The sequence below is a fragment of the Equus caballus genome, chromosome 6 (genome assembly GCF_041296265.1).
Source record: "Equus caballus isolate H_3958 breed thoroughbred chromosome 6, TB-T2T, whole genome shotgun sequence".
Taxonomy (NCBI): domain Eukaryota; kingdom Metazoa; phylum Chordata; class Mammalia; order Perissodactyla; family Equidae; genus Equus; species Equus caballus.
This window is the reverse complement of record NC_091689.1, coordinates 45,563,119-45,635,207: the sequence shown is the minus strand read 5'-3', so window position 1 is coordinate 45,635,207 and position 72,089 is coordinate 45,563,119. Positions and strand designations below refer to the sequence as shown.

Here is a 72,089-nt window from a genome sequence, read left to right as displayed (position 1 = left end):
GCCCAATAAATGCCAACCATTCACACAGAGCCTGCAGGAAGAGCCAAACCTGTGTCTACCCACTGGTCCTGATGACAGCACCAGGCACCATGTGCCCTTGGTGGCCTCTGCTCCCGAAGGAGAGGCAGGAGATGAGGAGCAGCGGCGGAGAGCAAAGGCTTTGAGTCGTGCTACTTAGATCCAAATTCTGCTCTGCTACTTCAGGCTGTGTGACAGCAGGAAAGTCACTTAAACGCCCCCCGACGCCTGTTTCATCTACTTTCTCATCTGTGAAATGGGCACCTCATGTGATGAGGGTTAGAAGACAAAAGCTATGGGAAGTACATGAGTCAAAAGGCAACAGAGCAGAGAGGTTAAGAGCACAGAGACACAGTTGGAATCGGGGCATTGCCACATTCTAGCCATACACCCTTGGGCAAGGCATTAACCTAAGCCTCATTTTTCTCATCTGTAAAATGGGACCAACAGCAATGCCCATGATGCTAACCTGCCTCTCTGAGACATGAGGATGAGAAGCCTCCTCCTGTCTTTGTACTACAAGGGAGGAATGGCTGCACTGATGAGGGAGCCTGGCGGAAGGACCTGGGCAGGTGTGCCTCTGCGCCTTCCGGGATTTCTCTCTCAGACTCGCCCGGCTACAGGACGGATTACTCAGTGCACACCTACTGAGCTCCTACTCTATGTCAGGCCCTGTGCTAGGCTCCAGGAAACTACAGTAAATAAAACATAGTTCTACACAAATAAACTTTCAAAGTGCATAATGCAATGTCAAGTAGTAATGAGCAGCTTTAAAAAATTGAGTTAAAGGAAAAGAGAGTAATGGAGGAGGCAGCTATTTCAGAAAGAGTAGTGAGAGGAGGCCTCTCTGAGAAGGCAACTGCTGAGCAGTGACCTGAATAAAATGATGAGCAAAGATCAGGGGGAAGAATACACCAGAGAGGGAGAAGCATGTGCAAAGGTCCTTAGGCAAGAGTGAGTTTGGAGGGCTCGAGAAACCCTTAGAAGGGCAAAGAGCCTGAAGCAGTGTGAGCAGGAGACAATGGGAGGACATAAGGTCGGGGAAGGAGGCAGGGACCCTCAGGAAGAGACTTAGAGGCAAAAGTAAAAGAAGAGCTTAGATTTTGCTTCTAATGGGAAACTATGAGTTTGGAGCAGAGGCATAACACGGTCTGATTTATAGTTTCAAACCGTCAGTCTGGCCACTGCGTGGGGAAGCTACGGCTGCAAGACGAGAAGCGAAGGAGAGCAGTGGGAAGATGTCTAGGGTGATCAAGCAAGACCTGAGGGGGTGAGATCAGGTGCAGGTGGCAGTGGAGCTGAGGTGTGGCTGGAAGTGAGACATGTTTTGTCGACTTATATTCAACCTAATTTCTTGTCGAATTGGACGTAGGTGACACGGGCGAAGTGGAGTCTGGGAGACTCGAGGCTTTCGGCCCAGGTAAGTGTGTGCTCAGCTGTGCCCCTGACTGAGGGGAGAGCCCGAGAAGGAACAGGTTTGGTTCTGGACGTGTTGACATGAGATGAGGGCACGGACGCCGGTCCTCTCCTCCCCCTCCTCCTCCTCCATGGGTGGGAGACCTGACCCGAAGGAGAGGCTGGTGCCTCCAGCCCCGCCTGGGACCCCAGGGCCATGCTGATACCAGGGGGGCCATCGAGGAGCCCCATTGGGACCACCATCACGTCTCGTTCCCCACTTCTGCTCTATCACCAAAAAAGGCTAATCGTTTGACCCCCATCTTTCCAACGCTGAGGTTCTGTCTCTCAATTGGTTCAAATGAGGAGGGAAAGATCATTTATCAGTCCCTAAAGTCTCAAGCCTAAAATAAAAAAAAAAAAGTCCTGAAAGTCCACCGTTGGATAAATAAGCTATTCATTTTCAACGCATATGACCCCAGGAGAGGTGATATATTAAAATGTGAGGTTTCCAATCCGTAGCCTGAGTTAATAAATACGGAACCTGTGAAAATATTTGCACACCAAGTATTTCTGCAAACTCAGTCAACCACATGTCCCTCCGGCTCTGTAATTATCACTGCTCCTTCCAGATGGGCAGGGAATTTGAGGTGAGGAGGAAGTCTTTTCTGAGAAGGCCAGGAGGATGAGGCCCTGGGGGCCAAGGCCACTGTGGAAGCTTCTGGCCTCCTCCGTCCAGGCTCGGCCCACCTAACCCAACCAGCCACTGACAGCCCAGCGCCTGAGAAGAACAAGCAACACGGATAGAGCCAATCACCAGCAGGGACCTACCTAACCAAAAGGCCAGAAAAATGTGACGCTGATAGCAGTTGACCCTAACTGACCCGGGCTCTGTGCCGAGGACTGTATCAGCAACCTCTCATTGCACCACACACTCCTTGAAGAAGGGACTCTCATCTCACAGCTCACAGATGAGAAAGTTAAAGCCACGTGCCCAAGGCCGCACGGGCAGGAAGGGCCAGCGTCCAGAGCCAAACCCCATTCCGGAGTCCGAGTCTTCAGCCATTCTCCCTGCCATCACTCTTCTAGAAGCTGCGGCTACTGATACTCCAACAGTCACTCTTAGCAAAATGTCTCTGCCTCCTCCGCGCTGATAAACATCCACCCCACCCAACTGTCAGTCTCCATTTTGCAAGGAGACAGGTGGGTCTTGACAAATGAAACACGATTGTGCAATTAGACAGTGTCAGTAACCATCGCCTGCCACGGGGAAAGCAGAGCGTGCGGTGGAGCGCCTGCTCTGTGTGTGACAGGGCCTTGGTATGACTCACAGGCCAGGGCAGGGGCTGAAGGCAGCAGCTCGGGGAGGCTGCCTGTCAGCGTCCCAGCCAGGATCTGCCAGAAAACGCTTCTGGCTCCACAGAGACGGCTGAACTGGAGCCCGGCCCGGCAATCGGGCACATTAGCTCTGGCCCTCAAGCCCCAGACTTAAAAGGTTCAGACCCCTGCACAAGTAGGAATTCCAGTGCAACCTGAAAACATGCACTGTCAGACCACCGGCTGTCTTAGATGATGCAGCCAGATCCCCGGATGGATGCTGGGAAAGGAGCGAAGCAGAGATTTGAATAGCAGATAATCCCAAACGTTTCTTTTCGGCTTTCGGAAGTAGTATACGGTTTTTTACGATTTTTTTTTTAGTGGAGAGTAGCTTTGCTTTTCAGATTATGCCTCAAAAATACAAGTCTGAGTAAGTCTTTCCTCTGTTTAAAATCCTTCAGGGTCTCCCCATCACCCACAGGGAGGCTGGCATTACTCGAACCCTGCTGTCTCTTTATCTCCTAGCACTCAGACCAACGACCAATGCCTTTTCTTCCCCGACACACGCTCGGACCTCCACCATCCCCACACAGGCCCCGCCCTCCACCATCCCCCCACGCCCCACCCTCCACCATCCCCACGCCCCGCCCTCCACTATCCCCAGTGAAATACAGGGACTGCGGGAGCTATATTTTCAGTCTCCCCAGAATGCTTTGCCTTCTCCTCTTATTCAGGTAATAAAAGTTCTCTTTCCTGTGGAAACCTTCTCTATGTGGTCCAGGTGTGTTGACTGTGCCTGCAACCTGCGCAAGGATAGGCGTAGGCCCGGACCTTGCCAAAGTTTATCCTTCCCATCCCAGCTGGGAGGGCCTATGACCCGGGAAGGACTAACTTCTCATATGTGCTATATGGAGGCTGGGAAAGAAGCATCTGTCTTTCTCCAGATTCACAAGTTAAAAGAAACACATGAGTCTACAGGAACCATCACCCCACTCCCCTCTCTCCCCACCTTCCGCAGTGGAGAAATCCTGCCCAGGAACTGGGCTCACCCAGAAGACAGCAGAGCCGAGCCCAGCCGGAGAGGACAGAGACCTGACGAGCACATCTGACCGCCTAGCATGAGGCTAGTCATGCTCGCAGCCCCTGGACTTTTTAGTTGCTGGAACTGACACTTTTTTTTTCTCGTTAACTACTTTGAGTTTGGTTTCCACTATTTACAATCAAAAAAGAACTTGCAGTTCTTAAATGTGCCTTGTCATTTCCATCCACAGTGGTGCCTCTGCATGTGCTGCTCCTTCTGCCTACAGTTTCCATACCAACCTCGTCCACTGATCCAGTCAAGACTCGAGCCAGGTGTCTCTGCTTCCGGGGAGCCTTCCCCGCCATCTACACAGCCAGCTGGGAGACCTCACCACTGAGCTCCCAGGTCACTGCAGGCCCCTTTCACTCTGCAGCGATCGCCGGCGAGGGCAGGGGCCTCAGCCACTACACTCTGTGCTTCCTAGGGAGACAGGGTTTGGTTTCTCACATCCTGAAAAGATGAGGGGAAAGAAGAGTTCCCAGAACCCAGAGGGACGGCTGTGTGGAGAGGACCCCTAACAGGAGCTGTGGCCTCAGGGGAGGAATATGGCCAAGAAAAATGACCCGGCAGGGGACAAGCACACAGTCCCACTCTCCTGAAGCCCTCCCATGAGGCATGTGGCCCAGGCCATGTATTCCTGACCACCGTGAGGTTACAGAGCAAGTGGAGAAGCATGGAGAGTGAATGTAGAAAGGAAAATGAAAATACCCAGCCACCTCGAGCTTCCCCCCTGGAAGGGATAAGAGAGTCGACAAGGGGGAGAGGGAGGGGCTCTGATACCATTGGGTGCCCTTAACCTGATCGCTTCCATAGAAAATGTTTCTTTTATTATAGTCTCTTCAATTACCTCATTTGAGTGTGCTGTTTGTTTCCTGCCTGACACTCACTGATTCATCTAGACATCCTCTGGGTTCCCTCCCCCAACCTAACCCAGCTCCAGCACCTCACTTTGAAGAGAGGTGACTGACAGTGCCCAAGGCAGGAAGTAGAACACCGAGAGCTGGCCGGGCCAAGAAGAGCAAGAAGCCTCAGTGGCCTGCCCAGCATCACACAGCAACGGAGCTAAGAATAGACCTCTGGCCTCCTGCTACCCACCCACCCAGAGCCTCTCCTGCATCCTTCCATGAGTGCATACAACATGCGGCACTCACTGAGAGAGCCCCCCCTTCTAGCCCAAGGAAGTCACTACACTTCATTAAACCATCTAATGTTGCTCCTAGACACAGGGGTTGTTTGGGGGTGTTTCCGGAAGGAGGAGGAAAATATGAACAGACCGTGCAAACCTATTCCTTGAAAGGAAAGCAGTGGTCCCAAACCAGCCCTGGGCAACAGCGAGCCGGTGGGGGGGTGGCACTCTGGCTCAAGTCCAGCATCACAGACACAGTCGGCCTGCAGTGCGTGCTCAGCAAGGCCTGCTCCTGCAGCCACGGCCCTCCCGGCCCCTCTGCTGCACCAACGCCGCAGAAGGTTCGCTGGGCCGAGAGCCCGAGGCCTGGGCTCCTGTCCCAGCTCTACCACTGCTAGCTGTGGGACCTGAAGCAAACTACTTTCCCTGTCTAGGCCAAGGTTTTCTCCTCTGGAAAAGGAGGGTGGGAAGCCTGGCCTCTGAGGGGCTTCAGCTCTAGCTCTCTGTGCTCTCCTGACTTCTGGCTGTGTTCCTGAGCATTTTGGGTGTGACAGTTTTTCCCAGTGCAGACTGGATGCAGCGTAGCAGAATGTTTAGCATCCCTGGCTCCCGGCACCAAATGTCACAATGACAACCCCAACCTTTTTACTCATATCCAAATGCCCCCTAGGAGGGCTATTCTGCCCTAGATAAGATTTTGTCTAGAAAGGGCAAAGAGGTTCAGGAGGAAGTGTCACTTTTCTCTACAACCTCATGGCGCCTCCTTCAAGAAAAGTAAGGATGCCTTTACGTAGCTCCAGGAAAACGTCCAAATAATTCAGTCCTATGTAGGCAGCTTACCTCAGGAAGTTAGAGTGAGTGGGGTAATGAGGTCTATATTTTGGATTCAATTCTTGTGGAAAGAAGAATTTGATTCCACAGCAGCCAACAGCATTGCTAAGAATAGTCAACAAAATATGGGCTGTGGCTCCCAAGGAAGGTGGATGTAGAACATTACTCACCAACCCAACTGTAAAAGCACTCACTCAGACACCTAGGAGACTGACTCCGAGGAGATGCTTCCCTCCCGTAGCATCCCGTACTTTTCAAAATGACTTCATTCCTACACATTTTCAAAATGGAGCCTTGCTGTGAAGTGGTCGTAACAGCCTCCTTGGCATTAAGGCACTTGAACAAGGTCCCACCAGAGCCTTAGTCCTCTCAGTCCTAGTTTACGCCCATCGTTCAGAAGGAGAGCAGCAACAGGCATGGCAGAGGGAAGCTGGGGAGTATGCCCTATAACTGAAATTGAGATAAAATGGAACTCTCCTGAATCTCTGACCTATATGGGATGTACTAGGTGGGATGGGGAGAAAACCGGACTGCAGAGGGCCTAACCTTAGGTAGTACCCTAGTAAAGGAGGGCCAGTGCCTTAGCAAAGTCCGACTTGAGAAGACGTGAGTAAGTACGTGCTGGTGAAGGAGACAGCAAAGTCAGCTGAGCTGTGTGAGGAGGCTCCCCGAGAGGTGGAGGATCCTGAGCAAGATCAGATCTGCACGAGGGGGGCTGGGAAGGAAGAAGGACAGTGCCGGAACTGTGTTCAGTCACTCTTGATGAGTCAAGGTAGGAAGAGAAACGCCACCAAGAAGCCCGCGCTAGAGGGACTCCACTCTGAGGCCATTCGGAGAGCATGAATTCTGAGGAGGAGCTGGTAGATGGACCCTCCCCTCTCAGTGCTCTGGAGGTCACTCCCTCCCCATCCCCACCACAGGCCTTGGTAGTTACGGCCACTCTGATCTGAAAGTCTGGGGTTCCAGCCCGGGGCCTTCCGCACACACAGACTAGCCCCGAGGTTACTTACTGACTGCTCTATCCTCAGTCCTCCTAATGACATAATCTCTACCTGGGCAATAAGTCAAAGAAGGAGAACACATCCACAGAGATTCAGTGGGCTCGGGATTAAGCCACAACTAGAACACATCGCTCCAGTCAGCAAAATTTGTTAAATGACCCTCTGCAAAAGGCACTACACTCATTTCCCCTAAAAAGGGAATGTCAATATAGCTGCCTAGTCCCTGCCAAATTGTTATTAATGTCCTTATTAGGTGAGAAATACCTACTTCCCTGTGTTTAAGAAGAGTAAGGAAATATAGGAATCCTAGCCTCCGTCTTTCTCCATAAGGCAAATTTCAAATAATACCAGATCCACAGCAGATGGACTGGTTTTTAGCACTCCTGAGGGGGAGAGGATGGAGCCAGCCCGTCTCCGTCTCTCTCTAAATTGAGAGAGAGAGAGAGTGAACGTGAGCCAGCATGAGAGGGAGCGTGCGCGTGCGCACGTGTGTGTGTGTGTGTGTGTGTGTGTGTGTGTGTGTGTGTGAATGAGAGGGGAGGAGCGAGGGAGAGGAGGAAAGAGGAAGGAGAGCCATGAAGGTGAGAAAAAGAAGCAGCAACAAGTCAGAAGAGAATGTAAGGAATGCGAGGACAGGAGGCCAACATGGGAGAAGTCAGACATGGGGTGGGTGGAGAGAGGAAAGGAGAAAAAGAAAACCAGGAAACAGAGTGAGACACAAACAACAAGAGGCTTGTTGATACAGGAACTCACTGATGCTGCTTCAGTAACTAAGCACTTGATGGGTTATCAGAATCGAGCCCTTCAGAGAAGCAGGCCTTCAGGAAAAGTAGCTCCTGAGAAGGTGCTGGGCGGGACTCAGGAGAACTGGGTCCCCTTCTGCCCCTGCCACCAACCTGCCGGGGGCCCTGTCAAGCACCTCTCATCCTACGACTGTTTCTATGTCTGTAAAGTAAGGGAGTTGGGCCAGCAGAAGTGGAAGTTTCTTTCCAGTTCTCACTGTCTGGGAGACTATGAACCAACGAGAAGACCAGACACCCAAGCATTAAAGAAACCATGGATCATTTCACAAAATCCTGATCCCAGCAAAGGAAGCAGTGGCATCTTCTCCAAGCTCTCCCGGGCTCACGTGAACAGAAACCTCACATGTTCTGAGTTGGGTAAGTGCAGCAAACCGGACAGGGAGTGAAGCAGATGACCTCGGGAGGGCTCTACTGGTCCCAGGCTCTGGACCACATCTCCCCCGACTCTCCCGGGCCAGGGCTGAACTGGTCCTGCACAGTCAGGCTCCAGCTGTCAGGGCAAAGTCCTGGAGATGGGGCTTTGGGGAGAGCGCACAGCAGTCAGTGCTGCGGCATGGCTCCTTGCTGTGTGTCCCCTGCCGTGCTGACACACACTCTCCTTGGAGAGTTCTCTTCCTGCGATGACCTCTGCCTCTCGGTCCAGACCCTCCTGCCTACGTGTCCTCACCAGGATGCTCAGTGTCCCTGCCTCCAGCAAGACTGCACTGTGTCATGTGTTAGTTTTGCTTTGGGATTTCTTGGTTTTGGTTTTCTCTTTGTGGCTTTTTCCTATGACTCTGTTAGCCCAAATGCACTGAAAATTTTCAAATGCTGCCCGTGAACAGCCCTGATCAGCACGCACATCCATTTCCATGTCATCTAACAGGTTTACCTCACTTAACTAGACCGTTCTCAGAGAAGGCTTAGAAGGAAGGCTAAGAGTCCAGCCAGCCTACCTGGATTTCAGTCTTAGGTCTCCCCTTCACTAGTTGTGTAACTTTGGGTGAGTTACATAAGCTCCACGTCTTGGTTTCTTCATCTGTAAAATGGGGGTGCTAATAATAAGACCGACCTCCTAGGGCTGCTGTGAGGATTAGAGTGACAAGTAAGGCTCTAGAAACTGTGCCTGTCACATTCTAAGTGCTAAATAAATGTCAGCCCTCAGAAATAAATTCTGACACCCTTTGTATCCTAAGACAACACCATCAAAGATGTTATTTCCTAACCTCAACTTTGTATTATAAGAAAGCTTCCACTTGAACCACCGCTAATGGTAGCAAATGATCCACCGATGTCCATTCTCTTCCGTGGTTAGACTCTGCATATTGTCTTTAACATTTCGCCAAGGTCCACACACAAAGGGAAATGAATTAAATGCAGATTATTGAAATGCCCCTGTCCCTTTCTTGTCAGCAGGCAGCCACCACGCTCCCCTCTGCTTGCTTCCCTACTGAAGAGTGAGTCAGACACATCCTCTCTGACAAGGTTTCACAATTTTGTTAAAACCCATTGTTACTCTGCATATTTCTCCTTCCTCCGCTCTCTGCCTGAGATTTTCTGGCTGCTTTCTTTCACAAGATCTTTTCACATACCCCATAGCTGAAGCTCTGTTTCCTTTTTCGTTCTGTTAACCCTTCCAAGGATCCATCCTAGAGAAAGAATATAGGAACAGTCAGCTCCCAGCCTTGGGTATGGAGTGAGCTTGGCTCGGCTTGGCCAGGCCATCATTAACTGTCCTGTTTGACAAAGCAAAGTGTGTTTGTGTCCCTGTGGGAATTGGGGGCCCTTAGTTCTTCTTGCTGAACAACTCTGACCGCCTTAGGGTGAAGGCTCCCAATGGATCTGGCTTTTCTCCCAGCTTCCAATCCCTCCTTTACACCGTGGCCAGAGGGAGTCTTGTAAAATCATAAAGAACCCCCACCATCTACATCTTAAAACCCTGCAGCCCAGAGGTCCTTCCAGATTTGCCTGGTGCCTGCCTTCCCAACTCATCCCCACCATCCCCTCCTCTCCTGCCCGACTCCCTTCTCCAACCCTACGCTTCACTCCTACAGAATTATCAGCAGCTCTGCAAATGTACGGGGTCTTGTACACTTCCGGCCTTCACACATGCTCTTCCTTCTTCCCGGGATGTCCGCCAAAGTAACTCCTACTGTGTTTCGGCTTTTCACCTCCTCTAAGAAGCCTTCTTGGTCCTCTTTTCATCCTGCCCCACCCAGCCCACCTCACACCAGCCCAGGCAGGCAGCTCCTCTGTCTTCCCTTAGCACCCCTGCGTGCCTCTGCTCTGGCATATACTACACTAAACTGGAGTCATTTGTATTCTCTCCTCTACTCAGAGCTTTCTGAGAGTAGAGACTGTCTTTTCCATCTCTAATGTCCCAGCGTCCTCCACAGTCACTGACAATCACTGAAGAAAGTCCTGCCTTGAGTTAAAATGGAACTGAGTTATAAACAGAGCTGGGTTTTTCTGGGGTCTAAGAACTACGAGAGAAACACCTTAGGCAGAGCAAACTCCGAAGAAGCGGGAGTCAGCAGGTCCCGACAGGAACATCCCACACCTGACCCTCAACCCTGCGGTGCATTTTTGCTCCCTGGTGGCCTGTGAGCTACAGAGGCTGAGATGCTGAACTGGGCTCAACTCTGCTAAGCATTACCTGCTATGGATGAGCACATATAGAAAGAGTTAAGGAGAAGATTAAATGCCACTTTCAACTCATATTTGACATATCCTGGACATTATTAGGCTCGTATAAGCTTTCGTGGGCCAGTAGAAGTTCTGGGCTCCTCTGCAAGTTTGGGTTAAAATCAAGGGTTTTGGATGCTGTGCAACAGAAGAGGGTGCATAGGAGAGTCCACTGATGGTCTGCAAACTGTCCCCAATTCCATGGCTTTGTCCCTCCGCTCCTCTTCTTTATTGGGCTTTTGCTCTCTGGCCTGATACAAAAACGGGAGCTGTGGAAGCCTCTCAGCCTTCCTTCTGCATCCTAGTTCTTTCTTGGGGCCCTGAAGTCCCCCTGTTAAGATTAAAGGACAACAAGTATAACATTGGTCGTGAACCAAACGAGCCTCTCGGAGTATCAAGAACCTGACCTCATACAGAGCCAAGCTCTCATAAATATATCCAAATAAAATTAAAAAAATAGTAAATGTTCCCAAATCTTGCAAATTTCCTTAGATATGCTACTTAGAGAGCCCCGTCCCATAAATCATCTAGACAAGAAAAGGGCCTGGGAAGTAAGGAAGGAGTGAAGGGCACAGATCACCTCCACGACGGAATCCTAAGAAACTGCTGATGTCGCTTCGGGCACTGGCTTCCAGGCTGGCCAACGTTAAACAGCTGCATCTGAGAGCCAGGGAACAGAGGTCTCCATCTCTCTGCCTGGGGGAGCCTGAGGTTGAGACAAGTGCTTTCTCCTAAAGGATAAGAGGCCAGGCAACACCAACTGCTTCGGTCTGAAAAGGGGTGAATAGACAGTTTCTAGACCACATTTGAAACCAGGGCTCACCAAAATGGATGTGATAAATCAATTGTGACTTGGAGGGAAGAATGACACACTAGCAGAACACTGGCTATGAGCCCTAGCAATGAGCCCTAGCAGCAGGTATCAACTGAGGGCAAAGAACCACAGCAAAGAGAGTTACAGTGTGGTCAGGAATGGCACACTTCTCCCGGGGCTGGGACCCGCACTGTATATGCACAGTCTCCACGCATGGGCATCCATCCTCGATCACAACTGAGCTCACAATTGGGCTTGTTTGGATGGAGAAATGGGTGAGAAGTTGGTAACACAGTAATACTATCTTGGAATTCTGGAGGTTTCATGACATCTCAGCTTCCAATGTGTTTCTCTTTGCTTCAGACCCGTTGAGTAACTATCATGCATAGTTAACACTTACCAAGTGATTACTCATGCTAGGCACTCTGTTAAGTAATTTATCTCATTGGATCCTCATAAGAACCTTCTACAGTCAATATTATCATGAAATAAACTCATTTTACAGATGCAGAAACTGATGCATAGGAAGGTTAGTTAGGTAACTCACTTAAGGTCATAGAGTGAGTATTAGAGTAAGGATTAGATACAGGTGGGACTGACTTCAAAGCCTGCACCCTTAACCAGTAGGACTAGGGAAAAACAGCCCATCAGGAAAGACAGTACCAATGAGCCACCAACAGGAAGACATACTCTAAGGGACACACTTACACAAAAGTATCCAGATTCTCTAACTTTTGCCGAGCGAGATGGTTGGCCTGGGGAAGGGTACAGTCTGTGGTCATGAAACAGAATTTTTGTCTAAGTAAAGATAACCAGTCTACATAGGGACTCAAGTACTGTGCACCTAAGATGTTTGGAAATGAACCCTTGGCTAGAAGTGGAAGGCATAAGGTTGGGGAGGTGGGGGAGGAAAGAGAAAAGGATCCTATATTCTCTTTCCTTTTTCATGAAAAGTTTGCAGAGAAATTACATCAAATCATTTTCTCCCTCCTCTGTAACACGGGGCAGAGACCAGAAAAATCAAATCCTTCTGGAAAATACTTTCCAAGGGGAATAATCATCCCAATCACAGAACTTTGGCAGGCAGGAGAGATTTGGAGGAACATCAAGAAAGATCTAAGGATAATGATATTGGTCAGCAAACTAGACATAGCATTGCAATTCAATAAGGCAGCAAAATTCAACGCTAATGTGACTTGCAAGGTTTCCTGAGCCAAGGCATCAGTCACACTGGGGGTCAGCAGAGTGATGAGCTCCTTGTTTATAGCCCTAGTGGGTCACAATCACAGGGCAGCCTCAGGCCTGGAAAGTTCTCAGCCAACAGTCAATGATCCTAGGAGGAAAAGAGATGGAACTGGGGATAGCGAAATAAACAAAGGGAGGCTCAGCAACTATTTAAATGTCTACAGACAGGTACAGAGAGACAGTGGATAAGGTGAGCAGATTAAAAAGTGGAGGCCGAATGCTAAGGAAAAAATAGTAATAGTGAAATTGTTTATCCTGCCGAATATGTAAAGGATAAGACGAGAGAGCTGTAGGCTGCCAAGACTCAAAGGAACCCTGCTCTGGGTTCAAGGTTGTCCTCGTCACCCTAGACTGATGGATACCACTTCACTTCATTAAAGATTTTCCATGAAAGGTGATTCTGTAACTTTTTTCAGTAATGTAGACTAATTTCTTATCATTATTACACACAGAGAAATGCCTTTTCGGATTGAACACAAATCTTTCTTCCTCAACCTAAACCATTTCTTTTTCTATTGCCTTCAAAGGAGAACAATAATTTCTTAGCATATTTCATGTAAAAAACAATTCCATACTTGAAGGCTAGTAAGTGACCACTCAGCTTTTCTTTTGCAAACTAAACAATCCTAATTTCTTAACTTCCTTTTACGCCTCCCATTTTCCAACTCTCTGCCCATTTTTGTTTTTTAAGGAAAAAAAATCAAAGAGTTAGGAAGGAGCTTAAAACTAACCTAGTTTACAGCTCTGCTATAAAAGGACTGAAACTCATGTCCAACCAATGGCCCAGCCCCACCCTTCAGGAGCAAGGTTTCTCAACCTCAGCATGACTGACATTTTGGCCCAGACAATTCTTTGTGGCAGGAGGCTGTCCTGTATTCACTGTAGGACACCGTATGCACTGTACAATGTTTAACAGCATTCCTGGCCTCTACCCATGAGACACCAGTCGCACCACCCCAGGCGTTACAACCAAAAATGTCTCCAGGTATGCCAAATATTCGGGGGTAAAACAAGCCCAGCTGAGACTGTTTCTAGTGGAACCCATCTCTTTCCTTGGACTGTGGACCCTCCAGGTATACTCCAGAGTCAGAACCACCAGGGCTAAGTTCACCGAGGACTCATCCTCCGTGCCAGCTCAATGTCCTCCTGATGGCGCACGAGCTGCCGCACTTGGCTTTGCCTCTTTTTCCAGCAAACCTGCTGGAGACTGACCAGCCAGCTAACACTATGCTAAGTGCTAAAGAGAGAACCACACAAAGCTTTTCTTTTTCCTCCCCAGCAGCAGTACTGGGCCAGATTACCACTCTCTGAAGGGGGGCCCATGTTCTCTGGAAACAAGAGACAAGGAGCACCAGATCCCTGGGGAATGTGGGGGGAAGGAAAGCCACCAGTGAAGCTCTTATCCCCAGCTGCATCAGCCCCCCAGAGCCCCCTGCTCTCAGCTCCGAAGGTGCCAGGTGTCCAGCATCTACTACAATTACATGGTTTAAAACAGTCTTTGGAGCGTTTTCCGTGCCCTCCATCAGCTCCCATCAGTCCCCAGAGGCTGCACAGCACTAAACTCTGGAAAAAAGCTCAGGTGCCGGTGACTTCGCAGAGCAGTCGAAGGATCAGGTCCCCACTCTGGAGATGCCTGCAGTCTTGTTAGGTGGCCCACCAGGAAAAAGAACGAAGATAACTCAATCATGCACTGTGCAAAACCACAACATGCCTGGAGTCACCGCACTCTCCCTGGACGGCGAGAGTGGAGGGGCGTCCTGGCCTCCCATCTCACCACCCAGTCACCCAAGACAGCTAGCCAGGAACTCCGCAGCTCAGCAGACACCAAGACTTAACATTCAAGTGAAGTCAACCAAGCCCAGCTCCCCCATCCAATGCTAAGATACTACACTTTTTATTGTTGTTGTTAATCATTATTAATCGTGATTAGTAAGCTGTGTTTTACCCGAAATAACTCTTAGAAATTCCACGCTCAGGTTGTGCATCCACAGAGAGCAGGCAAGAGCTGGAACAATTCTCATTTTGCAGCCTGGGGCTACTGCAAATGGCCTCAGGAGACGGTCAGGAAGGAGGGCTGTTACCAGTTTGGGATCACAGGGAATCAGTGGTCTACACGTCTTCCCATTCTGTGTCTTAACCCATCAACTCTGCTACCTCCACAAAGTCTTACCATTTGATGTCCGTGTTCATGCACCGTCGATCATAGCCACCCCTCCCCATTTTCTGGGGGAAAATAAGTGCAGAGTCCAAACACGTGGCAAACCCAAGTGCAAACCCCAGCTTTACGTGCATCCCTCCTCAAGCTCCACATCCTGCAGCTTTGCTTTGAAGAAGCTGTTATTTTTTACAAAATAATTTTTCCAAATATATTATTTTCCACAAAATATAAAGTAAATTTGCAATCACATCCCAGGTGGGAAATATTAATCCATGTGTTTTGGCTTTGTTTACAATTTAATCACCAAACGGTTTTCCATGCTCATTTAGTGATGCTGAGCCCGTTTAGTCTTAATGAGCTTTGGGAAAACTGAAGGTTTTTTGACATAGTAATTTCTATTTTACAGTAATATACCAACAGTACATAAGGTTTAGAAAAGAGAAAAATCACCCATAATCTCACCACCAGAACAAAACCTTTGGAAGTAACCCCTGCCCAGGAGAATGGGCATTTTAATGAGAGAGGCTCAGCGGCTGAAGAATGCTGATCCAATCAGGGTTCTAGGAGAAGAGCTCGGGGCTTAGGTGGCCTAAGAAAATCAAAGCAAAAATTGCCCGATTCAGAAGCAGCATGTTAAAGGAGTTTAGGAAAAACTCACTGTCATCCTATCTGTTTAGCATGGTAAGAAAGTTTCTCCCACCTCTGCTCCACACTCTCGCTGCCCTCCTCTCTCTTCTCTGATCTCTTCTCTGATGCAAGTCTTTTGTTCTTCCTCCCCCACCCCGTCTCGTTAAGGCCGTCTGCTGCCACAGCACCCTGCCCCCCGAGAGCGGGCCATCCACTCTGCCACCTGCCGCTGCTGCTGAGAAGGCACAAACCTCAGCGTGGACCCCAGAGTCCCTCTTTGCAGAACAGCCCTGCTGACAGTTTAGCCTTCCCACGGGCAGGATGCAAAAGAGCACCTGGCAGAAGTCTCTGCACAGCACACCAGGGGGATTTGGCCACCTTTGGGCTATTTAGGTCATTATAACAACTTTTCCAGAAAAACTGAATCCTTGAGAGTTCAACACAAAGGATAGTGAGAGGAGAGAGTTGAGGGTTCTGTAGTTCATTAAATCCACTAAGACGGCCAAATCTGATACTTTAATCCAAAAACATCGTTTCGCGCAGTGTCAAGATTGGTGTTTCCCAGTCTTTCTTCATTCAGTTCTGAATGCAGATGAACTAGGTGAGCTGAACTTAGATAAATGGAGGAAAAGAAGTACCCCCTATGCCCAACCATTCTCAGCCTTAGCAAAAAACCTCATCTCCCATGGCCACATTTTCTTCTTTCTTCTGCCCCCCTTCATCCCAGGGTCCTCTGTCCACCACGCTCTACTCCACACATTCAAAAGGAGAACATGCAATGGGGGAAATTTAGAATAATGAGACCCACCTAAGAGGTGTTTGGGATGGGTGGGTGTGTCGTTACACACACAGGCAGTGACCCGGTGCCCCAGCCCCTGCTAGGAATGATGTCATACCCCAAATATGTTTGGGATGATTGTTTCAGGCTGCATGCCTACATGGAACAAATGTATTTTATTCTCCCTCTCTTTCTCCCTCTGTCTCTCTCTCAACCAAAATACCATCTGACTTTTTACTCTGAAAACAGAAAGTGGGAATGCCAATGTGTAAGTACAATGCATGCCTAAAAATACTTGCGGACTGAAATAAACAACAATCAAATAACCTGATAAGAGTCCAATCAATGAAATACCATAACTCAGCTCTCTGAAGTTGGAAAAGGATATCATATTTGATTGAGCTTTCCATGGTTTTATTTCTTCAAAAAATGCTATCAGACATACTTCCCTTGTTTCCAGTTGGCATCTCTGGGTACATTTCTATCTGTATGCCCTTCCTCTGAAAATACAACAGATCCTACATTCTCCAAGACACCCAAGAGACATCAGTCATCTGCTGGTTCCCGACAAATCATTCCATCACAATATTTTTCACATGGCCAGGGAGGAAAGATGGAAGAAAGAGAGTGGAGAAGGAAGGAAGGAAGGATGGAAGGAAGAAAGGGAGGAAGGAAAGGAGGGAGGGAGGAAGAGAAGGAGGGTCGGAAGCCCCATTCTCTCCTCCTCCCCTTACTCCCTCTAAAAACCTTCTTGAGTTTTAGACCACTTTTTATTATTGTTCCTTCTAGTCTTGCGGCTACTCAAAGGTCATAAGCACCGTTCTAGAGACTCTAGTCCAACTCCTCACTTTTCAGATGAGGAAACAATTTACAGAGCAGCACGCCGACCACCCACGGTCACTGTCATGTGCCGTTTCTGGGCTCCAGGATTCTTTTCACCTCGCCCCTAACTCCTGCTTTTCCACAGTCACAGAGCACCCTTACCTTCGTCGGTTAACCCCCACCTGACAGCAGAGCTGCTCAAGTGGCCCCGCCTGCACTTGTGCAAGTCCCAGGAGGCTTTGGACAGGAGGCTCCGCCAGGCTGACACGTTCTGAGACGCTCCTGCTGGTCCCGGCGCCCGAGCTGGAAGGGGCACCGCGGCGGGAGCCAGGGCAGATCTGCAGCAGCTCTCACTGTGTGCAGGCCTCACGGGAAGTAGGAAGCTGGGTCAGTCAACTTTAACTGTCTCCTGGCAGGCACATTGAGTGTTTTTATCAGGAATCTGAAGCGGCTGACTACTGGAAGAACACATATTGGCTGAGTTAATGCACCCCGTCCCTCCGAGCGCTCAGAGATCAGGGAAACCCAGGGGCCTGGGGAAGGAAGTATCATTTACAGGCTGGTCCTCTGGTTCCAGAGGCCACATTATTGATCCCTGATGAAACACGAACTCGGCAGTCCCAGGTGATGACCACGGAGCTGCAGAAGGGTCGCATGGCCACGCTTCTTTCTGCTGCCTTTGCAGGCGGAACAGCCAAAGGCCTGGCAAGCAGGAATGAGGAAGAAGAGATGCTCTTATTATCAACTGATGATGAAATACTCTGAGCTGAGTGACTCTGCAGGGCAGAGAAAGTACCGAAAAAAAATCGACTGGCCGGCAAAAACTCCTCTCAGCTTGCAAAGGGTTTCCACACTGACCTACCAAAGTGTCTGAAGGCGGACAGCCAAAGCACCTGGCTCTGTTTTCCACCTTTGGAATATTCACACGCCACTGACCACGGTTCCTGTGTTCAGGCCTTGCCCGTTCTACGTTCGGATTCTACACTTACGCCCATGTGCGTGGCACATCACTCTGTGGGTGTGACTTCCTCACCCCCAACACTCCCTAGTGTGGACAGAGCACATGAGGCCAGGGAGACTCCAAACTTCCAGGGCTTCTTGACATTCTCCCCCTCCCCCAACTCGAATCCTTAGCCCTTCACTCAGCTCACTGCTGCAGGCGACTGCTCCCATCCAAGGGACCACCGCCAAGCCAGCCGGAGCTGAACCATTCTCCTCTCTCTCTATGGAGAACCCTGGGTGCAGACAAAAGTTCATCAGGAGCCACAATCACAATGGCTCATGTCCACGAATACTGACCACGGGCTGGCACCGCGCTAAGTGCTTTGTATCCATCAACTCACTCCATCCCCACAACAACACTATGAGACAGAAATTACTAGCCCTCATAGGAAACAGAGGTTCACCGAGGCTTGAAAACATCTCCATGGTCAAATGCAAAAAACCCGAATTCCTTTTCCATAAAGGGGCACAAGATGTCAGTGAAAAAGAAGGGCTTCATCCACTAAGACGGCTTTAAAATTTTTTTAATTTAATAAAAGGAAAATCAGGGTTGGTGAGGATGTGGGGAAATCTGAACTCTTGTGTATCACCAGCAGTGCAGCCACTTTGGAAAACAGCTCGCCAGTAGCTCAAAAAGTTCACTGCGGAGTTCCCACAGGACCTAGCAATTCCACGCTGAGGTGTACACCCAAAGAACTGAAAACATCTGTTCACACAAAAGTGTATAAACAAGTGCTCAGAGTCGCGTTATTCATAGTAACCAAGAGGTGGAAACAACCTAAATGTCAGTCCTCGACTGATGAATGGATAGACCAAATGTGATCTCCCCCACAACGTAATATGATTCAGCCATAAAAAGGAATGACATGTTGGTACATGCTACAGGTATGAACCTTGAAAACATTATGCTAAGTGAAAGACGCCAGACACAAAAATCCACATATTATGTGATTCTATGTACATGAAATGTCCAGAATGGGCAAATCCACAGAGACAGAGGGCAGACCAGCAGTTGCTTCAGGCTGGGAGAGGGGGCAATGAGGAGTGACTGCTGACAGCCACAGGTATCTTTTTCAGAATGATGAAAATATTTTGGAATTAGTGGGATGGTTGGAAAACTTTGTGGATATACTAAAAACCACACAATTGTACACATTAAAAGGGTAAATTTTACAGTATGTAAATTATATCTCGATAAAACATTTTTTGAGTAAAAAGTAAGAAAAAAGGGCAGCTTGAGCTTGAGGTACCTCCAGGGTCCCTTCCTAAACTAAAAAAGCAATGCAATGCGACACTAGAACGTGCTGTGAGATCATTCTCGTGTCCTCAGTAGCCATTCGACGAGTGCCTGCTGGTGCCAAGCTAGGAGCTGGGGACATAGAGGTGACAAAGTAGACGGGGTCCCTATGCTCTCAGCACTTGGAGTCTGAGGATAAAGGCAAGAGAAACTATACAAGAGAGCGATGAGAAGAGACATATTAGGTGCTATGGGGACGCAGGGCAAGGACATCTAACCTGTCCAGGGAAGAGGGTCAGGCAAGGCTCTGGGTACAAGTGATGCTTCACCTGCATCCAGAAGGAGGAGTAAGAGGGAACAGCCAGAGACAGGGGAAGGAAGACTCCATGCAGCCGGAGTGGAGCCTCCCATGGTGCCTGGTATGTCATAGGTCACGAAAACCTATGGAGTGAAAGAATGCACATCCTGGGCAAACACCCTGAAGGGAGAGCAGAACACACAAGAGAAGCCAAAAGAAAGTTCCTCTGGCTGAAGCAGACAAGTTAAGGATTTAGGGAAGTGGGGAGAGATGAAGCTTCTCAGGTAAAATGAAGGTGGGTAAGCCTATTATAAGGAGTTTAGACTTCATCCTAAGGACAACGGGGAGCCACTGAAGGGTTTTGGCTACTCACTTCTGGTGAGAGAGAGGTGGGGTCTTTCTGTAGAACTAGATATAATCAAAGAAGATAAAGCCTGTGTGGGTTTAGGAGCAATTCCAGGCGGGCTGGATAAAGTAAGCGAGAAGTCATTAAGGTCTCTGAGAGGAGCAGTCCAGCCTTTCACGAGTGTGTGAAAAAGGGCACGGAAATCCAGAATATCAGGTTGCAGAAAAGCCAGGAATGACGTGGGAAGACCGGCACCGCTTTGCCCACCCTGAGCTGGAGGGTCATGGGAGACTGACCTTGAAGGTGGCTCCTCCGTATGCCTGGCCACAGGACAGCTCGTGTCCTTTCGACAGTCTGACTCTGTGTGTTGGGCAGCAGTGGCCACTGGAGAGAATGGTCACAGATTAGCAGCTGCTAAAGTCTGAGGACCTGATCAAGGGGAGAGATTTGGAGGGCAAAGCCCTGACCTCCCCAGGAGATGCTGGAGGACAGGAAGAGGAATCTAACACTCTACTCTACATCGACTATGTGCTAAGCAAGGTGCATTCATTTTCTCAGTAAGAACTAACCACATCCCTCAGGGAGGTTGTTTATTATTCTCATTCTACAGACAGAAAGCTGAGACCTGACAGTCAAGTCATGTGCATAAGGATTAGAGACCAGACTCAAAGGGAAAATTTCAACCTTCTGACTCCAAATCTCAAGACTTGACTTTTCTTTTTCTTTGTTTTCGGACCTCAAGTCCTGAGAGTCATTGCAAGGCACTTCTTTTGTGCTGCTACTTTTTATTTTTGCCCCTTCATCTCTGATCCTGACGCCCCAGTCCCCTTTCTTAGTCCCCTGACAAGCACCCACTCTAATGTGCTGGATATATGTCCTTGGATAAAAAGGTATCCTGAGGAATAGACAGTATGCTGACTCTGGTGTGTATACTTCACATTAATAAATGTGCATTATAGAACTCATGCTTAATTCAGCCTAGTGATTTTAAGATCCACCCATCTCTCGATGTGGAGGATTCCCCAATGTGCACACACCACATGCAACTTGTCCGTTCCCATGGCAATGACAACTAGGCGGTGTCCAACTGCCAACTCTCACCAACAATGCTGCAGTGGACATCCTCACATGTCTCCAGACAGACGTGAGCAAGAGCTGTTCCGAGCTCAGTACACAGGAACGGGGCTGCAGGGTCATGGGTGCACACTCAAATTCCCGCTCCAAGTGGGCTGCGCCCATCTTCACTTCCACCAATGGAGCACGAGGGCTCCTGTTTCCTTATATCCTCATAAACACTAATTATTATCCCATTTTAAATTTTTTGCCAATATTATAGGTCTAAAACAACATCTTAATTTTTTAAAATTAGCGTTTCTTTGGCTACTGATGAGACAGGGCATTTCTCCAAATATTTGTTAGTCATTCACCTGTTTTCCACTTTCTGCTTCTTTCTATTGACTTAACTTTTTCTGTATCAATTCCCTCCCTGATTTTAGATGGTGGAAATATCACCCCATGTCTGTCGTCTGTAACTAGTCCACAGTGCCCTTCATTGAACAGAAATTCTTCATTTTGATCTTTCGTTTTCCCCATAACCAGGCCTGCCTGTTACTACTGACGTGGTAAGGAAAACAAGGACGTCTCAGAAGCCGGCTGCCATAGGTTTTGACCCTTTGGGTTGTGAAAATAAAGTGCAATGTCAGTTAAGTGTTGGCTTACTCGTTCTGTTGAGCTTCTTCAGCTGACTTCGGTAAGTCAATGCCAGGGTCTTGTCTGCCTTTATGTTTCTGCAAAGCCCATCAGTAGAGAACCAGGACATGAAAGGCCCATGTGAGCAAACGGCATGCAATGGTCTCTCCAGAACTGTCCTTGGACAAGTTTGTGTTTCTCTCAATCTCTTCCATTAATACCATCTGGAGAAAATACCCCTGTGGTGGCTCAAGAGGTAGGTGCCCTGAGCGGCTGTGTCTAAGAGGGTGTGTCTGTGGGTGTACTTTGGGTGTGTGTGAGCAAAGAACTATGCAAGCACTAGACTACGGGTTCAAGTTCGAGTCCTGACTGACATTTTCTCACTGTTAGTCCTTTAGAGAGCCATCTCTGAACTCCAGCCTTCACTGTAAAATGAAGGTACAAGGTAGACGGCGAGAGAAGAACACTAGATCCAAGAAATACTCTTAGTATGTGAACATTTAATCCATTGAAAGGAAAACTATCAATTCTCCACTTTAGTCTCTGTGGTGCCTTCAGCAGGTCAGAGACCTCTAAACTAAAAACACCTGGAAAGACAGGACTAAAGTCAGTCTGATTTTGGTGAGGCAGGAGGGGAGGAAGCAGACAAAGAAGCTTGTCTCCATGACAATGAGGGAGCAAAACACTTTTTGTCTGGACCTCTGAAGAGGAGAAAGTCTCAAGGATCAAATCTAGTTGATGCAGCAACCTCAAGGACTTCACGAACATCCGACCCAGAGCTGGGAGCGACAGCAGCATATCAAAGTCACCCCTTTCTACCCTAGATTTCGAAGATATCACACTCTCCTGGCTTTCTTGGACTGCTCTGGCCTCAAGCTCAGTGCAGCCAGGACACATGGTGTCCCTCAGAGCCCTCCACGGCCCTCTTTGCTTGCCTCTCCTTAGTGATCACATCATGCCCAAGGCTTCACTTACCCTCTACGTGCTGAGGATTTCCAAACTTGTATCTCCACTGCACATCACCCTACTACACATCCACACCTATGTATTCACTTGTTCCACATCTCTTGTGGATGCTTCAGTTACCAAAAGTCAGCTCCTGCTTCTCCCCACCAAAACTGTTCATCTTCCTGTATCCTATATGTCAAAATTCAGTACTATTCTCTTCTAACGACTCAAGAAAGAAAGCTGGGCATCATCCCTGATATTTCCCAATCCCCTACCCCTACAATATTCACTCAACCACAAAATTCTGCTCATTTCACCTCCTAATACGTCCTCAATCCATCCACGCCTCTTCACACCCCTTGCCACATGGCTGGCCCAAACCTCCATCACTTTTTGCCTAGATGACCTCAACAATGTCCTTACTAGTCTCCATCTGGCAATCCACCCACCACACTGCAGCCAGAAGGAATGACCTTTTCAGAACATAAATCTTTTCATGGTTATCTGTTGGCTTCCTGTTGCCTTCAGAATAAATCCTATAAAGGCCTTCGTGATCTGCTCCCTCCACCTCTCCAGCTTCATTGCATGCCAGCATGCCCACGCCCCATGCCCCTTGTTCTCTACACCCTAGTCACACTGAGTGCCCACCTCACATCTCGGGTTGAGAAGGTACAGTGCTGCCCCAGCCTCAGAACCTTCACACACGTGGCTTCTTCGGCCTGAGATGCTCTCCTCCCTCCCCTTGCCTGGCTGTTTCCACCCAGCCATCAGATTTCAGCTTAGATGCCCCTTCCTCCGGGCTCCCAGACCAAGTCAGTACACATGTTTTGTTTCATATCTGTCTTCTCATCACACCACAAGTTCTGTAAAAGTGAGGACTCCACCCACCTTGCTCATCACTGTATCCTCAGTGACTGGCACAGAAAAGGTGCTTAAAGATCTGTTGAGTGAATGAAAGGGGGAAGGTAGTACATAGGTAGACTGGAAAGAGAATGAACACAGAATCTGAGCTACGATATCTTGCTCAGGCTTGTCTTCACCTAGGAAATCCAGTTCATTTCAATATGTCGCCCAATAGAGTAGATTCATTCTGTTTTTGTAAAACAAAGTCAGATGTTACTCTTTGGCTTGCAACTTTCCAGTGATTTTCTATCTTACTCGAAGTAAAAGCCAAAGTCCTTAAAATGACCTACAGACGCAACATAATCTGGCCTGCTCCTATTAGACTGGCCTTCTTGCTGTTGTCTGGACAAGAGAGATACACATCCACCTCAGGCCCTTTGTACTTGCTACTCCTTCTGTCTAGATTGCTCACCCCCCAGATACCTTTGTGGCTCACTGCCTCATTGTCAGGTCTTCATCTAAATATCACCATCTCACTGTCACTTTTCCTTTAAAGTTAGAACCCCCCGACATTCCTTTTTGCCCTTCTCTGCCTTATTGTTTTCCATACACTTCACACTGTCTATACATTTTACTTATTTACTATTAACTGTCTATATCCTCCCACTAGCATATAAGCTTCCTGAGAGCAGAGACGTTCTTGCCTGTACTGTTCACTGCAGAATCCCCAACATTTAGAACAACCACGGAGTAAACAGACATCAGTGGAATGAATGATTCTTCTCATGTTCCTGTCTGACCAGTGTGTGTCACATCTGAGTGTGTTTTGCCTTGGTTCTAGAGCATTCATGGATTCTTTCTACAAGTCTTCTTAGGATATTCCACCATCTGCCATGTCTGCAACAGATTTCATGAGTGATTGAAAGTTTGAGCTGAATATAATCTATCAGTCTTATTTCCTGCCCCCACACATGCTCTAACTCTTCCCAATTTAGCACGTCCCATTATATAGAGTCTAATTATATGGGAGTGTAACAAAAGCAGTTTCATGTTGAAATAGCATTCACGTGAGCCCTCCAGAGAGGTATTCAAACTTAGATAGCAGACTAGGGATATCACAGGATATGCAGGAGACAGTGGGTTTCAACTGAGCATCACTAAATTGAACTGAGGAGGTAATCAACCCGCTTCAGTTGCGAGGAGGGCGAGCAGAATTTCTTCCTAAAATGCAGAGGCATTTTCCAGGGACCCACCAGGAGGTGGGTCCTCATTCATTTATTAATTTATTCATTCCGTAGATATTATTAACATCTTTTATGTGATGGGCACTGTGGTGAGCTGTGCAAAGATGATTTAGAAGAAGAGGGGTTTGTAAACAGATAAATTACCCATAATATGCTAAGGGCTACTGCAGAAGTATGGGAAGCAACTAAGTCTGCCCCGGTGAGTCAAAAAGCTTTCATCAAGAAAGTGGCTTGAGAGGCTGCCCTGGTGGCGTAGTGGTTAAGTTCGTGCACTCTGCTTCAGCAGCCAAGGTTCACTGGTTGGGATCCCAGAAAGGATGTGAGCACCACTTAGCAAGCCATGATGTGGCAGGCATCCCACATATAAAATAGAGGAAGATGGGCACAGATGTTAGCTCAGGGCTAATCTTCCCCAGCAAAAAGAGGAGGATTGGCACTGGATGTTAGCTCAGGGCTAATTTTCGTAAACAAAACAAAACAAAACAAAACAAAACAGTGACTTGAGAAGGGTCTTGAAGGACACCTAAGAATTTTCCAGGTAAAGAAGGGCATTCTGGGCAAAGGCAACAACATGTGTAACACAGGGGCTTGTGCAAGAGCTGGAGTCTGGACCAGTGTGAGAAGCTCAGTGTGGCAAGAACCCAGACGGAAGTCACTGCCCAAGATGTAGAAAGAGCTGCTGGGCACACACTGAAGTTTTAGTTTATGAGTTCAGTGATCTGCGCTTGAGAAACGCCACTTCAGCAATGGAAGAATAGCAGGTCTTAAGGACAAGGAATGAGTTACACTCTGAATTCCTCCATTTTGAAATAGGGGCCAGAGCAGAAGGGTGGATAGAAATGTCCCCTTCCCATCTCAATATCCAGCTCCGGGAAACCTGTAGAGACGGGACGGGGTGGGCAAGAGTGGATGAAATCAGAAACGCTTCCACTCTCCAAATACCTGTTCTCCTCACGTTCTCAAATCAGAGGTTCATTTGGATTAACAAACACCTCTCAATTTGAAAGTACCCTCTAATCACTTTAAATCTAAAAGTCATTGTCATCTAACTGTGACTTAATCAATCAATCAACTTACCATTCCACAAAGATTTAGTATGGACCACGAACCAGACCTTGGGGATACAGTGATGAATAGGACATGGGCCCTGTCCTCAGAAAGCCAAGAATGAATGAAATCCAGAGCTGAGGAAATCAACATTCTGTCAAAGGAGGCCAGAGGAAGGAGAGGACTCTCTAGAAGTCAGGTGTGTCTGGTTGGGGGAACGCTGTGGTTGTCTGCTACCAGTCTCAGCCTGAGATCTGAACACCAAGGACACGAGGAACATCATAAGAAGAACTAAAAGAACAAAGCCACTTCCAGGCGGGTGGTGAAGGCAAACGCTTTTCTCCAACCTCATGCGACTTCCTCTCTTTCTCCACCCGCTTCTCCCCACTAAGGTTCTTCTAAACATTGTCAACACTTCCTCGCCCCCTATTCAATCTCCAGCCCACTGCTATCAGGCCTCCCAACCACCGTGCTGACTCTGCGCTCAACTCGGTCACTATCAGCCTCCCAGGTGAAATCCACTGGGAGAAATCTGTATCTTACAAACCACCACCTTGCCTGGATTTCCACATTCCAGAGCCTGAACTGGTTTCTCCAGTGGTAGTCTTAGTCCCTTCCAGTCTGTTTTCAAATAGCAATCACATAAACCGTAAAACTCCACCACGTGCTTGTTCAAAACCTTCTTTCCCCATTGCCTTTGGGATCAAATGAAATACCTGAGGCTTGGCTGGCAAAGCTTGCCACAGTCCTGCCATGGGCTGCCTCCTGCCTCCCTTTGCTGCTCTCTGTCCTCTGTGCACACTGGCCCACCCGTAGTGCCTGGACTCCCCGTTGCTGCCTGTCTGCTGGCTCTCAGCACACTCCTGTTTTGCTGCCCCAGTGCCCTTCCTTGCCTTTGCCTAGCTAAGGTGTACGTATCCTTCAGATCTCAATCTAGAAGTCACTTCTTCCAGGAAGGCTTCCTGGATCTTGAGTCTTAGCTAGCTGCCTCCACTATGTACCATTAGAGGACCTTGTATTACCCTAGCCCAGCACTTACCAGGCACTGGTGAAACCCCCTGAAGACTTGTCTGTGTCTTCGTCCAGGCTATCAGGCCCTCAGGAGCAAGGAGCTCTGAACTCAGGGTCTGGCACAGAAGAGGCCTCAGTGTTTTTGAATAAATTAGCCAATTATCTTGGTGCCTCCATCAGTCAGTTCCCACGGTCTACCATCGCCCGGTCATCTGTTTACACAGGAAGCAGTCTTCCCGTGAGCAGAAACGTTACTCTCGTACACAATGAAGAGACAACATAGCAAAGTCACAGAGTGGAAGATCTAGCCCAGCCTGCCTGGCTAACCAGCTATGTGACCTTGGGCCGGTTACTTAAGTTTCCTTTGCCTCAGTTTCCTTTTAACAAAATAGAGATGATGATAGTGTCATGGCGAGGGGTGTGCACAATAGTGCTGATAAATGTTCAACCACTGGCTCTTCAAGAAATAAAAAAGGGCCTGTAGTGTTCGCCAGTTTCCATGGTGCCAATACCCCCACCCTGGCCAATTTCAAGCTACCTACCTGACATCACTCATTACGGAGCTTTCCATCATATGGAGATAACGGACATAAACGACAATAATAAAACGTAAACAGGTGGGAAGTGATGAGTTGTGAATACTGTTGTTGTTTGCAATGTAATTTCCTTGTTTTCAAGTTTATAAAATTTAATTTTTAATAATCGCTATGTTTTACAGCAGGCTTGCCAAATTCCTGAAAATTTAACAGTTGGATTTCTTAAGTCGGCATTCGTGGCTCCAGCAAACCCCTGGGTTGGGAGTGTGGGGAAGGTGAAGGGACAGCTCACAACTCCTCGCTTCCCTTCCCGGGCCTGGGTGATAGGTTCAGCTCACTGTGACACAGAAGAGAAGGATGCTCCATTTGGGCTTCAAGTGTAAGTGAAAAATGCCCTCTCATACAGTTTGGCAGGACCTCGGATAAGAAGCTGACATTATGGTCCCTGTTTGGCTCAGTGCTTCGTGTTTATACCTCACCTACCAAAGCGCTCTGGAAAAGCGAAGGGTGTGGAAACTCAGACCTCGGCCCAGACAATTGCAAACCGGCGTCAGACAGCACATCATCCCCTTGGAGAGTGCTGGCCTATGTTATCCGTCACGTCTTATTATTTTAACACATCTTTATGGTATTAGTCAATGTTTGCTGTATATTAAACATATGAATCAAGTTTGATCATTTCTTACAATGATTAATTCATCTGAGAGATCACATTTTTCAGCACATACTATATTTCATAAGCTCCTACTGAAGTTCTATCATTATGCTATAAGTAAAAGCGAGTTTCATGGTTCGACGAGTTTGGGAAATACTGCATCATACCTGTCTCCACGGGCTTCAAGAACTAACTTGTCCACTCAGGGCCACATCCCTGAATGGGAAAGCCATGCCATGTAGAGGGTCTATCCACCTTTATAATTGTCCTTGTTTTAAATGTCAAAATCTATCCCTGTCTCAAATATTGAGTAGCCCACTTTCCTCTCACACAGAGTGGATGGCCAGAGGGTAAGAACACATGGGAAACTTTTAATTGCACAGCAAAATGTTGACTTTGCTCCCAATCCGCCGTGTAGCTAAAGCATGAGGTTACCTTTTCTACAAAAAGCTGAATTTCCTATATGTTTGGCACTCAGAGAGTAAACTCTTAAGATCCTGTCAAAAGCCTGCAGGAGACCATTCATCTTTGATCCAGATAATATAAGGAATGGGATAATTCGATCTTCTGATTCTCCGAGCTCTATCACCGTGCCTAGTTAAACTGTCAAAATCACAAAACAAAAACAAAAACTCATGAACTTGGAATATGTTCTTTTACCCCAATAGAAATTCTTTCGTAATTACAATTTAGCATGCCTTCAGCTTTATTTGAAGGTTGATACAAAATATGGTTTTATAAAATAGAAATTCTACAGCTGTTGTAAAAGCACTAATGAAGGATGGAAAACGCCTACTGGCATAAAATTAGATTGCTCTTAGAGTTTAGTATAAGAGAAACGATTAGATCAAGGCATAGCATTACCTTGAAGCATAGCACCTGTATTTTAATAGATGCTGACACTCATGTGACTCATTCTGTTTCCTTTATCTCCTTGGCTGCCAGGAATCTCAGAGGTAAAGTTTGTGCTCAGCTGAAATAAAGACCTTTAATTCTGGCTTTCTGGTCCAATTATTTCTCCTCCCTTCATTACATGGCTCTTCTACTTTTGGTTTTACAGTCCTACTGCAAATGTAATTTTTATTGTATACATCTCTGTATTATTTTTGGAAGAAGTCCAAGTATGAATAATGAATGAATGAATAACTGTAGCTTACTGGGTTCAGCTTAGTCAGCTCGCTACTGCATCATACTATGTCTTTGTAAGTACCAGTGAAACTCACCCTATTAAGCACCACTAAATGTCCATATTATCACCATTAAAAGAAACTGTCAATTTCTACTTTCTCGGACTAACGGGAAAATGAAGATAAAACCTTAAAATCAAATCCACAAAGAACTGAAAAGGTTTAGTTGAAAAAATAATTTCAATCTTCCTCCCCAAAATGTTAAAAGAAGTGCCTAGAAGTAACATTTGATTCAATCTGCCCCCTTTCCTCCCTCTCTCGCAGTCATGAGGAGGAAGCATGGGCAGAGATGAGAAGCAAGAGGCCTGAATAACCACAAAGTGAAGACTCTGCCCTTGAAAATACAAAGCCAATGACGCTTTGAGCCCATACAGCTGTCCTGAGACCCCTCACAAGAATGATCTCACTCCGCTCTGTTGACCCTGCATAGCATCCGCAGGGCATCAGGACTGAGAAGGGATAGGAAACTAAGGCTCAGGGAGAGGAAGGAATCAGCCTAGGGTAAAGCCAGCACTAGAACACAGATGTGCAGAGTCTGACCTGATTTTGTTCTGCTGACCCTGCTCACTCCACAAATATCATACTTAGGCACATAATTTTCTACTTTTTCCTTGGTATTTTCATTCCCAAGCAAAAAGAAGAGATAGAATTATATTCATATTTACACCCTTGTCTACCATTATCCTCAGTTGAAAGCACTAAAATGGGATTTAAACAGCTCTTATAGGATGCAAGTGACGTGAATATGATAACACGTAATAATGACTGAGGGAGGAATGGAGAGAACTAGAGTACAGAGTGATTTGGAGAAAGATTAAGAAGTTCAATTTGTATTTTAAATATCTTTCAAGTTTTCGATGAGTGTGTCAAGCTCTCTATAAGTCCAGAGGAAAAGGCACACCTAAATCCTGTTCTAACTCCAGCAATCTCCCTGGCATCTCCATCTGAGGTGCAGGAGCTGGCGGCCCACAGGAGCGCCGAGGCTGATAAAAAGGACGCGTGGAGAGCTCAGATAAACAGCGCCCGTGCAAAGAGAAGGACAAAATACATTTGATCTTTTTAAGTGAAACTGATTGATACTGTTTAAGCCCATATTACCTTTTGATTGAGTTTATCTGCTGTAATTTTAAAGTAGAAAAGTGGGAGGGAAAACAGTTTCCTTGATTTTTAGCTGGGAGAATATTAAGATATCGACACCTTCACTCATTCATTTGCTCATTCGTATGTGCATCCATTCATTCATGCAGTGTTAAGCAGCCAGCACCAGGTAAGGCATGCTATCAGTTCCGTGGGGGCCACACATGTATGCACAATGTGACTCCTTCCCTTAGGGGCCTTACAATGTTGTGACAGAGAAAGATACAAACAAATCATTATTAAGGGTGAAGTACCATAAAACAGGTAAATACAGAGCTTTGGCAGTTCAGAAAACAGAGAAAAGATACTTGGCTGAAATTAATCCAAAGATTTGCTTCAACTAAACAGGTATTATAAAGAAAGGATAAAAAAAAATGCTTCTTCACCTTTTATGGTCTTTCATGCCTGGATACCGTGTGCCGTGTGGGTGACCGTAACTCAAGAGAAGCAGAATATGGACAGACACACTAACATTAGATCAACGACCACAGGTAGGAAGGATGATCTGAATGACAAAACATAATGATGCTTCCTGCATTAGTCGGTGGCCCTGGTCCAACAACCAGTATCCTTACAAGACAAGGGAAATTTAGACACAGATACGCAGACGGAAGACAGCACGTGAAGACGGAAGCAGAGATGGCAGGATTGCCAGCAACCACCAGAAGCTAGGAGAGGCAAAGAAGATGGTCCCTAGAGCCGGCAGAGAGCACAGCCTTGACAACGTCTGGATTTCAGACTTTGAGTCTGCAGAACTGTGAGGGAATAAATTTTTGTTGCTTTAAAGCTCCCTTCCCCAAAATAGTAAGGATGCTTTAAGGCCCCCGTTTAAATGCCCCCAGCCCTCTGGGCAGCTCTCTAGACCCTCCTGTCGGAACCAACTGCTTCCTCTCGGCCTACTCGGCTCCTGGTGAGCTTAACCTATCCTCTCGTCAGTGATGGAGTCTGTCTCACTACACTGAGCTCCCTGCAGACAGAGAACCTGTCTTACTTGTTTTTCAATTCTCAGAGTCTAGAATATCAAAGTCAAATAAAAATCCAGTCCCAAGAAAGGACCCGGAGAATCTGCTCCTCATCCAACGCTTAGGAGTCAAGGGTGACTGTGAGCCCATTTTTAAGCCACGAGAAAATGAGGGGGTGTCTGTGCCTCTGTAAGTGTCTCTCCATGCATCCTGGGTTGACAAAAGCTGTTGGCATCTCTTTGGCAGATTAACTGGCTACACTTGCCACTTTCTTGGCATGTGGCTCCTATGTCAACGCTCTGTGTACTGTCTATTTCTTGCCTTAGAAATAATCACTTAAAAAAAAGTCAGACCTCAAGCATTTGTATTCTTTCTTCATCAAATCCCTTACTTCTCACCAAATTATACTTCCACCGAACAAAGGCTCTCCCGCTCATTACAATACAGCTGAAAAGTGTGGGACCCTCTGTCGCTCTGGTAGAAGAAGTGAGAGCTGGCTGGGATGCAAGCACTGCCACATGGATTAGAAACAGAAAGGATTGTAAACAAAGGGCAATGATAAACGGTTATTTTGCAAGTGGGTGGGAGGTGTTTAGCGGGGTGTTCCATGGGTTGGTGATGGGCCCAGTTTCTCTCAGCATCTTTATTAATGATGAGGTAGGAGGGGAAACACTCACAGCACGTTCATTAAAGGCAGGAGGATGCTAAATCGGGAGGTGTTGCAAACACCACAAAGGACAAAGAAACAGTACAAGATGGGGATGGCGGAGGCAATCTCAGCAAAGGAGAAAAGAGCAGGATTCAACTGGGTGACGAAGGGACCCAGTTCACCCAGGAGAGACCACCTGATCCTCAACAGAGAAAGCATACGGCACAGCTTTCACCTGAAGTCAGTTATTTAGAAAAAATAACTGATTTTTTTACAACTCCAATGTTGCTATAGTATGATCCTTTTCTCCGGGAGCGGGAGGAGGAGCACCGGGCTGATTTAATCCTGGGAGCATTAAAAGAGTCGATCTGCTCTCATGAGCCACGGAGATCAAAGACCTAAATGGAAAACCCCACACAACTCCTGGACTCGAGGGAGAACAGAGAGACAAAAAGCAGTCCCCACTGCTCTATGAATAGTAATAGTCTGACTTCTGAGAGACGGAATATTTCAACCCTGCGGGGCCTTCTGGTCTCTAGCCTTAGGGCTGCCATTAATTTAGTGTCATTTTCAGAAGGTTCTCTTCCTTTTCTGGGCTTGTTTCACTATCTTTTCCAGAAAGATCTCCTTGTCTCTTTCCCTCCCCCGGGGATGTTTATAGGAGTGTGGTTATCAACTCCATGATGTAATTTTTAATTTAATGTATTGAGGCAAAAAATTCATAAGGAAGACCTCTGCAGAGTATGTGAAGGAGAAAAGTCTGTTTCCTGCCACAGGCATAACAGATGGAGAAGTATTTACCCTATTTTCAAAAGTCAAATGGTAAATTTGGAAGCATAAAATAAGGCTAAAGACTTTAGAACATTAAGCTCCCTGAAGAAAGCTGTTGCATAAATAATATATTATAAGTACTTAAAAATCGTACCTGCTTGCAAAATTTTCTTGAGTCCTCCCCATGGCATCCAACATAACAAAATATTATTCTTTCCTCATTCATTCAGCACTTATCGAACACCTACTAAGTACCAAACACGATTCCCATCCCTGAGGAGTTCAGTGTAATAGCAGAGACAGATAAAAATAAGAATTAGTTTAAAAAATATTTTTCAAGGCTTTATAGTGGTGCAGCAGTGGTGACGTCTGAGCTGGATCTTTATGGACTGAGCAGTTGTCTAGTAAAAATAAAAGTGGGAGGGCAAGGCATTATCAAGCAAAGAACAATGCATGCAAAAGTATAATGACATAAATAAATACGACATTAATATAATTTTTTGAAATGGTGCGCTAAGTGGAGTGGTGTAAGATGACACTACGAAATGAAATGCTGGCCGCTGGAGAGAGGAGAGAGGAAGTACATCCTGCCCATGGAGGTTTTGCTGGGTTAGATGTTGAAGATCCTTCTGTACCATGCTAAGGAATTTGAGTTTTCTATAATAGGGAAGCGTTAATATTTTTAAATCAGAGAATAATGATGCCAAACATCTAAAAAAGTGGACCAATCTTCTATGTTTGCTAAAATTTTCATTGAGCCAAAGCCTAATTTCATTTCCTTCATGCCTACATGCTTGGGCTGATAGAATAATTTGTGAACTGCTGAAAAAAGAATTTCTAATATTTAATGTTACAATACATAGCATCAGTAAAATATACAATCATGTACAGCTTGTACTAGGAAGACCTCAATAAATTTACAAAAAAGATAGATGTTTACAAATTACCTACGTCTCTGTTTATAAAAACAAATTCGTTTTGGATTGGGCTTAAATAAATGTTCCTAACCCCATGCTAAACAACCAACGTGTCCAGGTAAGATGACTTACAATGGGCACGAGAATAAAGTATATTGACTGTTATTTATACCATTTTTCTAAGCTCACAGCAGGTCACTTATATTCATAGCAGTATGAGACCTGTGAACAAAATCCTAGCTGGAGAGTCAGGATTTCTGACTTCTGTCTCTTCTACGACCCAGCTTTATGACCTTGAGAAGTTGGACATTTTCCATTGCTCATGCCGTTCCTCATCAGTAGAATCAAGTTCGTGAGAAACTGATATAATGATAAAGAATTGAATTTTCAAATTGATAACTGTCAAGCTCTTCAAGTCCCACAACACAGAAAAGATGGAGATCTGGCAAGGAGGCTATTGAGGTGATTCAAATACAAAAGAGGTGAAACAAATTGATGGCTTTAAAGGTTCAGGTCAACTCTGAGATTCTATGGTTCCAAGGCATTGTCAGTATCAGATCTTGTTATCATCAGCTTACGCGCAAAATCTGAATAACAATTTAGGCTTCTCTTGATATAAAGATCTCTGTGCTGCAATGGTAACGGAGACTTGTCCCTTAACGCTTCATAAAAGAAGGCCAGCTTGAAAGCAACAGGGCACACTGACACAGCAACACAGTAAACAGTTTCTGAGTCCAGATTTTGCTTCTGAGTCAAAACCAAAACCAAAACCAAAACCAAACCCATCTTTCTGACAGTGCCAGCACCTCTGTGATGCTACCTCTGAGATAAGAATACTCTCATGGAAACATTACCCAAGATGCTCCCAGGAAGCCCAGGGGTGCCACTGTCCCGTGGCTGCAAAGACTACAAAAAGAAAACCTCAGCCAGCTTGAACTTCCTTATCCTCCCTCTTAAGTAGCTAGCACCCAAGACATTCTGTTTTCACAGTAACTGAAAATACTCCAGGTCTTGGATGTTGTCTAGATTTGCTAGTCTATTACAGTCTTGGTCAGTCTAGATCTCGCCATCTCATACCATTGCACACAATTTCCCGATAAAATGTAACTCGATTCCACCTGATACAGGTCCAGATCCACCGTCGTATTTAGGGTCTCACCTGGCAGCTCGTGTTCAGCATTCCAGTTTCCGTGTGACCTGAGACCTATACACTTATGCAGTCATGTACCTAACAGCCTCCCTCTCATTCCATTCTTAAATGTGGACGAATAGAGATTCCATCTAAATGAAGCTGTGCTGTTCAAAATAGTCATCTCAGATGAGTAGGCCTTGGTAATGAGGAAGCCCGGGGCAGAGTTTGCTCCCTACGATAACCTGTACACTTTGCAAGAAGGAAAATGATCATCGACTGTGCCTCTAAGGCCCCGTTACACATACATGGCATTAGTCACAAGGAAATTCAGCAAAACAGCAGGTAATTCAGAGCCCCATAAACTTGCAGATATCTTTCTGAGAGTGGATCAATAGAGTCTTGGGTAGAAGCAAACATTTTTATTGGCAAAATCGAATCTATCCGTATAATTCCTCATGTCTATTGACCTTACTCCATAGAAATAACTCTTTCTTTCATTAGCAGACACTGAGATGTGAATGATCTCATTCACTTAGCATCCTTTTGATTTTGTTATCCAGCACTGAAAGAAGGGAACCCATCTTGGGAGACTTGCTCATTTTTCTAGAAGAATCAGATGACAGCTATGATATTCTAGACTGCCAGATAGAAATGTACTTTTCTGTTCCAACTCAGCTTTTCCCAGCAGGTCACTCTTCTAGAAGAGTCTGATCTGAAATAGGGTCACGCACAGCTATTTTTCACTGGTGCTTAGAAAAATTTAATTAAAGGCAAGAAGGAAAAGTAAGTAAGAAAGCCAAGACCCCGGAAAGGCGCACACACAGACAGAATTTCCAGCGGGGACGTGGGAGCCAAAGCTTTGAGGTGACAAGCATCTCTAGCTTCCTTCTCCTTTTGTTCCGAGACCTGCAGGCTTCAGGCAAAAGTACGGCTCCAGTGACTCTGGCAAAATCCTAATATCCTGGGGTCTTTGACGCCTCTGAAACTGGCTTGCCTTAAACACAGCTAATCCAATATTACTCTTTAAATGGTGAGTTTACAAACCACAGCGATCTGTGGGTTTGTATGATTTACTACATAAGCCAAAAGAAGTTAGCATTTTATTCTAAACTAGCAATGTTAAAATGCTAAGGTTTGGGATTCAAATATAATAGGTTTCCAACACAATTGTGGTTCAATACTACCGAATAACGGAAGTCTAGGGAATCATACTTGTTCTCTGAACAGTTTCAAACCTACTTTGGACCAGATCTGTGTCTGGTGCAACAAGCTGGGCTTCTAAGCAAATGCAAATTTCCTGCTAGCAGGTCAGAGACACAGAGTAGTAGGAATTACCATTAATCACATTGCCTAGAGGTTTTTTTTTTCAGATCCAAGTGCAAAGCTGCCCAAACAATTAGTTCCCCTGAGATCTGTTTTCAGATGAAAAATCTAAATAATCCTGTTGTTTCTAGACCCAATGCCAAACTGACTGTCTTAATGAGGATGCAGGTGGATGAACTCCGTGCCGAGTAGCTCTAAGTTGGCCACAAAAACACTTGGGGCATGGTGATAGCACCACAGGGGCTGAGAGTTTGCTTTTAAAAGCCCCCTTCCCACCAACTCCCTTCCAGGCACTTCTTTATCATCCATGTGACGCATTAAGAGGAAGTGCTAATGTAACACAGATGCATTAAGTCACACAAATGGTTTGGTACATTTCACTGGGACCGCAAAGCATTACACCACAGAGGTGCCCAGACGAAGCGAGGAGCAGGCCATGTCAATACCGTCGGAACCCCTGCTCTGAGCACACATTACAAAGGAGCACAATTACCCAGCCTGTGCCATCAGGCAGCATTAGCCAGCATCACCCATTGCTTCTGATTAATAATTGAATTCGATCCATATAGAAGAGCTCACGTTAGTCTGGAAGATGCCTTCTAGCATGCATTAGAAAGGAGCATCTCCAGGGGCCTCAGAGCACTTTGCCCATTTAACAAATCAATCTATAACCTACAGTCGACTCTGGATTATTAGCAACTGATGATCCCACCTCTGAACGTTCCTCTGCTTTACTGCTCATCTTTCTCCGTCTTGGTGCCTTCCCTCCTCTGGCCACATATGAGCTTCTTACTCCTTCCATGTTGGCTGCTCTAAGGCACCACCCAGACTCCTTCGTGACTGGAGAATTCATCCCCCCAGCTGCCAGGAGTGCCCTTGGTCATCAGCCTTCTTTAGGAACTGCCTCTGATGAAGAGAGTCGCCTCACCTGAGGTTGGAAATTCCCAGGGCAGCCGCATCCAAAGACAGGTCAAGGAGAATGTCTAAAGGCCTGGCCCCCTGCCTCAACTCAGGACAAGTCTGAACAAGTCAGGCCAGCGCAGCTTCAGAGCTCCCTACAGAAACAGCCGGGCCTCTGCTGCAGCTGCGTGGCAGCCCAACTTCATTCTCTGTCCATCCTGCTTTCTCTTCCCCTTCAGGTGTAATAGTGGAGCACTGCCTAGCAACCTTCCTGCACATCATCTCCGTCTCGGACTCTGTCTCCCAGGGACTCATCCTGCAACTGGAAAGAAACATCTATACCTTACCTGCCATCTCAAGGAGCTGCTGTAAGTGTCAAATAAGATCATGTATGTGAGTGACTTATAAATTGTACAGGATAAACAAGGAACACATGACACCTGTCCTTTAACTGAAGACACTTTTAAATTATGTGGTATTTGCACAAAAAACAAACAAAAATGCACCTTTCCTGTGGACCGCAAATTTAGAGTTTAAATAAAGCTAGAGGGTTCAAGTTTACTGAGGTGTGAATTTAAATAATACCAAAAAGTGTATACTTTCCGTGTATTATATCACTTAAATTTTCATTCATTTATGACGAGTCTTCCATTCATCCAAATTTGAGGAACATTGCCAGGTTGGGGGTGGGGGTGGGGGGGATGCTAAAGCACCTTTCTTCAAAAAGTATCAAAATAGTTTGGCATTTGCACGTCAGCCAAATAGCAGTGTTGAGACAGATGTTGCTGTCCTGGGTAGTAAAGAAACGTGCCACGGGCCCACAAACCCAAATTCTACAAATCCAAGGTGACCACCTCAAGTTTTTGACCTAGTGTGCCACTCAGGAATGTCACTTTCTCAGCAGACCAGACAATGGAAAACACACACTTTTTGAGTTCAACAAAATAAAAGCAAATGGCCCGAGCAGGAAGAGACCAATGTCCTCTTGGCCTATCAGGGATCCATATACATACAGATCACCCAGCCCAGGCCACTGTCCATCACTGCATGCCTGAGCCGTCCAGGAGCAAAGGAGCGGAAACCCAGGCAGCAGGGACCCAGAGCCACCGTTGCCACTCTCACTGCAAGGAGCCCCCAGAGCCCAAAGGAAAACACCCCAGGACCCTCAACCTCTCAGTTTGGTTTTGTTTTTATTTTTTCCTTTCATTTGAATGGCAGTTTCTCCAAGTACAAAATGGAAAACTTTATCCTGAGATCTTTACGATATTTTTTGCTCAATTAAAAGAGAGCAGTGACAAATCTTTAGTATCAATTGAAAGTGTTACCCTATTTGGGCTAACACATACCTGCCTCACAGCCCAGGTGATATCTACAGGTTCATGGGCGGGTAGATGAGTAGAGGTCAGAGTGCAGAGGTGTGTGTGTACATGTGTGTGTGTGTGAGTGTGTGCATGCACGTATACAGGAGCTGGGGCTGAGGACAGACGTTTTCCTGGTGATACAGATGTCAGGGCCCAAAAATAAGTAATGCATGGGCATTTAATAGCACAAGCAAGGGATAAAATGCATCTGGCATTTAATTCCGAGTCTAGAGGCCTCTCCGCCAGCACTTATTTTTACAGAGTCTCATTGCCCCACCTTCAAGTTAACTGCCCGGTCCCACTTTTACCCTTGAAAGGTACATATGCCCAAGGGCCAGTAAAACAACTTTTAAGGCTCTCAAGAAATATTAGAATGTCTACAACCACTGATCCAAAAGACGATGCTCTAACACATCAAACCCCAGATGGTCTCAGAATGTGAGCAACAATTTTCCAGCAAAATTAACTGCCAGCATCTGACTTCTGAAGGAAGCAGGGATGTAAGTGAAAAATGCACCAATCCAGTCTCAAAGAGAATGGATGAAGAAATGCATTTTCTGAAAATGTTCAAGCTTGAGATCCTGGGAGGGAATTCAATTATCAATGAACTATTTTGGTCGAAATTACAACCCCTGTCAAAGTAAACCACAATAGAGCTTCTTCCCCGAAGGAGAGAACACAAGAACAAAAGGTTTTGTTGAGAATCTCAACTACTTTGTTTAATGAATTTGGGAATTGAACTCAGTACAACAAGGGTTAAATGTCAGCCCAGCCAGAGAAGTCGGGAATGGCGGCAACAGGCTAAGTTCAGAATTTTCATTCACAGAGTAATTAAATAGTTTATGCAAATGGTGGAAACTGCACACAATATAAAATCATCAGGTATAAAGGAAGGCATTGAAATGAAACACGGTTATCCTTATTCACTTTACAAGACTTTGTCTTTTAAAATCATCTTTAATAATTTTCCCTGTAGGTCAGTGTGTAGGTTTGGAAGCTACAGAAATGTTCTTTAGTTCCGAACACGAGAGTTCCAAGGTTTCCCCAGAGCCTAACTGCAAACCATCCGATGGATTCCTCCTCCTCCTCCTCCCTGGAGGACTCTGTCTATATAACCTGTGATAACAAACAGCCTGTCTTACTCAACACCAGCAAACTTCTGGATAATTTAGTGCAGTCCAACAACCATTTCCGTCACAACCTGGCTGACCACTGAGCACATTAAATTGACCTAAAAGACGATGTATATGGCTTTTTTAAAACAGCATAATAGTCCATCACTTAACATTAATAATAATAGCATTAATAATAGCATTAACTGATGCGACATTATTTTAGTCACCATATTAACTGAAGCTAATTAACGAGTGACTTAATACCCTGCTTATTGCACAACACATGGGCCAGAGTCTCAAGTGTCCCCAACGTCAGCCTATTTCCTAATCACCCAGTTTAAAACCAGAGACTTGAAAGTTGTCCTGGCCAAACTTCCCACCTTCAGGCTAGTAAAACATTATCCTTCTCATTTTACCCATCATACTCTTGCAGCAAACTCTTGCGAATTATAATTAAAGTCAAGTATTTGGCTTTTTCATGCTGAACTACCTCCTTTCCCCTATCCACTGGATGTCACTGGCTTGAACACTGCTCTAATGCACTACTTGGAAATATTTGCAGTGGACAAACATTTTTATTCCAACATGCTAAGAATTATATGGTGCAAAGTCAAATTATTTTGTTTTTTGAATTAACAAAATTGTGATTAAATGATGTTTAGAGGACTCATCTTTATCCATTAAGGATAAGTATTATTTTTTAAATGCCAACAAATGTGATCTTCATCCTCTGGAAACTTAAAAGAAAGCCATTCCATCTAAACTAGAAATGTCCTTTAATAATAAACCAACATCCTGTGATGGTTCAAAAGCTGAGCTGGGCATCCCATCTTTTAGGACTGCCATACACACTCCTTTCTCTAAGATTAAAAGCCTTTTGCCTGTTGATGAAGAGGGAACATTTGGTGGGGTGAATCTTAGTCTGAGAGAGATTCCCTTTGAAATCCACATAAAACAAAATTACTTCCTCTCTAAAACAGTGAAATAATGATATCGTATGGAATGAAGAAAAAAGCAATCATCACTGTGGAGATAAATAAAATATCTTGGATTTCTAAACACTCAACTCAATATATTGAGAAATAAGCATTTTTAATAAAAGTCGGATTTGGCTCTGAGCTCAAAACATAATTATCCAAAGTTTAAGCCTTTACTCTTTCATCATCCTCTGATATCAATTCTGAAAAAATAAATTTCAACTAGAATTAGTTTGTCTGAAAATGTTCCTAAAATGCATTTAATGCTCAGCACTTGCAACAACACTGAGAACATGTTCTCTGTTACAGCACACATGAACACGCCACGTTAAATCTATTTCAAAAAGTCATTAATAGGTTAGAGAACTCAATTTAGCTCCTGAATGTTATTCTCTAGAAAAATGTTTTGGGAACTAAACTATTAGAATCAATAGATACTCAACTCTTTACTTAATTACAATGAAATTCCTCAAGAAAACCAGATAAAAGTCTTACTGCTACTTAACCCACAGCTGATTTATCCAATCATTTTTAAGAAGGAAGGGCTGGACCAGTGTAGAGATATCATAACTTACAAATTTGTGTAAGCATCTTTGTAGTATGTGTTATTCAAGAAAAGCCTGTATTGACTCATGTATGCTTATGAGGATTATTTTATTTTTAGCAAGGGAAGTTAAGAATAGGGTTTTTTTTATATATTTATACAATGTCTCTCAGACAAGCATATGAGAAAACTTCCCAAACAACATCTTGCTTTATTTCTCAATATTCACAGGTGGAAAGAAAAAAATCAAATTGTACAATATTTTGCACCTGGGGGAAATGAGGCAGTCAGAAGTGATGTAAATTATTAAAGATACCTTCTGGGATAGAAGACAATACTCCAAGCTAATGGCAAACAAAAGAAAGCAGGTGTTACCATAGTTACATTAGACAAAGTAGACTTCAAGGTAAAACTGGCAAAGAAAGACATAGAGGGGCAGCATATAATGATCAAAGAGACTCTCCACCAAGAAGACATAACACTTATAAACATGTATGCACCCAACACAGGAGCACAGAAGTACATAAAGCAACTATTAACCAACCTAGAAGGAGATATTAACAACAACACAGTAATAGGAGGGGACCTCACCACACCACTTACATCAATGGATAGATCATCTGGGCAAAAAGTCAACAAGGACATAGTGGACTTAAACAAAAAACTAGACCAGATGAACTTAGACATATATAGAGCACTCCATCCCAAAACAGCAGAATATACATTTTTCTCAAGTGCACATGGAACATTCTCAAGGATAGACCATATATTGGGAAACAAGGCAAACCTCAATAAATTTAAGAAAATTGAAATCATATCTACTATCTTTTCCGACCATAATGCCATGAAACTAGAAATCAACTACAAGAAAAAAGCTGGAAAGGGAACAAAAATGTGGAGACTAAACAACATGCTGCTGAACAACCAATGGGTCATTGAGGAAATAAAGGGAGAAATCAAAAAATATTTGAAGACAAACGAGAATGAAAACACACCATACCAACTGATATGGGATGCAGCACAAGTGGTCCTAAGAGGGAAATTTATAGCAATACAGGCCCACATTAACAAACAAGAAAAAGCTCAAATAAATAATCTTAAACTACACCTAGCAGAATTAGAAAAAGAAGAACAAACAAAGCCCAAACTCAGCAAAAGGAGGGAAATAATAAAAATTAGAGCAGAAATAAATGAAATTGAAACAAAAAAGACCGCAAAAAGGATCAATGAAACAAGAAGCTGGTTCTTTGAGAGGATAAACAAGATGGATAAACCCTTAGCCAGACTCACTAAGAAAAAAAGAGAGAAGTCTCAAATAAATAAAATTAGAAATGAAACAGGAGAAATTACAATGGATACCACAGAAATACAAAAGATTATAAGAAAATATTATGAAAAACTATACACCAACAAGCTGGACAATCTAGAAGAATTGGATAAGTTCTTAGATCTTACAACTTCCCAAAACTAAATCAAGAAGAAATAGAGAATCTGAATAGACCAATCACAAGTAAAGAGATTGAAACAGTGATCAAAAACCTCCACAAAAATAAAAGTCCAGGACCAGACAGCTTCTCGGGAGAATTCTACCAAACATCTAAAGATAATACATTGCCTATTCTTCTCAAACTATTCCAAAAAATTGAGGAAGATGGAAATATCCCTAACACATTCTACAAGGCCAACATCGCCCTGATCCCAAAACCAGACAAGGACAACACAAAGAAGGAAAATTACAGGCCAATATCACTGATGAACATAGATGAAAAAATCCTCAACAAAATATTGACAAACTGAATACAGCAATACATTAAAAAGATATACACCATGATCAAGTGGGATTCATACCAGGAACTCAGGGATGGTTCAACATCTGCAAATCAGTCAATGTGATACACCACCTTAACAAAAGGAGAAACAAAAACCACATGATCATCTCCATAGATGCAGAGAAAGCAGTTGACAAGATCCAATATCTGTTCATGATAAAAACTCTCAAAAAATGGATATAGAAGGAAAATACCTCAACATAATAAAGGCCATATATGACAAACCCACTGCCAACATCATGCTCAATGGGGAAAAACTGAATGCCACCCCCATGAGAACAGGAACAAGACAAGGGTGCCCACTCTTACCACGCTTATTCAACACAATACTGGGGGTTTTGACCAGAGAAATTAGACAAGAAAAAGGAATCCAAATATGGAGTGAAGAAGTGAAACTCTCACTGTTTTCACATGACATGATTTTCTATATAGAAAATCCTAAAGAATCCATCATAAAACTATTAGAAATAATTGACAACTGCAGCACAGTGGCAGGATACACAATCTAAGTACAAAAATCAGTGGCATTTCTATACTGTAATAACGAGCTGACAGAACAAGAACTCAAGAATACAACCCCATTTACAATAGCAACAAAAAGAATAAAATATCTAGGAATAAATTTAACCAAGGAGGTGAAAGGCCTATACAAGGAAAACTATAGGACATTACTGAAAGAAATCGATAATGACATAAAGAAATGGAAAGAGATTCCATGTACACGGATTGGAAAAATAAACATAGTTAAAATGGCCATACTACTTAAAGCAATCTACAGATTCAATGCAATCCCAATCAGAATCCCAAGGACATTCTTCACAGAAATAGAACAAAGAATCTCAAAATTCATATGGGGCAACAAAAGACCCCAAATAGCCAAAGCAATCCTGAGAAACAATAACAAAGCTGGAGGCAACACAATCCTTGACTTCAAAACATATTACAAAGCTACAGTAATCAAAACAGCCTGGTACTGGTACAAAAACAGGCACACATGTCAATGGAAGAGAATTGAAAGCCCAGAAATAAAATCATACATATACGGACAGACAGATAATCTTCGACAAAGGAGCCAAGAACATACAATGAAGAAAGGAAAGCCTCTTCAATAAATTGTGCCAGGAAAATTGGACAGCCACATGTGAAAGAATGAAAGTAGATCATTATCTTTCTCCATACACAAAGATAGACTCAAAATGGACCAAAGACTTGAAGGTAAGACTGGAAACCATCAAACTTATGGAAGAAAATATAGCAATACACTCTTTGACATCAGCCTTAAAAGGATCTTTACAAATACGACGTCCACTCAGACAAGAGAAACAAAAGAAAGAATAAACAAGTGGGACTTCTTCAGACTAAAGAGCTTCTGGAAGGGAAAGGAAACCAAGGTCAAAATGAAAAAACAACTCCCCAACTGGGAGAAAATATTTGCAAATCCTACATCTGACAAGGGGTTAATCTCCATAATACATAAAGAACTCACACAACTGAACGACAAAAAAATAAACAACCCAATCAAAAAGTGGGCAGAGGATATGAATAGACATTTTTCCAAATAAGAAATACGATGGCCAATAGGCACATGAAAAGATTCTCAACATCACTAATCATCAGGGAGACGCAAATCAAAACTACACTTAGATATCATCTTACATCCGCTAGAATGGCTATAATCACCAAGACAAAAAATAAGAAATGTCGGAGAGGTTGTAGAGAAAAGGGAACCCTCATCCACCGCTGGTGGGAATGCAAACTGGTGTGGCCACTTTGGAAAATAGTATGGAGATTTCTTAAAAAACTTAAAATAGAACTACCATACAACCCAGCTTCCTCTCTACCGGGTATTTGTCCGAAGACCTTGAAATCAACGATACAAAGAGACTCATGCACCCCTATGTTCATTGCAGCATTACTTGCAACAGCCAAGACGTGGAAGCAACCCAAGCGCCCAACGACTGATGACTGGATAAAGAAGATGTGGTATATATACACAATGGAATACTACTCAGCCATAAAAAAGACATAATCGTCCCATTTGCAACCACATGGATGGTCCTTGAGGGCATCAGGTTAAGAGAAATAAGTTAGATAGAGAAAGACAAACACTATATGATTTCACTCATATGTGGAATATAAACAAACTTATGGACCAAGAGAATAATTTAGCAGTTACCAGGGGGAAGGAGAGGGAGGGTGGGCACAAGGGGTGCAGGGGCACATTTATACGGTGTTTGACAAATATTACTGTACAACTGAAATGTCACAATGTTATAAACTATTTAGACCACAACAAAAAAAATTATTTAAAAAAAGATAACTTCGGGGTCCTCAACTTAACACACTGCAGAGTTTACCCCTGATATTTGGGGTCTAAAGATGTAAAATAGTATTATGCTGCAGAGCGAGGGAGAAACAAAACGAGAAATAGAGGTTGAGAGTCCTGCGGGGCTGCCGCACGCCCCGTATTCCCTACAGGACGTCCTGAAGACGCCTCCTGAAAGCATCTCTGCCCGTCTGCAATCCCACCATCACACAGCTCATCTTTGAATTAGGCGCATGACCTCCCTGGAGGCTTCCTTTAAGGTGCAGCCCCTCCTCTGGGAGGAGGAATCCAGCAGGCCCCTCCTCTCCCTCCTCCCACCCGCTCCTTCTTTCCTCATTATAATTAACAACTTATCTATTAACAGCTCACATTTATAGAACACGTTAGAATCTACCAAACAAGTCAACCCATATCATCTCATTTAATTCACACAACCCTACAGTGGTATTATATTAGCATTTTAGAAATGAGCAATTTAAAGACTCAAAGAGCCTAAGCCCATGCCAGGGTTAACACGTGCCATTGCACCATCCAGCATTCCACCAGCTAATAAACATTCGGAGTCCCCACGATGTGCCAGACACTGGGCCGTAGAATCATCGATAAACCTAGGCTGTTCCCTCCACCCAGTGCCTCTGGGCAAGTCCCTCAGCCTATAAAACAAGGTTTGCAGTATCAGCCCTACCTAATTCACCGTAGAATAAAGCAACATAATTAACGTGGAAGTGATTTGCAAACTGTAAAGAGAGCTCCACAAACTGGAGGTGTTGCTATTAGCACCTTAGTGGGAATCGGTGTCAGATTGCTTTTAACTTGACAAAAGCCAAGGGCTGGGGAAGGCTCTGAACACCCAGTAACAGAGGGAGTGCCGTTAAGGGGAAACCTCGGAGGGAGGAGCAGCGAGAGCAAACCTCTTTCCAGACATAGTTAAATCTAAGGGCCTCGCTGGGTAAAGAAGTGATCTCTGGATGCTAAAGAGTATGAAGGCAGGGAGAGCCAAAACCTACCAGCACACAGCCAAGGTGAAGGGCAGGGCTGAGCGAACATAGTGTTGGGTAAAACGATAGTTAAACAAGACCTGAAGGTTCCAGCCAGGGTTCAAGAAACTGCCAAATTTAAGGGGCTTAAAATTCAAACCTACTATCACACCAGGAAACAAAGGGGGACATACATTAGAGTCATTGTAGTTCATCAGTTCTAAGATCGTTTTCATTTTGTTTTTACTTTTTTTTTTTTCCTGAGGAAGATTAGCCCTGAACTAACATCTGTGTCAATCTTCCTCCACTTGATACATGGGTCGCTGCCACAGCATGGCTGACGACTGGTGTAGGTCTGCGCCTGAAATCCAAACCTGTGAACCCGGGCTGCTGAAGTGGAGCGTGCAAACTTAACCACTACGCCATGGAGCCGGCCCCTGTTTTGAGTTTCTTACGTCTCTAAAATTGAGATGAATCAATGCAACGGCAGGTCATAATTGCTAATGGTCTTTCTTTCTTATGAATATGTCAAACAACAGCACATCTTAAAATCGATGGTATATTGGATTCAATTAATTAAATAGGATATTTTCAATTATCCTACTTAAGCTGGTTCAAAGGGCTGCTTTCCAGTTGTGCGCGTGACCATACTGTCTTATCTGCACGGGACTTTGCAATGGGACACACTCTGCTCAGCCTCAAGGCTAGCCTTCCCTCCACACTCGAGCCTGCTGGGGCTCACAAGTCCACACTAACTGCAGGAAGCAACAGCCAGCTTCCCACCCAGTGGCAGAGTGGCTAGGATCGCGTCACAGCCGCTTTCTGTTCTTGACTCCTCTGGTTGGCCTCCCATAAAACTGACTTGACTTCCTTTTGAAGCTCTGTAAACAAGAAAGCTTCCAGTTATAGCCCTGCCCCTGCATTCTGTCTGCATCTGCCTGCCTCTGCTACTAGAAGGACATTCCAAGGCTGAGCTCTAAGAAACACACTCAGGGCTGTGAATGTCCCAGCTCATTTAGCCACTGCCACTGATGTAGTTCTAGCTCTCTCGTACCCTTGTCTGTTGGAACTCCACTTTGCCTGTTTTCCGACCACAACAGAAAAATCGTGGGCAGCCTGCCTAGCCTCATAATCTACTTTCAGTAGTAACTTACAGAGTAAAAGCAAGATTCATCCCAAATCTTACAATTTGAACTCATCACAATGCAATACAATTCCATGAAGATGCACCAGCCACCCAATGCATTTGGCTTATAACAGACTCTGTCATAAAGCATGGAACCCTGTTTGCTTTGACATAAAAGAGCTGGTATAAAATATGATATTCACTAGGAAGAAAAGAGAACCTGTAAATCTCAGGAAGAATCAAAAGGAAACGTATCAACAAGTCATTAAAAAAAAACAACAGGAAGAAAGAAATGTTAACCACACGCAGAGCTACCTGGAAAAAGTCCATGTAAAGAAGAGCTAGGAATTACTTTGTTTTTCTACATCAAAGTCGCTTTTAACACCATATTATAACTATCAAGCTATTTGATGCCAGACCACAGAGCTATGACACACACTCACACACTCACACACACACACACACACACACACACACACACACTATCCTTCCTGAAAAGCTTAGACTGTGAATGAAAGATACAGTTTCAAATCAAAAACAATTTGAGCAAATATAATCAACTACTTGATTCCCTTGCACCTCATTTCTTTCTCTCTTTTCAAAGCTTGATCCCCACTGTTTTCATGGGCCAAATTCCAACAGCCTCCACTTGGGATCCTCCCCACTTGAGACCAGACTGTTAACATTGTCAAACTTCAACCCCAGTGTATTTCCTTGTACAGAAGAAATAGTCCATGAGTGTCAAAGAAAACAAGGCTGCTTCAGGATTTTATCTTGTATTCACCATGTTAGAGAGACCTCACAAGAAAGGGCTCCCAAAAGACCAGTTAAAGGAGACACAAATAACCAGTCAAGATATTCCTTGATAAGATCCTTAAAAATTATCTTTAATTGATGCCAAATATGAACAGATCATAAAGTGACAGAAGCAAGTAAAATTGCATAGATGAAACCTATGCGCTTCAATTAGGTTCTCAATTCATAACATTCAATGTCCTCTACCCGACATGGTAAACAGCTGGGCGGGGGAAATGCACAGTAGGTGAAAACGAGACGTGTCCTTAACTCAAGGTGTAAGCAACTGGCAAACTCAAGAAATGGAAGAGCGCTTGTTCAGCTTAAATGGTTTGTTGTCCTGATGGTGCACTTTAAATTACTACTACTCAATTTTCACATCGAACCTTGGTAATACTTTAAGTTGAATGTTCGAGGTATGTCTACAGAGTCCCTGCTGTCTATACAGCTGCTGTATGAACGGTTCCCTGCCTGCAGAGAAGAAGGCTGCTTCTGGAAGGTGTGGACAGGACACTTCAGACCTGGAATATTTTACAAGGGATTTTGTGTTTTGTTTTCTTTCCTTACACCATGTCTTCTTCTTCTCTGATTATGGTACAAAACTTTTCTCTACTCTTTGAAGTCTCATGTCATAAAAAGTGAACCCCTAGTTAACTCCTAAATGAAAATCACTGTGACTAGGGCTAATCTTAAAGCTAACAGTCCTGAGGTCAGCAGGGCCTCACTCCTGACAACCACCCTGGACTTCCCAAGGAAGCCCAGGGTCATTTCGCCTGAGCAAAGAGACTAGCATTTGATCCCAAGACTTCTAAACCTTACACTTATACCCTGAATGAGTTCGCACAGTGACCCAAGGTAATGGAACAGTTTTGGTTAACAAGTCAGCTCCTGATCGCTTCTTTACAAAAATGATAAGTGATATACATTCTTCTAAGGTTTACCTGAGTCATGCTGAACATGTTCACATATTCCCTGAAACCCATGATATAAATGTGTATACTAATACGCCACGTGGTGGATGAGAGCCACGTCCTGAGATCATAATTCAACTTGGGTTGTGTCTGGTTTAAAAATTTTCGTGTGTCTGTCTATCTGTCCTCCTGAAATGAACATAAAAAGTGAAAGACTTCATCTTTTCTTGAAAAAGTGGGAAGATAAAACGGCAGTTTGGCAGTTTATATTCCTTCCAACCATTTTATGCTATGGATGGTTACCACCCACCAATTCTCACCACTCCCGGGAATCAGTCATTCCTGGAAGAAAATGGGGCATTGCCTTCTGCTGATGTCCTCTTTCTCCTTTCTGTTCGATCTAACCTACCAAACGACAAACTCAATTGTAAAACTGTTAAAAAGCATGTGTTCCGAGGTCTCCTATATTAAATGGGAGGGTTAGGAAACTATTTTTACTGACTCTTCAGATGTTAACCATTTTGGAAAATCTGTAACTCTACACAACGTGAAGAAGGCTCTTTATAGACTAAACCAAATTTCTACTTAAAGAAATCTATTCCTCACTTATCATTTACAGGTTTTTTTTTTTAAATTCTCAAGTGAATCAAGATTGTGACGTCACTTGTGCTTTAGTCCCACCACAGTGGGATCTAAACCTGCTGCACGATTTCATTTTAGGGAAGTGACTGTCCACTGGCCATATTTCAGGAGAAGAATTTGTTATCGGTTCATTTGATTTTGCTGGGCTAATGCACTAACACACTCTCAAGGAGCTGTTTTAACTGATAATCAGAACTCAATTCTCAAGGGGGAGCGAGGGAGGGCTGTGCACAGATGGGGAAGAAGAAATGCAAAACAAAAATCTCTCCTGGCTACAGTCTGTATTCTATAAATCTGAGGACAGAGGAAGTCAGTGTCTTTGGTCTCTAATTCAGATCCCTTGAGGTGAGCTAACCACGTCAGAGATTCTGGGATGGCTAACAGCCCTGGTGTGACCCGGCCCTTCCACTGCCACCCTGTGGAACGAGGGCCCCGATACACTGGAAGAGCTGAGCTATGGCTATCAGCACGTCAGATGTCTTCTCCTTCTGGAGAAAACAAGGATTCGGGACAGGAGCCATTAAAGCTCAAGACCAGGAAGGGGACGAAAAGGTAAAAAGCCCGATAAAATAAATCCGTGAAGGTAAACCAAAAGAAAGTCATTCCTTAATAGGCAGTTTTGATAAGTGCACCTTCAGGTCTACAAAAACATTTCAGCACATTATAGTGCAAGGGGTAAGAGCTTTGTCAGACTTCGCATGCCTATGCTACACAGATAATCCCCGTACTCCATTCCTACGGACTTGGTTGTAGTGATCTACAGATGGATAAGCAGCATTCATTTTCCCCATACCACCCAAATTCATAACAACTCCTCTCCGATCCCAGGTCGATAGGTTCACCGCATGTAGTACTTTTTCCTGTAACACATGCAGATGACTCAGGAGTCCAGCGCGTAACCACGAGAGGTAAACCAGGCAGCCAAAGACAATCTCATCAGTCTTGTCCCATTTTCTCCTCCTCTGACCCATCCATCCCACAGTACTGAGTGGATTATTGCTGTTGACAGAGTGCAGCGGTTCAAGTTCTGTGTCCTAGATCTCAAAGTCTAAATAAAAGATCAAGATCCCCAGAAATTTAGGGGAGGTTGGCATTTTTTCCCAATGGGGGACTTTTCAGCAGGTAGGAGAGGAACAGCCAGGATGAGTCAAGGTTCAAAAGAGAAGGAAACCTCACAAGGGAGGGTCTAACGCCCTGTGGTCAGATGCTGTGCAGTCCTTGGCCCCTCGTCTTCCACGATGTTAAGTTCGTCTTACAGATTCACAGAAACCGCACAGGAAGGTACAATGTCCATGTTCGTTCTTTCAACTGAGTCAGCCAGTCTGGGTGTTACTCTAGCTTCTTCACTGGCTCACTGCTAGTTCTAGGATAGGGTAGGGGAAGGGATGGAAGTAACAGGGAAGATTTCCAGAAGAAGCAGGGCAGGAATGTAAGGTGGTCAGCAGCAGGCAGCCACATGCTAAGTGCAAGGTGAAGATTCCCCACCTTGGGGTCCTTAAAAAGGCTGTGAGTGCCTCTCCATTGGTGGACAGCTGCTGGGCCCCAGAAGCCTGTGCTGTGTGGCTCTCTTTCAGCTAGGCACAGGGTCCCCACCGCTCTCTGGGCTGGGTGCCTGGGGCAGCAGAAGTTAGGTGCTCAGCCTGTGAAGTGACTGCCAGGTGGGAAGACCATAAGAGCATCACAGGAAATATCTGAAAGGAGTGGGCCAGGAAGGAAGGCCTAGGAAAGGTTATTATGAACTGAGTATTCCCCCATCCCCGGTGATGCCTGACCAGATCAGACTATCAGAGATTTGCAAAGTGCTGCTGCTAACAGAGGAGGGATAAGGAACTTGGCAAGGAACACAACACTGGACCTGAGAAAGCCTCGCACGCCCAGAGTGGCCCTCCATAGGAAACAAAGTCCCAAAGAGTTTGTCTTGGCTTCTGGTGGAGAAGAGGATAAAAACAAGTTCACAGTTCATGTCCAGTTCGAAGATGGGTCTCAGGCCCCCGTTTACATCCCGTATCACGTTGCCAAAGGGACCAAGTCCAGTGGCTGGCCAGAGAGACGGCACCCTCCTGGATCTCTCCTCTCCAGGGTTTAGGATGGTGTGGTCTTCGCACAGTAGTGAAGTGAGACAGCAAGGGTGGAAAAAGAAAAAGCAAAAGATTCTGTGCCCCAACCTTCCTCCCTTTTTTTACATCACTTCTCAGCTGTGTGAATGGAGGCACTTTCTGCAGTTCACTGTGGGTACAGGATAAAGGCACTAAGCAACTATTAAATCAACTGGTTGGTTTCTTCAGGGAGCCTCAGGGGGATGGCCAAAGTCTCTAGAGACTTCTCATCATGACTGCAAAAAGAAATCAGCTCTGCTCTGGATGCATACGATAGATAAACATTTTCATTTACATCTTAAGAATGCACCAAAAACATGCAGTACTGCACCTTTTTTTGTTGGTTTGTTTGTTTTGCTTGTGTTTATCTTCAGCTAGAAAGAATACTTGTTCTTAGGTGTTGTTACATATACCTTGATGACTTGTTTAGTTTTCCACAGGGCTTCCCTTTAAGGGATGGGCATCTTGCTCCTCTCCGCCTATACCTGCAAGAAACCTGACATTTCCCTGAGCAAAGGCAGGAAAATTGACTAAGTGCCCCCCACACCCACCCCCCCATTATTTCTTTGGGCCTTTCACCCCACAATCTTGTAATTTTTATTATTTTTTCTTTTTTTTTACTGAAATCATGCATTAATTAAATTCAAGTTACACCTTAATCAAACAGGCCATAATGCTGCATAAGAGAACATGCTGTGAGCTCCAAAAACTTATTGTTCCCATCTGACTAACATATGCACTTAAATACAGTACTTTATTTACTAATAGTTAATAAATGAAGGAGTGCACTTTTGGTGAATGCAAATGAAAAAGGATCTATTTTTAGAAGAGTTGATTCCAACGTAAGCTTATCCCCTATTGTCTGAGTTAGCGTTCTCAGCATGCGATTATAAAATAAATATTATCAGGTTCAAACATGCTTACATTTAACTCCGTTTGTGCTGTCTTGCAATAAGGAGGCTAAGGTTTTATATCCAGTTCTAGAGGCCGGGGGGCAGGGGGCGGGACTGGTGAGAAACAACCTGTGTTTGGCTCATCTGCAGTTGAGAAACTTAGCAGCAGGGCAGATGAATCAATTAATTTAACTCAGTTCTCTTTTTCTTAGAGAACAATTTGGGTTAGAAGGGGAATGGGGCAGAGGGAAAACCCCTACAAATCAGGACCAGGATCAGATGTATAAGGTGCTTTGTGAACCAGTCTCAAGTAATTTTTTCCCCTTGTAATATGCAGTTCAGTTGATCAAAATAAAAACAACATTTGTTCATTGCCCGTTTGGCTGGTATATCATGTTACATATAATACATCAGATGCACTGTCTTCAACGTACTGTGCAGTTTGTAAAGACTTTATATGGGAGTCCCATGCAAATTTTAATTTTCTATTTCTAAGTGATCATCTGGTTTTTAGTTACAAGAAAAAAATCAAAGCCAAAGGATTAAAAATGTTTCGGTATGGGGAAGCGTATGAATCTTATTTTACCTAGGCTAGCTCATGGACTGAATTTTTTTAAACCAGTCTTAGAAAAGACACTTTCTTTTCCCATTTGTTGATAAAATGAAAATAGTCTCTTTTTTTATGCATCTGGAAAGCTTCTGGTTCATCACCCCCAAAGTCCGCAATGCAACAATGCATTGACAGTTAAACAGAGTGTTCAAAGACTACTGAGTAAAGTATCTACAAAGAGTGACATGGGTCACTAGGGTTTTTGTTTTGTTTTGTGTTTTAAGTCTTTCAAGCTGCTAAGCGGGTTTTTTTGTTTGTTTGCTCGGCTTTTTAAACATCGGTCAGTAGCTTGCTCTTATTAACGCAGTTTTGGTTAGCTGCGGTGCAATTGGCAGTTCTGATATTGGCCTGTCTATAATGCGCTATGCTATTATTCAGATCCTCTTCGATCTCCATGTACTCAGACTTGCTGACAGTAGAGGAACTGCGCCGACTGAGGTCGCTGTCAGACGCTAAATTAGGGGAGCTAACGTGGAGCAACTGAGCCTGCTCTTCCCCCTCAGTTTCTCGGTGGTAGAAATAGTTGAAATTGGACACAATGACAGGTACGGGCAGGGCAATTGTCAGCACACCAGCGATGGCACACAAGGAGCCCACGATCTTGCCTCCAATTGTCACAGGGTACATGTCACCGTATCCTACAGTGGTCATGGACACCACCGCCCACCAGAAAGCATCGGGGATACTGGAGAAGTGCGACTCAGCTTCTTCCGCCTCGGCAAAGTACACTGCACTAGAGAACAGTATGACCCCGATGAAGAGGAAAAAGATAAGCAGCCCTAGCTCCCTCATACTAGCTTTGAGGGTCTGGCCCAGGATCTGGAGGCCCTTAGAGTGGCGGGAGAGTTTGAAGATTCTGAAAACCCTTACCAACCGGATGACCCTGAGGATGGCCAGAGAAGTGGCCTGCTCGCCCTTCTGGTTTCCCTCCTGCTCAGCTATCTCGGTGCCTAGAGTGATAAAATAGGGGATGATGGCCACAATGTCGATGAAGTTCATGATGTTTTTGAAAAAGTCCGTCTTGCTGGGGCAGGCGAAGAAGCGCACCACCAGCTCGAAGGAGAACCAGATGATGCACAGGGTTTCCACGATGAAGAAGGGGTCCGTGAAGATGTTGGAACTGTAGATAACCGTGGTGTTGTCGATGCGACGGACGGTGCCTGTGAAGTCCTTCTCATCCTTCAGCTCGGGTAGAGTCTCCAGACAAAAGATGACGATGGAGATGAGGATGACCATGACGGAGACGATGGCGATGACCCTGGCGGGTCCGGAGCTCTCGGGGTACTCAAAAAGCAGCCACACCTGGCGCTGGTACTCCTTCTCGGGCAGGGGGCGCTCCTCCTCCTTGATGAAGCCCTCGTCTTCCCGGAACTTCTCCATGGCCTCCTCGCCCAACTCGTAAAACTTGATCTCCTCGGAGAACATGTCCAGGGGCACGTTGACCGGCCTCCGCAGGCGGCCCCCCGACTGGTAGTAGTAGAGGATGGCGTCGAAGCTGGGCCGGTTGCGGTCGAAGAAGTACTCGTTCCTCAGGGGGTCGAAGTAGCGCATGCGTTTCTTAGGGTTGCCCAGCAGCGTGTTGGGGAACTGCGCCAGGGTCTTGAGCTGCGTCTCGAAGCGCAGCCCGGAGATGTTGATCACCACGCGCTCGCAGCACTCGTGGTCGTCGTGGTCGGCCGGCCGGGGGTAGATGCCATCCTGGGGGTGGCCGGGGGCGGCCGAAGCTTCGTCCACGTTCTCTCCAGACATCACCGTCATGGTGGAAGCCGGGGGTAGGGGTGAGAGCCCAGGAGACGGCCCGGGGTGCAAGAACGAGGGAGGAGGGGTGGGGGGGACCCGAGCGCCCCCCCCACCGGAGTGCGCGTCTCCCCCACGCTCAGGGGGAGGGGCTTCAAAGCGAGCAGGTCCAGAGATCTGCGACTTCGCTTCTTGTTACCTTCCCCTCCACCCTGCCTTTTACTCAGTTGGGAATCCCCCTTGCCTGCGGCCCCGGGTGCAGCTTTTTGCCGAGGGTTGGGGTGGGGGGAGGGTTGGTATTTCTTCCTGCTCCGAGGTGCCTTAACGCAGTGCCGTTCTGGCGGACCGGGCCAGCGCTTCGGGGGTCACCCTGGCCTCCCCTCCCCTCCGTGAGCCCTCCTAGGACCGGGTGCAGAGCCAGCTCAGCAGATCCCCTCGCCTGCCACCCTCTCTGCTTCTCCTCGGCTCTCCCCCCTCCTACCCCTCTTCGCCTGCCGCCTTCTAAGCTCCCACCGGGGCGATCGATGGACGCTGCAGAGAAATAGAAAGTGATATGGGGGTAGAAAATCAGAAGCATTCAGATGGGACGGATCTACAGACACCGAAGAGCACAGACCTCTAGCTTTTTTAGACAGCACTGGACTTTTGTAGGGTTATCACATACACATAGACAGACACACGCAGACACCCGGAAATCCAAGTTTGGGGCTCTTCCATCCCACTTTCCCCAATGCCCAACAGCCGATCTGTTTACAACTTCGTTAAACTAGAGATCGGAAAGCGCCGAGAGACGCTGGGGGAGCTCCAGGTCCCAGGCAGCATCCCCACACCCCCGGCTTTCCCCACCCGGTCGCCCCAGCCCCCGCTTCTGCAGACCCAACTGGGGAGCCCCCTACCTGGCCGGTCGGCTTGGCGCAGGGGCGGTGCTGAGTCGGCGGAGAGCCCGAGTCGGAATGCGGCAGGTCGCCTTTGCAGTACCGGGGCGGGAGCCGCGACCGCCGCCGCAGCCGCATCCGAGAGGCGCCGGGGCAAACTCGCCGCCCTCACCCCCTCGTCCTGCGGCCGTTCAGGTGGACAGTCGCTTTACTGAGCAGCTACGGCGGAAATATCCATTCCCTACCCCCATTCTCACCGGTTGCCAGCAACCTAGAGACGCTGTCCTCTCTCTGGTGCAGGGAGTTCCGGAGGATGCGGGGCGGAAAAGCAAAATGCCACCCTCTCCCGAAGCTCTGAAGCAAATGACGATAAACAGCACTCTCGCCCCCTCCTAACACTACGGGAGCCCTTGATTCGATCCCGAAAGAGGCGGGCGAGCAAGAGCCTGGGTCTACATGGCTCTCGGGTCCCCTCGGATTCCGTAGCCCAGCGTGGACCTCGCCGAGGCTCCGCTGCGCGTCCGGAGCCGTTAGGAGCTCCGAGTGGGGCAGGGTGCGTGCGGCGGCGGGTCCGCTCGGTCCATTTCTGGGCGCTGCAAGATCAGCAGAAACCTGAGAAAGCGCCTGGAATGCGGAGCAGCGATTGGCCCACCCGGGCGTGGGTTGGGGAGGGCGGAGGAGGGCAGGAGCGAGGAGGTAGATGGAAAATATGAGGGGGTGGCTTGGCAGAGGGGGGTTGTCATTCAGTTCCCACCCTTGCCAGCACAGCTTTTTCCTTCTCTTGCTAGAAAAGCCGACCACCAATTCTACCACCCTTATGGTCCACAGCCACGCACACGCACAGTCCCTAGCCACGACCTTCCCCGGGAATTTCACATTGTAAATGGTCAGGTCCGACGCAATGCAGGCGGTGGTGTTCCTGGCAAAACTCCTCGGATGGGTCTGCGTTTGTGCAGTCCCACAATAATCCGCTTCGGTCGCCACGCTCTGCACGCCCTCCGCCCCTCCGGCAGGGGGCTCTCTGCGGGGCCATCCCAGCTTCTCTCCGCCGGACTCAGAGAGATGCCAACTTGGGGAAGAGCTCTGCAGTTGAGGATCACCTGGGTCTGTTCTGTGTCGTGTTACTGCGAGGCAGAGGTGCTAAAAGTCTGTCCCTCTTTGACTTACGAGGGGAGTTGAAGTTTCACTATCAGATTATTTTAAAATACGGAGAATGTGACTTTGGGCAACCAAAGGGTTTGTAGGGTTGTCTGCCAACTTGGCGCTAATTGGGACGAATCTGAGAAGCAAGTCGCCCGCCCACCTCCCACCTACGTTCTTCCTCCAGCAGCCTCTTTTCCCGGCCTAGTGCCTCCACAGGGCCATTTGCACGGCTTGCAACTTCGGGAAAGGGTCGGTACAGAGGCGCAGGGCAGCACGAGCCGGGGAAGTGCGCGGTGCACTGGGAGGGCGGCTCCCGCTGCGCCCCCAGAGGCGCTGCGCCTCCGCGCCTGCAGCGCCGGAGAGCCAGCCAGCAGCTCGGTACTCGAACTGCTGCGGAGTCTCTGAGGAGGCTGCGAGAACCCGGGCGCCGCTGATTGGTTTACCCCGCTGCCTCGGAACCACGCCTTCGCACCGCCGCGGATCTCGCCGCCTCCCGCCCACAGGACCCACCTCTTTAATCAAAGCCAACGATTGCATGTCCCCGACCCCCACCCGCCCGGCACTCTGTACCGGCTGGTGGAAAGCAGGGGCCTCTGCGGGGTCGCCCAGGCAGTGCAAGAGTCCTGGGTGTGCAACTACTTAAGTCCCTCCTCCAGACTGAGACTCCAGCGTTCCTTTCAGAAAAATAAAAGTATCTGTTCCCTCCGCTCTGCTCTGCCGGATCCATTCCCCGGCTTTTCTTTTACGAACAATGAGTTCTGTTAAACTCCTCCTTCCCACATCAAACGCCGCCTTTCCCCACCTTCCACACACATATTCCTGCATCCCACTAACTCCGTGGTTCCCTACCTTTCTGCACTACTGCTTTATGGCCAAAAACATAAAAACTAAAACATGAAGTTCTGAGCTGGTCAAGTCCCTTATTTTTGTTGTTGCTGCTGTTACAGCCCTAGGGAGATAACCCCACTTGGCTCGATAAACATTTTCTGACCAAGTCCTATCAATACTGGGCTCCCCTGCCATGCTCTTGGCCCTCCCTCTGCCTGTGGCCCCCTTCCTTCTTTTAAACGCCTCTAAGACTGTCATCTCCCCAGCCTTGTGTGGATGCACTCGCCCTGATTCAGCGTTTGAAGATTGCCTTACTAGAAGAGACTCCCAGACTACACCGCGGGATCCCAGCTTCCTAAAGTAGAGTTGTATTAGGGGGCATAGTAAGATCTGGAGTTGGATTAGGGGGCATAATAAGATCAACATCCCGGGTAGGTGTGTTTAGAGCACAACAGGACTCCCAAGGAATTGAAAGAAAGTTGTTGAGCTAGGACATGGTCATTCATCATTCTTGATGTAAGCCCACCATTGGTAAGGGTCTGAAGGTGTTTATTCATTCAACAAATATTTGCTGAGCCCCAGCTGTGTGTCAGACATGTTCTAGCACTGGAGACACAGTGATAACTAGGACATATGAGGTCCCAGCCCTCACAGAGCTCACATTCTGAGGGGAGAGATGGACAATAAACAAAGAAACCATACAGTTCATAATGTTAGGTAAAGAAAATTAAGAAAAGGGGTAGAGAGTGACGAATATAGTTTTGCATGGACAAGAAGGGCCTCTGTGCAGAGGTAACATGTGAACAAAGAACTTCAAGAAGAGAGAAAGCAAGGAATGAGGACATCGGAAGGACAGATGTCGTAGCAAATGCAAGCCCCCCTCCTGGCAAGGACAAGCTTAGCATATTTGGGAAACAAAAGAGGGCCGGCATGGCTAGAAAGAAGTGCCCCCTGGAAGAGCAGTGTGGAAAGCAGGTCAGGAAAGCAGGCAGAGGCCAGGTCACTCAGAGCCTCTTAAACCACTATAAGAATATTTCAGTTTATTCTCAGTGCAGTGGGAAGATATTGGAGGACTTGGATCCGCATACTAATATAACGTGATTTGCCATTTTTAAAGATTATTCCAGCTACTGGAAACAAGGTGCGAATTTGGAGGTTATTAAGGAGCACAGGCAATGATGGCTTAGACTAGGGAGATAGTGGTAGGCTTGTGAGGAGTGGTTGGAATACGATTACATTTTGAAAATAGAGATGGCAGGATTTGGGATGTGGGGGAAAGAAATGTTTGTTTCCTAGATTTGTAGCCTTAGTAAGTAGGTGATGCCATTTATTGGAGGAGAGGATTGGACAGCTTCTCTCCCACCAGGATGTGAGCTACACAAAGTCTGGGTTGTTGTGTGTCTTAATTATTACTGTATTGAGCAGTTGAGGCTTCTCCTCAGATTCTGTCTACCTCTCCATTCCTCTTGTCCTGTGGCCACTTGTCCTGCCTCAGCCACTGCTGGATCAGCCAGCTCAGTGTGGGCAGCAGAGTTCTGCCTCCTGAGGTTGACCATACTGCAATGAGTGGAGTCGGGATTCCTCAAGACTACAAAAAGGTCCAGGTGAGCAACACAGCCTTGTGGAGGCATGAACTCAATGGACCAGTGAGAGCTTGCCCAGGAGGAGATACGAGATAGGATGGAACCTGTAGATAAATTACCCCTCCCTTGATTCTTTTCAGGGACAAACAATCACATGGTCTAGAGACAAGGCTGCATCTCTTTGTGGCTCATGAAGTGGTGCCAGCTTGGTACCTCACCACCTTGTATGTGCACCCTCTCCTTCCCTATCTTGCTTCCCTTTTCTTTTACTCTCACTGCCCGGGGGTCATACCTTTGGTTGAAGAGTAAGTCCTGTCTCAAGTTCTGTGCTCTGGGGAACCTGAGCTGAGGCCGAGGGAATCTAAACTTCACTTTGAGATCTGTTAACTTTGAGCTGTCTGTTAAACATCCAGATGAAGATGCTGAGGAGGAAGTTGGATGTACGAGTCTAAAGTTCAGAGGAGAGATCTGGGTGACCAACTGTGGGTTTCTCAGCCATAGCTCTGATGGCATTTCGGTTGGATACTTTTTGGTTGTGAAGGGCTTTTTTGTTTTGTTGTCCTGTGCATTTTTGGATGTCCAGCAGCATCCCTGGCCTCTACCCACTAGCTACCAGGAGCACCTGCTCCCAGTTGTGACAACCAAAAATATCTCCAGACATTGCCAAATGTCCCCGGGGTGCAAAATCACTCCCACTGGGAACCACTGGGGTAGATGGTAGTTAAAGCCAGAGCACTTGGACATGAAGGTAGAGAGAGAAGAGGAGATGTTCAGAGACTACACCTCAGGATGTGAAATTCTTAGAGGCCAATAAAAGAAGGAAGAGGCACCAAAGGAGACTGAGAAAGAATAACTGGCAAGATAAGCAAACCAAGAGAGTGGGGAGTGTGAAAGCCACTGAGTACAGTGTTTTAAGAAGGAGAGAAAGATCAATTTTGTTGAATACTGCTAATAGGATGAGTAGAATGAGGAACTTAGAACTGACTACTGGATTTAGGAAAATTGAGTTGAAAGAGATGGAGAGAGAAAAATTGATTTCAGTGGGTAAAATCAAAACTCTTGGAGTTTGGGGATCGATCAATAGGGAAAAGAAAAATGGAGCAGTAGCTGAAGGAAGATGAAGGGTGACAAGACTTTTTCTTTAAAGATGAGAGCTATTACAGTATGTTTGCATGCTGATGGGGATGAGTCAATAGAAAAGGAAAAATTGTTGATGCGGTAGAAAGAGAATAATTGGAGCGATGTTCTTGAGAAGGCAAAAGGAGAATGGGCTCTCAGATCCAAAGGAAGGGGTTGGCCTTGGGAAAAGACAGTTAGTCTGCAGAAATGGGAGAGAAAGAGCAGAGTTCGGATGCACGTAGTTCAGTAGATGTGGTTGTGGGAGTTTGTAGACATTTGCTTATGCAGTCAGAAGCAATTTTCTCAGTGAAAAGGGAAGCAAAGTGACCAGCTGAAAGTGAGGATGGGAAGGAGTTCTTAGAAGTTGGCAGGAAAAAATGTGAACTAATCACTGAGGAGAAGAGGAAAGTGAAAGGTTTAGGGGAGGAGGCAGGATTGCCTGGCAACACCATGGGTTCACCTGTGGTGAGGGACCGTGCATTTCAGTGGTCAGGCCCTGAGTGTTTGAGATAAGAGTGAGTCATGATGGAATTAGTGCTGATGATCTTTTAGGGAAAAATGTGAAACTAGTTTTAAATATAGCCTCTCTCTTAGGATCGGTTTCTTAAGTGTTATGTAGTAGTAAGGCAAGATACAGCATGAAAAGAAGTGATCTTACCCAGCCAGGATAGGCCCATGTGGACTCATCTTAGATCTTGCTGAAGGCAGTTCACAAGCAGGGCAATGGTGGTCTTACAAGGTGCGAGGTATAATTGTAAGAGGTAATATAGAACCACGAGAGGCAGGAAGGAAAGTTCAGAAGTTCACCGAGGGTTTAAGGTGGTGATGAGGGGTGTGGATGGCTACGTTAGCCAGGGGTCCTCTTGCTGGTGTTTGTGATTGGGCTTATCTGAGGATGGGCTCCACAAGTGTGTAAACCCTCTGAAATTGTACACACATTTTTTGTACATGTCAATAATCTTATCTCTGAGGACCAAGTCTGTAAGTGATTGTTATCAAAATCTCAAAGGGAGATACACTAAAACAGTTAGACACCTAGGCTTTTAAATCAAAGGTGAGTTTGAATTCAATTACTCTGATTTTGGACAAGTCACTCCATCATTTTACATCTTCATCTCTTCATTTGTAAAATATAATATCTGTATCATAGGCAGAGTACTGATCAGTGCCTGGCATAGAGTTAAAGCTCAAAGAAATGCCAGCTTCAGGAAAAAGTGACCAAAAAGGTCAAGAACCACTGCAATAGACAAGACTTTGATAAACATTCACCAAGGGCAAAGCAATCCCTAGATACGCAAGCATCAGAGAAAAGAACACATGTGATGCGTACCATCAAGAATCCTTGCAGCCAACTTCAGCATTCAACCCTGGCAGAATAACTCATACTGGACTTCCCTCCCACGTAAACAACTAGAAAACTGGACAACAGGCACGAGGCAGCACTGGGCAATAGCAGGGCAGAACTGACATCTCTTAGAAAAGTGAGATGAGCTCTAAGACCACCTTGGCTTTTTGCCTGGAGGTACTTTCCAGAAGCTATGCAGAGAGATGGAACCCAAGCAGAGTCTGATGATCTCACTGAGTCAAGGAGACAGAGACAGGAGTCTGGTGAGGCTGAGGTGGCTGAAAGTTATGGGGCGAAGTACTGGAGAGGAAGGAGCTTCATCAAAAAAAGCACCGGAAATCTGCACGGGGTTCCCCGAGTCTGTTGCTAAACACAGAACTGCAAGTGGGTAGGTAGGGTAGGACTCCAGGAGGCTGGGCTGCTTGAATATGCAAAATGGCGTCAGCGCAGCACGCTCTGTTGGAAGAATCAGGACATCCTCAACAGAAGGAGAAAGGCCATCTGACAAAATTCAATCCCCACTCATGATTAAAACCGAACAAACCTTTTAGCCCACTAGAAATAGAAGGAACTTCCCCAACATGATAAAGGCCATCTACAAAAATCCTACAGCAACCATCATACTTAACAGTAAAAAGATTGAACGCTTTCCCTCTGGGATCAGGAACAAGGTGATGATAGGCCTTGTCACTTCTGTTTGACAGTATCCTAGCCTAGGACAGAGGTCCTAGCCAGTGCGATAAAGCAGTAAAAAGAAATAAAAGGCACACAGATTGGAAAGGAAGAAGGAAAGCGGTTCTGATTCATAGACGGCATGATTGTGTTTGTAGAAAATCCTAAAGATTCTACAAAACAATTACTAGAAATATTGAGTGAATTTAGTAAGACTGAAGGATACAAAGTGAAGATATCTCTACCATTTACAATAACGTCAAAAACCATGAAATACTTAGGGATTAATGTAACAAAATATGTTACACACAAGACATGTACATGGAAAATTACAAAATATTGCTCAGAGAAAATAAAGAAGGTCTAAATAAATGAAAAGATAAATCAAGATCATGGTTTGGAAGACTCAATTATTGTTATGATATCAATTCTCCCTAAACATAATCTCAATCAAAATGCCAACAGGCTTATTCACAAAAATTGATTCTAAAATAAAGCTGATTTTTAAACTTACATGAAAAGACAAAAGACCTAGAATAAAAGAACTCTAAAAAAGGACTATGTTGTAGGACTTACACTACCTCATTTTAAGACACTAGAAAGCTACAATAATCAAGACAGTGCAGTACTGGGGTAAAGAGAGACGTTATAGATCCATAGAACAGAACAGAGAGTGAAGAAATAGACCCACGCTTACATGGTCAATTGATTTTCAACAAAGGGGCCAAGGTAACTAAACAAGGGAAAGACAGTCTTGTCAACAAATGGAGCTGTAACAACTGGATATCAATAAATCTTCACACTTCTCTCACATTTACACAAAAATTACTCAAAATTGCTCACAGACCTAAATGTAAAAGCTAAAACTATTTAACTTCTAAAAGAAAATGCAGAAGAAAATCTTCACAACTCAGAACACAAACACATAAACCATGAAAGAAATAGTTGAGACATTGAAGTTCATAAAAATTGAAAACTTCTGCTCTTCAAAAGACACTGTTAAGAAAATGAAAGGGCAAATCATAGACTGGGAGAAAATATTCACAATACATCTATCTGACAAAGGACTCGTATTCCGACATATCAATAACTCTCCCAACTCAATAATAAGAAGACATACAACATAATAGAAAATGGGCGAAAGATTTGAATGGACACTTCACATACACAAGAACACACACTGCATGATTCCATTTATATGAAATTCTAGAACTAGCAGACGCAGATCGGTGGTTTCCTGGTACCAGAGCTGAAGGGACTCAATGCAAAGGGGCATGAGGGCACTTCTAGGGTGACAGAAATGTTCTGTATCTTGATTTTAGTGGTGGTTACACAGGTGTATTATCAAAACTCATAGAACTGTATATTTAAATGGATACATTTTCTTGTAAATTATAGAAAAATAAAATTTATTTTTAAAACTGCTTGTCAAATAGATAATATTGATGTACATTAAGCTGACAGAAGAAGTTTAGAAACCTTAGTATTTTCAAGAACTTGACATTAGCAGTTTTCTTAAACTGCTCTCATTTGTTCTTGAAAGGACAAGTATATCTGGTATGAAGGGATACAGGAATATCCTGCCTTAGTAGGACTATTTGGGCAAGGTCACAACTTGGAGAAGAGAACGACAGCATTTAGAAATTCAGTAAAAAATAATTATTGAGCTCCTACTATTCCTCCATCATTGTGTGATACGTCAGAGACCAAGACCGAATCCTTGCCCTTTAGGAAGTCACATTCCAGTTGCAGAGACAAAGAAGTAAACAGGTAATTACAATCCAATATGACAAATGCTTTAAAGGGACAGGCAGAGGGGCATCAAGAGTAGAGAACAGTGGCCCCTAACACACCCTTGGGAGTGAGGGAAGAATTCTCGGGAGAAATAACAGGTGACAAGTAAGATGAATCCTAAAAGAAGGTACGGACATGGGAGAGCCTTCGGGACAAAGAGACAGCAGCATACTTTAAGTCCCTGGATGTGCAAGTGAGTCTATAACATACTCAGGAAAACAAAACTTAGGTCAGTAGAGCTGGAGGGTCGAGTATAAGGAGGTGAGTGGTGAAAGATGAAGCCAGAGAAGTTGGCAGGAGCCGGGTTGGGTGCACGTTGTTAGTCACTGTAGTGGACTCCGCTGGTTTCCTCTGAGCTTCCAACCCTCTCTCTTTTCTCCCTAACAGGACTCCGTCATTCACAGCCAGGGGCCTGAAGAGAAGCCCACTGTTCCAGGGCGTCTCATCAGGAATTGACCTGGGACCCAATCCCAGCCAAGGAGATGCAAGGGGAAGTCTGCTGGAGGGCTTCAGGGAAAGGCTTCCTCACGGGTAAGAAAGAACTGTAGAAAGACTTTCTTCCTCATCCTCTAGATGTCATGTCTGGATGAGTCATTGTTGTATCCATCCTGTTACCAGCCCCAATGATTAAGCCAACACCAAAGATGTCATAGCAGAAAGAGGAAAAAACCCTGAATCCTGATGACATCATGGAGCTGCTGAATCAATCAGCCTTGAAATCTTCCTACCATGGAAATTCCTGCTACGAAGTTCAATAATTTTCTCATTGTTATGTTAGTTTGAGCTGAACTTGCTCATTAAATCTCATTAGGCTTCTCATTAAGGATTTTAAACAGACTTGTAAAATATTATGGATAATATTTGGAGCAGTGACTTAGACATGGGGGCTGGTGTCAGTTAGAACTCTTTCTGATTATCGAAGTAAAAACTTGACCCAAAATGGCTTAAACAAAAAAAGGAAATACACTGGCTAAGAAAACTGAGCACTTTGCGAATAGATCTGGAGCTTCAGGAAAGGCTTTATCCAGCACTCAAGGTTTATGACCAGGACCTGTTTTTTCCTTCTCCACTTCTCTATTTTCCTTCTGCAATAGTAGGAAATAAGTCCTATTCTCTGACAGCTCAAATAAGAGTTTGGGAATTAAGTCCTAGTGACCCCTGATTGGCCTGAATTTTGTCATTTACCCATCTTTGAGCCATTACTGCAGCCAGGAAGATGAGATGTGCTGACTGGATTAAAGAAATCAGGGCCCTTTCCTGGAGATGAAATGGAGTCAATCTCACTCAAACCATGTGGTATGAAATTTCAGAGTACTGGTAAAAGCAATAAGAGAGGGCTACAGACTAGGGAGGTGATCAACAAATGTCCAGAACAGGAGGTGAGAGAGTTAAGAATGGCTCCCGGATCTCTGGCTTGGGCATCTTGGAGATAAATGCACAGAGAAGGTAGCACTTCAGGAAGGTCAGTTAACATAAGCAACATAGTGAGATGTATTAACCAACTGGTCACTGGTGTCTTGAAAACAGCGGTTTCAATGGAGCAGCGGGAACAGATGCCAGATTGCAGTAGTCAAGGAATGAATGGAGTGAGCAAGTGAGGTTAGAGCACGTAGGCATTCTTTGAAGAATCTTGGGACTAGAGGGCAGGAGAGAGATAGAGGTAACAGCTAAAGGGGCCTGTGAAGTCAAAGGAACTTTTTGTTTTTTTCAATATAGGAGAGATTTGAGCATGCTTAAATGCTAAAGATAAGTGAAAAAAAATAAGAGAAAGAACAATATTAAAGATAGAGGACAGAAATGGGATAATTAATGGAGCAAGATCCTAGGAATAATCAGTGGAGGGATGCAGAGTACAGCTGGAATAATTCATCTTAAAGAAGAGTAAGGAACTTTCTTTCACTGTCATAGAATGGAAAGAGGGAAGGACTGATGGGAATGCATTGCTGCAGCTGTCATGGCAGAGTGGATTTGGGAAACTGAGGGAGATTCCATTTGAAGGTTTCTAAGTTTCTCACTGAGGCAAAGGTGTTACCTACTGATGGGCATATGAAAGGAGACCATGAAAGGCCGAAGGTAGTCCCCAGGAAAAATAGGAGAGAGAGTGGATTAGGAAAACATATATAACCTTGCCATTTTCTCCCACATCATCTAAAATGTATGTAGCCTGTTACCGTAAAGACCCAATCTCGCTCATAGTCGATCATAAATACAATCAAATCCAGTGACTGGGATAATATATTTCTTCACTCTTGCTCATTAGATCACTTTCCAATCCAGTCAGACTCCACCTTGGATGGAAACTCAAACGTCCTTTCTCCCCTGATCATCTCTCTCTTGGTCCATTCCTCTGCCCTCCTTTCAGTGTCCCACCTCCATCCTGCCTTTCCTCTATGGCAGACTGGAGAAACCATTTTGCCCCTTGTGTCTGAGCCTGGGAAGACCCTTGCTTAAGCCTATCCTAGCAGGGGGCTTCAGAAAGGATCGCGTAAAGAGAAGGCAACTGCTCTCTTGCTACTGTTGATCACCTCTCATAGTCACCCAGACGTGTGATTTCAGAAAAGGCCCCCTCTCCCCAGAGATGAGAATGGGGGGAATGAAGGGATGAAAAGGACCATGGAGAAGGACCTCCAGGAAGCGTCAAAGTCCCAGTTGAGATCAGAAACCAGGAATTTAAAGAAATGCCAACTTGTGGTTTTTCTCCAAAATGTTTCGGCATCTCAGACGTTGAATAGAAAAGGAGGTTGGCAATATTATTTTTTTTTTTAAAAAAAAGTTGCTAAAATGATGTGTTTGTCTGTAAGGTACAAACAGATGAGAGCATCAGAACACAGATTATAATTTCTAACCAAAAATACACATACAGACACGTACTGGGAGTGTTTACATTTCAAAACATTCTGTTATAAGAGTACATCTGCCTGATGGCACAGAGCTTGGAGGTCTCGATTGCCTAATTTCTTCCAGGTTGCAGCAGACTCAGAAAGGCTTCCAGAGGTAAATTTCCCCATGCTCTGAGAATTCCCTTAACCCTGTAACTTGCCAAATCTCAGTCACAAGAGATACTATTCATGAAAGATTGTTGGAGAGACATACAATACAGACGTTTTCTAGAGCTGCACTGTCCAACACGATAGCCACTAGCCACATGTGGCTATTTACATTAAAATGAATTAAAATGAGAATTAAACTTCAGTTCCTCAGTCCACTGGCCACAGGTTAAGTGCCTAATGCCACATGGGTCCAATGATTACCATAATGGACAGTGCAGATACAGAACATTTCCACCATCGCAGAAAGTTCTCTTGGGAGATGCTGCTTTACAGCTGCTACCAGGGGGTGGGTCTGGGCCCTCAGTGAGCTCTGTACATGGGCGGTGTGGTTTGGCTCCTTCATACAATTGTTTTTATGCCTTCAGCTTGCAGTGAGGGACACTGTTAGAAAAAGCCCTAGAAGTTGATGGTGGTAACTATTGTGAGAACTTTGTGTAGGACAGCATCCACCACGTTATACTGTGTCTTCTTTTATGAGGGTCCCCAGAAAAAATCTTAATCTCAGAGTCAGGACAAGCTAAGGTTCTCTTAAACATCGGATTGTTTCATCTTGCAATTTCTGTGACTCTTAAAGCTGACTCGATTGCCTTATTGTCTTTAGGTAAACTTAGAGCCACATTTTCAGTCTTCCTCCAGCAGCCAAATATGACCACCCCACAGGCATTTCTGTGTGTGTGTGTGTGTGTCTGTGTGTGTGTATGTGTGTGTGTTTCCTGTCTTCATTTTCCTTCGTAATCTATTTTATACTTTTGGTTTGCATGAATTTTTTTAAACCACCTAAATCCCTCCAATCATAGAAGTAAAATATAAGTCCACAGATCCATTATGTGCAGGCATATACACATGCATGTGCACAATTATCTCTCATTCACACTCAGATATGTGTCCTTGGGGTGAGAACATGAGTAAAAACACAGTCTCTTCAACACAGCCTCTAAGCATTCTAATTCACCCCTTCTGGTGTCTTCTCAGCCACCCCAGCACAGTACCCTAAACCATCGCTTTGCTGTACACAACAGATGAGTCATAACTGAGGTGTCAGTGTCATGTGACAAATATCAGATCTACATTAGAGTATTAGGCTTCCAAAGGCTCATCCTATTTCGTGTGTAGCTGTTGTTGGCAGTAACAGACAGAGCAAAGGTCTGGGCTATGTTGTGGTAACTAGAAGGATTTCCAGTGTGTCTTTATGATTATATATTTTTTAAAATCCCAGTCATATCAAAGCGAAATGCTGCTGCTCTGACTCCATACAATGGAACCTTCTAACGTGCTGCTCTCACTGACTACATGACATACATTTCACTCACACACTATGTTAAGCCACAAATAAATACTATGCTTAATTTTCCAGCATAGCCATAGAGATGGCACAGAAAAATTGAATTCAGAATTTTCAAATCAATGTTGTTCCTTCTCACAAGAAAAAAATAACATTCTGAATGCTTTGCACTTTTCTTTCTTTTCTCCAAGTCAATTAACTCTTTACAGTACTGAATATTTACTAGGTGCACCTCTTTTTACTATGGAGAAGGCAAAAAAAAAGCATTGTCCATACCCTCAATAAATTTATAATCTTTACCAAGGAGACAAGACATATGAATGTAAAATGACAGCTTCCAAAGGCAGCCAAGTGAGTGGCACAATCTACCCTATGCTAGTAGGCATGTGGGACAGGGTAGGACACGAGCCCAGAAGCACAGCCACCTGGGAGCACAGCCACCTGGGCCGCTCTGCAGGAGCCCTGGTCTTCAAAGGCTCCGCAGAGGGGAAGAGAAGGGGGCGGCTCATGAGGGAGGGAAGGCAAGAGCAAAGACGTGGACATGGGAATGCACAGGACCTTCCAGAGGACAACGAACAGGTCAATCTGGGGGAAGCACACTCAAGCGGAGAGACTAATGAGCGGTGGAGGGACAAACACCGGCAGGAGGGAGATGGAAGACTGAGGAGGGGGCTGTGAAAACCCTGCACGCTCAGTAATTCACTCTTGAACAGACAAACATCATCAATACTGGTATAGTTTTTAGCCTTAGGAGGAGGAATAAGAACCAATTTGCAGCTAGTTTTCAGTGACATAGTAAAAGAAGCTGGGTTCGTGATGGCAGTTATCATCTAACACGTAGTAATGAATTGTTTCAAATCTTTGTCTTTATTACCTTATTTTATACTTTTTAAAGCTCTTTCCTATGCATAATTTTTAATCCTCAGACAAACTCTTGGAGTAGGGCAAGGAAGCATTTATTTATCCTAATATGATAAGGACCCTGAGTAGGAAGAATTGACATGGCCTTGACTCATCTCCGTTTACATGGGCAATGAAGGACCAAGGCAGCAAACATGGGCCTCTGCCTCCCAGTTCAATATTTTCCTTTACCCCACACTGCCTTAAATTGCTTCTACTTCACTTGTATACATTTGGAGCTCAGAGTTCATTGTCACTGACTGTGGGATTTTCTCTTTAAGGACCACATTCTAAGAAACATGCTAATTACAGTAGGGGGAGAGTGAGTCACTCAGAACTTTCTGACTTAAAGGGCAATACATGATAATTAAGAAAGGTTGGTCATTCTGTCTTGCTGGATGTTTCAGGTTTAGGAGACCTGCCCCATTATTCGAGCTGGTTTGGATTCCGTCCTGCCTGAAGACACGTGGATGGACCGTCTGGTGTTTGGGGGCTTCGTGATCTGCAGTGATTCTGTAATTCTTTCCTCTAACGCTTGGCTTGGATGACATTGTCAGGAGTCCAAATCTCTTATTTAAAGTGCATCAGAGAGAGATACAGCTGGATGTAAGCATTGTGTATACGTAGAATAACAATGTAAATATTTTATAGACTGCAGCACAACAGAATTAAATACTTTTGCTTGGACAAATGAATTCCATCTTCAAGGCCACTGCAAAGGAGCTTACGTATTCGGCACAATAATTTTACTAATAACTGAACACATTGTGGTGTTCACATAACTTTGCATTTCTCCAAAATCTTAGCACCTTCTCAGCACTGTTGGGAGTAGACTTACCTATTATTCCTAGGAAGAAATCTTTTCTCCTGGTTGCCTGACAGATAATGCAAGTCTTCTATTTCAGTAATTAACTAATTGAGTCATGTGTGTTTGTTCCTTCCGAGCTGCTAAGCTTCCATCCCGCCTTTACTCTCTGAGCAGTACCCGGCTACTTCCCTAACTCAGAGCAGTGACCCGTTTGACTATGACCCGGTTCCCACAGGTGCCCTCATCAATACTCTCCCTCTGACCAATGTCAACACCACTTAGAGTTTGTTTTCCGGCCCTCACTGCAGACTTTGACCCTTGGTACTCTCAGATCTCAGATGTCAGGAGTGTTTTATAGACCAGGAACGAGCAGGAAGTTAAGACTGACCACTCTGCATCCACGCTCACCACTCCTGTTCAACATAGTACTGAAAGTCCTAGCCAGAGCAATCGGGCAAGAAAAAGAAATAAAAGGTATCCAAATCAGAAAGAAAGAAGTAAAATTGTCTCTGTTTGCAGATGACACGATCGTGTATATAGAAAACCCTAAAGACTCCACCAAAAAACTTAAAACTAATAAACAAATTCAGTAAAGTTGCAGGATACAAAATCAACATACAAAAAGCCAGTTGTGTTTCTATACACTAACAACAAACTACCTGAAAAAGAAATAAAGAAAACAATCCCTTACACAATAGCATCAAAAACAATAAAATACTTAGGAATAAATTTAACCAAGGAGGTGAAAGATCTGTATACTGAAAACTATAAGACTTTGATAAAAGAAACTGAAGAAGACACAAACAAATGGAAAGATATCCTGTGATCGTGGATTAGAAGAATTAATATTGCTCAAATGTCCATACTACCCAAAGCCATCTATCGATTCAATGCAAGCCCTATAAAAATTCCAATGGCATTTTTTACAGAGATAGAAAAAAAATCTTAAAGTTCATGTGTAATTACAAAAGCCCCCAGATAGTCAAAGCAATCTGGAGAAAGAACAAACCTAGAGGCATCATATTTCCTGATTTCAAACTATAGTACAAAGGTATACTATTCAAAAAAAAAAAAAAAAGTATGGTACTGGCACAAAAACAAACACATAAACCAATGGAACAGAATCAAGAACCCAGAAAGAAACCCACACATGTATAATCAGCTGATATTTGATAAGGGAGCCAAGAGTATTCAGCGGGGGAAAGACAGTCTTTTCAATAAATGTTGCTGGAAGACTGGGCACCACGTGCAAAAGAATGGAACTGGACCCCTATCTTACACCACTCACAAAAATTAACTAGACATGGATTAAAGACTTAAATGTAAGCCCTGAAACCATGAATCTCCTAGAAGAAAACATAAGCTGCTTGACATTGGTCTTGGCAGTAATTTTTTGGATATGGCACCATGATAACAAGCAACAAAAGCAAAAATGTAGACGAGTGGGACTACATCAAACTCAAAAGCTTCTGCACAGCAAAAGAAATAATCAACAAAATGAAAAGGCAGACTATGTAATGGGAGAAAATATTTGCAAACATATATCTGATAAGCAGCTAATATCCAAAATATATAAGGAACTCATACAACTCAACAGCAAAAAGATAAATAATCCAGTTTAAAAACGGGCAAAGGATCTGAACAGAAATTTTTCCAAAGAAGACATACGAATGGTCAACAAGTACATGAAAAAGCACTCAACATCACTAATTGTCAGAGAAATGCAAATCAAAATCACCATGAGATATCACCTCATGCCTGTTAGAATGGTTATTATCAAAAAAAAAAAAAAATCAAGAGATAGCAAGTGCTGGCAAGGATGTAGAGAAAAGGGAACCTGGTGCACTGTTGGTGGGAATATAAATTGGTGCAGCCACTGTGGAAAATAATGTGGATGTTCTTGAAAAAATTAAAAATAGAACTACCATATGACCCAGCCATCCCACTTCTGGGTATGTATGTGAAGGAAATAAAATCACTATCTGGAAGCGATATCTGCATTCCCTTATTCATTGCAGCATTATTCACAACAGCCAAACAAACCTAAGTGTCCATCAATGGATGAATGGATAAAGGAAATATGGTATAATATAAACCAATGTTACCTCAATTTAAAAATCTGAGATGTATATATATATAATACACACACAGTATTCAGCCATGAGAAAGAAGGAAATCCTGATGTTTGTGACTACATGGATAAAACCTGAGGGCATTATGCTAAATGAAATAAGTCA

General features: G+C 45.1%; 1 protein-coding gene across 2 annotated transcripts; it reads right to left on the bottom strand.

Moving 5' to 3' along the window:
* Positions 1-51,807: 51,807 nt before the first annotated feature.
* Positions 51,808-56,848, bottom strand: KCNA1 (potassium voltage-gated channel subfamily A member 1). Of its 2 annotated transcripts, XM_023642187.2 has the most exons (2): positions 55,350-56,848; positions 51,808-54,984 (listed from the first exon to the last, which is right to left on the bottom strand). In XM_023642187.2, the coding sequence occupies exon 2, from the start codon at positions 54,472-54,474 to the stop codon at positions 52,987-52,989; it is 1,488 nt and encodes a 495-aa protein (XP_023497955.1). In that variant the 5' UTR covers positions 54,475-54,984; positions 55,350-56,848; the 3' UTR covers positions 51,808-52,986. The 2 variants fall into 2 exon arrangements, with proteins under 2 accessions (XP_023497955.1, NP_001243860.1); NM_001256931.1 differs by lacking the exon at positions 55,350-56,848 and having other exon boundaries at positions 52,941-54,504.
* Between the last annotated feature and the right edge of the window lie 15,241 nt (positions 56,849-72,089).

What these genes read in the sequence shown, in the direction of transcription:
- KCNA1 (XM_023642187.2), bottom strand. Translation starts at nt 54,474, where the DNA reads ATGACGGTGATGTCTGGAGAGAACGTGGACGAAGCTTCGGCCGCCCCC.